At 60.9% G+C, this 68,452-nt stretch overlaps 2 protein-coding genes and 1 long non-coding RNA gene across 9 annotated transcripts; 2 read left to right on the top strand and 1 right to left on the bottom strand.

Annotated features, from left to right (window-relative positions):
- Nucleotides 1-2,275: 2,275 nt before the first annotated feature.
- On the top strand, nucleotides 2,276-11,412 carry LOC117072009. Of its 4 annotated transcripts, XR_004432681.1 has the most exons (6): nucleotides 2,276-2,422; nucleotides 2,760-3,286; nucleotides 3,505-3,676; nucleotides 4,656-4,840; nucleotides 5,872-5,969; nucleotides 8,412-11,412. It is a non-coding gene; the product is annotated as an uncharacterized LOC117072009 (long non-coding RNA). The 4 variants fall into 4 exon arrangements; XR_004432680.1 differs by having other exon boundaries at nucleotides 2,276-3,286; nucleotides 3,611-3,676; XR_004432679.1 differs by having other exon boundaries at nucleotides 2,276-3,286.
- A 364-nt stretch (nucleotides 11,413-11,776) lies between these two features.
- On the top strand, nucleotides 11,777-19,629 carry LFNG (LFNG O-fucosylpeptide 3-beta-N-acetylglucosaminyltransferase). The gene is given in 9 exon segments (XM_033191778.1): nucleotides 11,777-12,070; nucleotides 12,073-12,308; nucleotides 16,705-16,753; nucleotides 17,226-17,325; nucleotides 17,421-17,574; nucleotides 17,693-17,778; nucleotides 18,228-18,393; nucleotides 18,821-18,906; nucleotides 19,126-19,629. Coding segments are annotated over 9 exon segments (1,137 nt in total). The 5' UTR covers nucleotides 11,777-11,877; the 3' UTR covers nucleotides 19,193-19,629.
- A 12,354-nt stretch (nucleotides 19,630-31,983) lies between these two features.
- Nucleotides 31,984-66,800, bottom strand: TTYH3 (tweety family member 3). 4 transcript variants are annotated; one of them, XM_033195142.1, is made up of 15 exons: nucleotides 66,452-66,800; nucleotides 51,191-51,360; nucleotides 50,964-51,075; nucleotides 50,580-50,800; nucleotides 50,167-50,274; nucleotides 48,665-48,737; nucleotides 48,316-48,391; nucleotides 45,696-45,751; nucleotides 44,947-45,039; nucleotides 41,266-41,358; nucleotides 40,916-41,052; nucleotides 38,357-38,530; nucleotides 37,755-37,830; nucleotides 36,746-36,846; nucleotides 35,001-35,131 (listed from the first exon to the last, which is right to left on the bottom strand). In XM_033195142.1, the coding sequence occupies exons 1-14, from the start codon at nucleotides 66,572-66,574 to the stop codon at nucleotides 36,766-36,768; spliced, it is 1,593 nt and encodes a 530-aa protein (XP_033051033.1). In that variant the 5' UTR covers nucleotides 66,575-66,800; the 3' UTR covers nucleotides 35,001-35,131; nucleotides 36,746-36,765. The 4 variants fall into 4 exon arrangements, with proteins under 4 accessions (XP_033051034.1, XP_033051036.1, XP_033051033.1 ...); XM_033195144.1 differs by having other exon boundaries at nucleotides 50,167-50,262; XM_033195143.1 differs by lacking the exon at nucleotides 36,746-36,846 and having other exon boundaries at nucleotides 31,984-35,131.
- Nucleotides 66,801-68,452: the final 1,652 nt, after the last annotated feature.

Here is a 68,452-nt window from a genome sequence, read left to right as displayed (position 1 = left end):
CCGCCAGCCAGCGGCCGAGGACCAGCGCTGCAATCTGAGTGGGGTCCTGTGGGAGGATGCAGCCGAGGGGAGCCGTGAAGCTGAAGAAACTCTCGAGAAAGGTGGGAGGGGCCAGGGCGGTGCCAGGGCCGCCGTGCACACCCATGCAGGTCGTGCACTGATCAGCAGCGCACACCTGAGATCCAGCCCATGCTCTGCTCGTGGGGTTGTAAAGAAGCAGTGCCTCTTCCCAAGCAGTGGCCCAGGCAGCAGGCGGAGCATCTGGCAGGCGGGGTCCACGCTTCCCCGAGGCCCTGTACTGGCTGTGGCTGTATGTGCACACTTCTACATGCCTTGCAGGGTGCCCAAACGGCCCGGAGGAGGCCAGGGCTCCATGGGCAGGGAGACACATCTCTCTCTGGCCTGGGAGGCTGTGGTTCCCAGGCCATCACAATGGCCACACAACAGGGTCCCCCAGGGACGGAACCTAATCTTGAGCTATTGAAGACCTGAAAGCCGTGGCCCCTGGCCCGAGCCAGCAGACCCACCTGCCGGCCCCACCAGGGACATCTGATCCACCGGTCGCCGGGCCACAAAGGGGGACACTGTCCCCCTAGGGCCGCCCTCCCCACCAACAGAGACAAGGAGGAAAACTGGGTCGCTGAGATAGAGTGACAGCCATGGCAGGTGGGGATGAGACACGAGGGAGGGGTGGCCACCACTGGGCACAGCCCAGCCTCTAAGGATGCCCCAGGCCTGAAGATCTGCCCTGGGTGGGGGGCCTCAGAGCCCCAAGGAGGGCTCAAGTGACTGCTGGTTTGCAGGGGATGGGGTGGAGGCTGGGGTGGGGGGCGCAGCTGAGACCAGAAAGAAACAGCTAGGACCCCACCTGAGGCTGGAGACGCAGCCAGGACAGGGGACTCTCCAGCCAGAGAGACACCATAGGCCAAGTTGTGGGGGGCAGGCCTGGACTGGTCCCTAGGCTCCACCCCGCTGAGGCAGGCCAGCCAGCTGCCCACTCCTTGGCCTGGGCATGTCCAGCTTTTGCTCAGTCTCCCAGCTGGGCAGGGCTTTCCGAGGGGTCACAGGGAGAAGCAGGCCTGGCCAGAAAACCACCATGCCTGAAGGTCCACCTTCACTCCCTGGCACCACCAAAGACCTCGCCCAGGGGAAGTCCTGGAGCCTCAGCCCCTCAGAACTTTAGGACTTCCTGGCATATGGGAGGCACCCGGAGGGGTGAGCCTGAGGGGTTCACTTTCAAGGGTGGCTGGAGACATATGCTGCTGGCCATGTGGGCCCGGGGCCTCCATCTTCCCATCTGTGAAATGGGACTTGGACCTAGACGCCCTTCTTCCAACTCTTCTAGCAAGAGCCAAGTTCAGGAAGCTCAGCTCCATTCCATTGGCATCTGGGCTGAGTACTTTGTGGGTGCTGGGCTGTACTGAGGGCTGGAGAGAACCCAGGAACAGGCAACATGTGGAGTGGAGGAGGGAGCAGCAAGGAGACTTCCCACAGGGGTGGAGATGCTGAGCACTCCAGGCAGACGCAGAGGGGCGGCTGGAGTGTGGGAAGCCTGGGCCTGGCAGGACGTAGGGGGCTTAGCAGGCAGAGTTGGCCAGGGGGTGGTCCGAGAATGCCAGGGGCAGAGCCAGCCCTCCTAAATGGGCAGTGGGGCCCCAAGGGAGGGTGGCAAAGCGGAGCCCCATCTCTAGGATTTAGGGGCAGCCCTCAGAGCCAGCTCCTACCCAGCTCCAGCTCAGGACAAGCAGTGGGCATGGAACTGAGATCCAGGAAGGCCAAGGTCCAGAGAGGCACATGGGCTGCCTGGGGCGACCTGGGGGTGGGCGGCCCTCAGGCCTGCCTGGAGATCCCCAGTCCTACTGAGTCAGCCACTAGGGAGAAGATAAGGGACCGCCAGGCTCTTAAGGGGCCTGACGTTGCTGTTGGGTGAAGTGGCCGCCCAGAATGACCTCAGAGGTTGCTAGGGCTGCCTGGCATACCACCCTGCCCGTCTCCGCAGCTTCCTCTGGCAGTGGGTGGATGAATAACGTCCACCCACTACCACAGCGTTCACGGCACCACAGCCCTGCTGAGCCCTGCTGAGCCTCCGCTGGGTCCACCCTCCCGGGTACCCCAGGGACAGGGAGGCCAGGCACGGGGGATGCTGTGCAGGTTGGACAGTGGTGATGGTGGACAGAGCCACTCCCAAGAGTGGGTTAGAGACCTGGGGTGGGGGCACCCGGGCAGACCACCCTCACCCCACCCTGTGGGACCCGGACCAGCTCACTTCCCTCTCTGGGCTCAGCTTCCTCATTTGCAAAATGAGGCCAAGAGTCATGCTCGGCCAGGCCTGTGACCCTGGAACCCCCTCCAGCCTCCTGCCCCACTCTGGCACCAGTCCTCCCTGCAGCTTGCAGAGCAAGCGGGGTACTGTCTCCCCAAGGTACGGCCTGGGGGGCTGTGGGAGGTGATGGGAGCAGCGGTATTTGAGGGCAGGGTCCGTGGGGGAGCCCCCCAGTGTGGGGACAGGAGGAGGGACCAGGGAGTGTAACCTGGCAGCCCGCAGCAGTTCCGGCTGCTGCTTCTGTCAATACGGCCTTCCTGTTTTGGAGATTAAACCCCGGCTGAGCAAACAGCTTTCCGGGCGGCCCCTCCCTCCACCCCAGCCCTGGCCCTGTCTTCAGGTCCTGAGGCTGGGACCACCTGGAGGCTGTGGGGGTGGCAGTGGGGGTGCTGGGGGATGGAGGGGACCAAGCTTTGCAACCCCTGCCCTCACCAAGGCCTGGACCACAGCCCGAGCAGCCCAGCCCCTGCCCCAGCCGCAGCCTCCTCCCAGCACCCCCGCCATGGGCTCTCCCGGAACACTCCCTGTGTGATCCTTCCGACCCAGGGCAGCCTCACTGTCCTGGACACCCGGCCGCTGCATCCTCTGCCCTTGTGTGACCTCCTGCAAGAAGGCAGGAGCACGCCATTCCCGGGCCTCGTGGCCAGGCACAAGCCCACCTCGTGTGGACCCCAGGCGTGGCAGGAGAACCACCGCAAGAGCCCCACCAAGGCACAGCCAGGGGAGGGCCCGCCATCTCTTGGATGGCTTCTGCGCTGTGGCCCCTGACATTGAAGGTGGATCATTCTTGGTTGTGAGGCTGTCCTGTGCATGAGGGGCTGTCAGGCAGCCTCCCTGGACCCTATAAGCCAGACCCTAATGGCTGCTCAGCCCCAGCCCAAAGGCGACAAATGGAAGTGTCTCCAAACATTCATTATCAAGCGTCCCCAGAGACCAGGACCAGCCCTGGATAACACCCTCTGGGTAAGTCCCTAGCAGACAGTGTGCACAGAAATGGGCTGCAGACAGAGGAAGGTGCGTCCCATGCCTGGACTTTCCTCTGATGCCAGCCTCAGCCCAGCCTCTGCTGCCCTGAGAGAGACCCTGCCCTACCTCCCCATGCCCACCTCCACCGTCCCCTCCTGCCAGGGTCCCACCCCTAAGCAATATGGCCCTGCCTTCCCTCTGCAAATCCTTCCCAGACTAAGCTGCAACACCGGCAGAGCCTCCCAAGGAAGGGAGGAGGGAGGACAGAGGCCAAGGTGGCTCCCGGCCACCCTTCCAGCTTCCTCCCTCTCTGGCCACAAGGACACAAAGCTCAGAGGGAATGGATGGACAGACAGGAAGGCTCAGGCTGGACACGCATTGTCCGAGGTGGGTCTCCAGGTTGCTTTTCCTCCAAAATGCCACTCACAGCCCTCCCTCTTGCTTGTGAACCTGCAGTCCCTCATGTCTCCCCCAATACCCCTGCATTCTACACCCAGATCCTCGGGCTTCTCTTTATCTCCAGCCTCACCTCCATGGATGTTCCACACACCTGTGCCTGACTACACAACCTCCGCCTCCACCTGCTCCCCACAGCCCTGCCTGACCACACAGCCTCCAGCTATTCCATACACGCCTGCCCGACCCCACAGCCTCCACCTACTCCATACACCCCTACCCGACCCCACAACCTCCACCTCCACCTGCTCCCCACACCCCTGCCTGACCACACAGCCTCCAGCTATTCCATACACCCCTACCCGACCCCACAGCCTCCACCTACTCCATAAACCCCTGCCTGACCCCACAACCTCCACCTACCCCTCACATCCCTGCCCGACCCCACAACCTCCACCTACTCCATACACCTCTACCCGACCCCACAACCTCCACCTACCCCCCACATCCCTGCCCGACCCCACAACCTCCACCTACCCCCCACATCCCTGCCCGACCCCACAACCTCCACCTCCACCTGCTCCCCACACCCTTACCCGACCCCACAGCCTCCACCTCCACCTGCTCCCCACACCGTTACCCGACCCCACAACCTCACCTACTCCATACACCCCTCCCTGACCTCACAACCTCCACCTCCACCTGCTCCCCACACCCCTCCCCGACCTCACAGTCTCCACCTCCACCTGCTTCACACACCCTTGCCCGACCGCACAACCTCCACCTCCACCTGCCCAAACCTTCAAGCCCCAGGGCAAATGTCACCTCTTTTCCTGGAAGCCTTTCCGGAAGTCCCCTGCCTCCCAGTCCCAGCCCACAGTGGGTTCTCCCTCGTCCAGGCCCTGGGGACCTTTGGGCTGGACCCATCTTTCTAACGCCTGTTGAATCCTCACCTCCTATGTTTCCCCAGTGCCCCAAGCAGAGCTGGGCATGGAGCAAATGCTCAGGGAGGCTGTGGGATGAGCAGGTGAAATGGATGGAAGGATGGACGGACAGACGGATGGATGGATGGACGGATGGATGGATGGAGCCCAACACCAGCTCTCAGGTCCTAGACAGATGGTCCAACACCAGAGAGGTGGCCTCTCTCAGCAGGTGTGGTCACCATTCCTGGGGATATAACCTCCCCTCCTGCTTCTAGAGCAGCCTGGAATATCCTTTGATGCTGTATCGTCTTCCCTGACCCTTCCAAGGGAGAAGAAAACATTGGCCCATGGTAGAGAGGGGGAGCCTGGGATCAGGGAGGTACACAAGCCCAAGATCACACAGCAAGCAGGGCTCCCCTGGGGCCAAAACTGACCCCTGCTCCCTCCACCCAGCCTCGAGCCCCACCTCCCACTGCTCTGGATCCCATCCCACTGACATGGGCACAGGGTCATGACTAGGGTGGGGGGTCATGCCTGGGGCCTGACACGCACCAGTGTGGCCACAGCCCACCCCCTGCCTGCTGTGGCTGCCACACAAGCCAGCCATTCTTGGCAAGACAAAAGCCGGCTGGGGCAGGGTGGCTCTGGTGCCTCCCTGGTGGGTGTCTGGACTCTGCAGGACGTCAGTAAGTGGATCCTGGTGGCTGCGCTCTGATACTGGAGGCTCTGCAAATCAGATTAGCCCCATCCAGCCCCACGGCCCAGCTGGCCTGGGACAGAAGCACCAGAAAGAGGCGCAGCTGCCAGGCCCAGTCCTGCTGTCCTCCTGGTGCGGACAAGCCCTGGCCCCCAGGCTGAGGCCTCTCGCTGTTCCTGCTGTGGGCTCGAGGGTGTGCCCCCTCTCCTTTCTTGACCCCCGGACCCATCTGTAAGACCAACAGTTAGAGAGACCCTCTGAGGCCTTCTGGAGGTGGGGTCTGGAAGTGCCCCCAGGGCAGGGCAGGCACATAGTGCCTAGGCACTGGGAATTCACCCTCAGCACAGCCCTCCCCCAGGCCCCAGGCCCTGTGCCGGCTCAGAGGCCAGCGACAGGCCTGCCAGTTCTTCTCACCCTGAGACCTATGCTCCCCAGGGCTGGGCATTTGAGAGACAGAGTCAGAGAGGCGCCTTTGAGCCCTCTGTGTGTTTGCACATCCACCCATCCATCCTTCCATCCAAACCTCTACCAACCAATGTTGATCAAGCACCTGATCTACACAGGCACTGCTCTAGGCCCTGGGGTACAGCCAAGAATCACATCACGGTCCTGCTGTCAAGTAGCTGACATTCATCACCTTCCCAGCCACCTGCATGCCTCTGTGCGTATGTGTCCGTCCATCCATCCATTAGATCATCTGTCGGTCCATCTGTCCATTCACCTGTCCATCCATCCATCCATCCATCCATCCATCCATCCATCTGTCCATCTATCTGTCCATCCATCCATCCATTCATCTATCCATCTGTCCGTGCATTCATCTATCCATCCATCCATCCATCCATCCATCCATCCATCCATTCGTCTATCCATTCACCTATCCTTCCATCCATCCATTCATCCATCTATCCATCCATCCATTCATCTGTCCATCCATCCATCTATCCATCCATCCATCCATCCATCCATCCATCCATGCATCCATCTGTCCATTCATCCATGCATACATCCATCCATCCATTCATCTGTCTGTCCATTCACCTACCCATCCATCCATCCATCCATCATCCATCCATCCATCCATTCATCATCCATCCATCCATCCATCCATCCATCCATCCATCCATCCATCCATTCATCTGTCCATTCACCTATCCTTCCATCCATCCATCTATCCATTCATCCATCTATCCATCTGTCCATTCATCTGTCCATCCATCCATCCATCCATCCATCCATCCATTCATCCATCCATCCATGCCTCCATCCATGCATCCATCTGTCTATCCATCTAGGCATCCATCCATCCAACTGTCTGTCTGTCCATTCACCTGTCCATCCATGCATCTGTCCATTTATCTGTCCATCCATCCATCCATCCGTCTATCCATCCATCCATCCGTCCATTCATCTGTCTGTCTATCCATCCATCCATCCATCCATCCATCTGTCCGTCTGTCCATCCATCCATTCATCTGTCTGTCTGTCTGCCCATCCATCTGCCCCTCCATCTAACTGTTCATCCATCCACTTTTCCATCCATTCATCCATCCATCTATCCATCCATCCATCCATTCATCTCTCTGTCTGCCCATCCATATGCCCCTCCATCTAACTGTTCATCCATCCATTTTTCCATCCATCCATCCATCCATCCATCCATCCATCTGTTCGTCTGTCTATCCATTCATTCATTCATCCATCCATGCATCCATCTGTCCCTCCGCCCATGCATCCATCCATCCATCCGTCTGTCCATTCACCTATCTATCCATCCATCCCTCCATCCATCCATCCATCCATCCATCCATTTATCTGTCCATCCGTCCGTCCGTCCATCCATCCATCTGTCCGTTCATCTGTCTATCCATCCATCCATCTATCCATCCATCCATCCATCTGTCCATCCATCTATCCATCCATCCATCCATCCACCTTTCCATCCATCCATCCCTCCATCTGTCTGTCCATCTGTCTATCCATTCATTCAAACATCCAACTATCTATCCATTTGTCCATCAGTCTATCTGCCCATCTGTATATCCATTCCCCCCAATCAGTTCAAGCAGTGTTTACTGAGCACCTACTTTGTCTCAGGCCCTGACAAGCAGCAAGAGGCATCCTCTTCCCCCAGGGACGCAGACATAAAGGAGCAGTTACAACCTCATGTGATCAGCACCAGGATGGGGGTAGCAGAGGGGGATGGGGAGGATGTTCTAGGAGGGGTAGCCCTTGGTGGGCCCTGCAGGGTGCCCCAGGCCAGGATGCCCCCCGAAGCCTTGCTCAGACACTGAGGCCAAGTCGGCTGAACTCTAACGGGCCTGGCCTCTGTCCATGCCTGACCCCAGGGTGCAGGCGAAAGGGCCAGGTCACTGTTGGAAAGGCCGTGGCTTCATGGCTGCAGAGCACCAACCCCAAGGCAGCCTGGTGGGCAGGGGGGTGAGGCACCAGCCCATATCCCTACTACAGAGTCAAGTAACGTCCCCAGACCCGCAGAGAGGAGGGCACTGGTCCAAGACCACACAACGGGCAAGGGGGTCTGGGCAGAGCAGGCAGGCAGGGTTGGGAATGATGGGGGCGCTACTCACAGCTGGAGTCTGCTAGTCTAGGGCAGTGCCCGCCCCAGCTGCAGTAATGGGAATCAGCTGTGCCACCCTGCAGTATCCCTCCCCCGGCCTTGGGAACCGGCTGTGCTGAGCCCAGCCAACCTTCCCATCACCCGCTTTCCTGCCAGCAGGGGCTGCTCACAGAAGCTCCTGGGCTAGGACACTCACTAGGCCACGCCTGCCTTTAGGAAATCCATGGGTCCCCTGGCATCTGAGGGCTTCACACACTGCCAGTTCTGATGCCTGGCCCCAGCCTGGGGGTTGGTATTCTTGTGTCTGTGTCAGGAGAGGACAGGGAGGTGCCAGCCTTGCCCCAGCCACAGTCACCACCATGCTGATTTCTGTCCAGGAGTTTTCGTCTCTGGGCACTGCTGCTGGCCTGGAGGAAGCTGGTTCCCAAGACACTGAGCGGGGCCACTCTCCATCAGCCGATGAGTGGACAGGCGCCTCGGATGGCTTCCTGCCGAGTTAATGGGTCACCCATTATGTCTCCACAGATCTTCCCAGGACCCTGCAGGAGGGCAGGCCTCAGCAGCCCCAAGGAACAGCCCGGGGGAGGGAAGGCAGATGGCCGCCTCAAAGCCAGCCCCGAGTCCTTCCCTTCTAGGCCTGAGTGTCAAGGGCAGACCCAGACCATGGCTTTGGGGACCTGGTGGCACTGACTCCAGCAGGAGACCTCTGGGCTGAGCCCTGGCAGGTACAGGAGGCCTGGACTCAGATGGGGACAGAACACTGTCTCAGTCTGATGGCGGCTCGGGGAGGAGGGTAGGGCCCCTGGTCATGTGGGTCCTGGCCCCGTGGGCCTGCTCTCCACCTGACCTCAGCAGGCAGGTCTCTTGGGCCATTCGTGCACCCAGCTGCCCTGGAGCCCCAAACTGGGACTGGTGGAGGGGCCCTGCGGAGGGGAAGGCTGGGGTCCAAGAAGCCAATGAAGCCATGTGCCAGGGCCAGAGCTGCTCTGCCTGGTCTGGATGGTATGTCATCCTTGTGTTACAAGTGGAGAAACTGAGGCTCGGGGAGTAACATCACAGGTTCAAGGTCTTAAAGCTGAGAAGTGGCCCCTCTGGGTTTGGAAGGCAGGCTGGACCCTGGGGCAGCCTCTACCCCCAGCCCCTCTTCCTCAGGACCCTACAGCCCCAAGAGGCTTCCCTGGCAACCCGGTCAGCCCTCTCTGTCCTCTCCCCAGCTCCCCTTGTCCTGTCCAGGGCTGAGCACCGTCCCACAGCCCACTTCCCTAGCAGGGCTGTATGGCCCAGCGGGCCCCTAGAGGGAGACCTGGGGTCTGGAGGGGGAGGGGAGTGTTTCAGGCTGAAGCGGAGCCTGGGGAAGCAGGCGGGGGTGGCTAGACGGGCCACCCCCTCAACAGTTTTCAAACCTCAAGGAGTTACCACGAAATTCCATTCTCCTGACAGCAAAGAAATTGATTCATTCTTGCCAAAGCCTGCGGCCCCCACAAGAATGCTGTAACGCTTCCTCCCGCTGCTTCCAGACAGGCAGCAGCATCAGGTCCCCCACTCCTCCATTCCTGGCTACACAGAGACGCGAAACCCCCGTACCCAGTTCTATGCATGTGCCCCTGCCAGGCTGGGCCATTCACCTCTGTATAGTCACTCCTTTGGCACAATATCCCGCTTGCTTTCTGTACAATGGGCACCTTGCTCCCACGACCTGCTGGGTCAAAGGCACCGCAGTCAGGGGTAGCTGGGGAGCAGGGGTAATGGGGGGCTCAGGGCAGGAAGTCCCACCCCCTGGCCTGGGAACTGTGGAGAGATGGACTCACAGCCCCTTGTCAGGTGCGGTGCAGGGTGGCACGGCACCCACCATCGGTGCCACTGATGTAAAGTCCAGATACAAAGCACAGCCCATCCAAAGATTTGGGGGCTTGGTCATGCTTGGCTGCTGCGGAATGAGGAGGGATTGGGCCTCAAGAAACCGAGCTAGGACTAAGTCACAAGGTGCGTGGACATCAGGCGGGACTTGAACTCAGCCAGTGGAGAGCTATGGAGGGTTTTGTTCTTCGTGTGGGTGTGTGAGTGGCTATGATCCTAGCGTGGAGAATAAGCAAAGCAGGTAGGATAGGAGTGGGTGGGACGGGAGTGGAGGCTGCCTAAGCGATCCAGGGAAGAGATGGCTCCCTCTCTGAAACAATTCAGATACGGGAGAGGCTGAAGTCATCGGTGTGAAGCACGTGGGGGCGTGGAGACCCCTCAGTCCGGAGGCTGGGGCTGGGCTGGGGCTCAGGTGACTTTGTGGGGGCAGCCAACCCAGCCACTGGGTCCTTTTCTCCCCGGCTCACCCTCAGCCTCTTCAGCTGCCTGGAGGCTCCAGGGCTAGGCTCTGGCTGATCGGGGAGGGGTTTATGGCAGGAGGTGACACCATGGGAGACTTGTCACTTGGGCACAGCCAGCACCATCTGCTGGGGCATCTGCCTTCGGAGGTGGTGACTGCTAATTACCTGGGGCCAGGAAGAGGCCTGGGAACCCCCATCCCCCACACCGCCCAGCCGGTACAGGGGCTAGGGGTGGGGCCACTAGGGCCCTAAGAGCAAATGGGCTACATCGTCCTTAGAGGGGGTCTGACAGTGGGGCCAGACATTTATCCAGTGAATTTTTTCAGAGCACCTACGGTGTCCCAAAACCTGTTCCAGGTCGGGATGACATGAGGTCGCTGCTGTCTTGCGGCTGACATTCAGGTAGAGGAAAGGAGAGGAGCGCCAAGGGGCACTTAAATAATTTAAAATGCCATCTCAGGCGTGAACATCACTGTCAGCGTCCGAGGGGAGCAGTTTAGCCACGGTGGTGGCGATGGTGGTCGTGGTGGTCGCAGAGACCGTGCTTAGGAGGGCACGGGAAGGCAGCGCAGCCACGCGCAGAGCCACGCCCGTCCATGCTTCCGGAGGACGTGTCGGGCAGGGGGCTCACACCCTGCTCGGGACCCTTGGCCACTTCCGGGCCCCTTGCCCCTCATCCTCGGCTGCCGGCGCGCATTCCTGCCGCCCCCGCTCGTGCTAGGGGCGGGCCTGGGCCCCGGCCCGTCGGGAGGGCCGGAGGTGGGGGCCGTGTGCCGGGGAGGCGGGCCGGGAGGGCGCACAGCTGGGCCACATCTGGCCCGAGCGCAAGGCGACCAAATGGGACAGAAGGCGGCCTTTCATCCGGCGAGGGAAGTGGCAGCCTTCGTTTCTGCTCGCCACGGGGTGCCTGAGGATTTCGGGGCCCCAACCCGCCCGACGGAGGGCCGGGACTAGAGGAAATTAGCCCGGGAGGAAGGAGCGGAATTTGGTTCTGGTGCTTTCTCGTCAGAACCTCGTGTCCCCACCTGCAGCACAGGTGGCCAGGCTCTTGCTCTGTACAAATAACGGCTCCCCTGAACCGAGCGCTTGGGAAGACCCAGTCACCACCCCAGTTTGCAGGGCCTGCTGCGTCCCAAGGGGAGGAAGCCGGGCTCAGGGGGGGAAGCGCACAGCGCTTCGGGCACCAACGCGGCCCGTCGGAGCCCAGAGCCTGGGGCGCAGCACCCTGCCCGCTGCGCCAAGGGTGCGCCCCTCCCGTGCGGGGACGCCCGATGCATCCCCGGCCGGCGCTGGCCAGGCTGGATTTCCTCTTCAGGGACACCGGCACCGGCTGGGCCCACATCCCCAAGCCCCTCCGCAGCCCGCAGGGGCCACCCGAGGGGGGCGGGGCATGCACGTGCGCGCCGGGGGCGGGGCGGTTGCCCCCTCTGGGTAGTTCCCAGCCCCCAGCCGCGGCCCCACGTGGGTCTGCGGGCCTGGAGCCGCGACCCGCGCGAGGCCCCGTCCCCGAGCCAGGGAGCCAATGAGCGCGCGGGGGCGGGACCGGGGCGGGGAGGTTTAAGAGCTCCGGGCGCTAGCGCTGCGCTGCTGTACTGCGCCGCCGGAGCAAGGGGGTTGGGGCAGTGCACGGCAGGCGCACGGGGCAGGGCGAGCCGCGCGGCCGCCGCCACACCATGCTCAAGCGCTGCGGCCGGCGCCTGCTGCTGGCGCTGGCTGGCGCGCTGCTCGCCTGCCTGCTGGTGCTCACCGCCGACCCGCCGCCGCCCCCGCTGCCCGCCGAGCGAGGCCGGCGCGCGCTGCGCAGCCTGGCGGGCCCCGCAGGGGCTGCCCCGGCGCCCGGGCTGGGGGCGGCGGCGGCGGCGCCGGGGCGCTGGCCCGCGAGGTGCACAGTCTGTCCGAGTACTTCAGCCTGCTCACTCGCGCGCGCAGAGACGCGGGCCCGCCGCCCGGGGCCGTCCCCCGCCCCGCCGACAGCCACCCGCGTCCCCTGGCCGAGCAGCTCGCGCCCCGAGACGTCTTCATCGCTGTCAAGACCACCAAAAAGTTCCACCGCGCGCGCCTCGACCTGCTGCTGGAGACCTGGATCTCGCGCCACAAGGAGATGGTGAGCCCCCGGCGGCCTGGAAGGACGGGCGGGCGGGCGGGGCGGGGCCCCACCGTCTGGTCCAGTTGGTGGCAGCGTCCCATGGGGGCCAGGCTGCATCCCCATCCAGCCACTAGGGCCATCTGGGGAAGGCGACGCCAGTGCACCCCGTTGCAGCCAGTTTGCCTGCTGGGACCAATTTCCCGTTACAGTTGTGTGACTGTACCCGGGGCCTCGCCCCCTGTCCAGCTCCAGAGTCCTGGATGGCTGCAGGACCCTACACCAGTCTCTAGTGCTTGGGGTTGGTGCCCTGTGATACTTCTCACCCCCAAACATTGGAGCGCATGCATAGGGCATTACGCCTTCAAACTTCCCCAAGCAGATTCTGTTCGGATCTACCCTCAGCTCAGACCCCTTCCTGGGGAGAAAGGCTCTTCCTTTAGAGAAGTGAGGGGTTCTGACCCCTGGGCCTTTTCCTCATCATCACGTTAAGGTGCGGGGAGGGAAGTCATTGCTGGTTGGTGGGTCCTGGGGAGTACATCTCAAAGAACCCCGGGTTTGGGGTCTGTGTGGGGACCCTCCCTGCACAGTGCAGGAGTCTCTGAGGCCTGCAACCTTGGGCACAACCCACTTCAGTTGGGCATCAGCTTCTTACACACACATAATTAAGACACACCCCACTTTGAAAATTTCCCTCGAGGCCACAGCAGGACGGTTGGGCTGGGGCGGGATGGGGACAGTGTGTGGGGCTTGCAGTCGGGGAGTGGAGGGGGGCATCTCTGGGCTGGGAGATGCAGAGGCATTTGCTGTGAGGATGGGGGCTCAGGGAAGACCCCGCACGCACGCCTTCCTCTCTGCTCAAACCCGGGAGACTCAGGGCCTTCTGGCCTGGCACTGCCCTGTTTTGGGGCACTGTGGGTGGGTGGGAGCAGGGCTTGGTGAGGTCATGAGGGGGATGGGGAGGGGCAGGGTCCTCTCTGGTCCCGGCGTGGGGAAGGGGCCCTGGGAACCCCAAGGCAGCCTCCTGGGAACACAGCGTCCCATTCCCAGGGGCTCAGCGGGCTGGCGGGAGGGGGTGGCGGGGGCCGTGCGTTTTGTTTGGCGGCCGGGCCGTTAGGATTCCCAGCGCCGGGCGGCTCTCACGCCGGCCCCTTGGGCAAGGTAACAAAGCCCCTTTCTCCAGCGAGAAAGGCGTCGGGCCCCTTGTGTGCAGCTACGCGCTCCGTGGGAACCGCTGCTGGCGTGCTGGCCACTCAGGTTGCCTGGCGATGAGGGGGCCAGCGCCCCCCGCCCCCGCCAGCATCTCTTCCTGACAGTCCTTTTGGGGCACCATCCCTGAGCCTGGCCCCCCACCCCCAGCACTCAAGCCTTCCTGCTATGTGACCTTGGGCATCCTTCAGCCCCACTCTGGGCTGCCACCAGCTCTGAGCACCTCCCATCTTGGAATTTGGGACCTTTCTTCAGTGGAGGGGATGTGGTCAGAGGGTCTCAGTTATCGGTCCCAGCTGGGCTGTGTGATCCTGAGTAAGACCTGGAGCCTCTCAGACCCTCACTCTCATCTCTGAAATGGGGGAACATGGTCCTTCCAGGAGCATGTTGTAAGAGACTGGCAAAGCCTGCAAGCATGGGGTGAACCCGGCGGGCACTCAGGGTCGAGGTGGGGGCCATCACTCCCTTGAGCCCTGAGGTCCCTATTGGAGGGTCACCAGCGGAAAGGTTGAATCTGCCCTCAGCCTCAGTTCACCAGCACACAGCCAGCAAAGCCCCCCTTGTGGTGGGTGATGGGCAGGGGTCCTGGAAACCCACAGAAGAGGGCCCCCCTCTCCTAGCCCTGCACGGAGTGACTCAGACGCGGTCTGATGGGGGAGATAGGGAGATGTCAGGGCTGTGTGGGGGGAAAACCCCAAGACGCTGTGTGAGGCAACAGTGGGCATCTGACCCACATGCTGGGGGAAGGGAGGGAGGGAAGGAAGACTTCCTGGAGGAGGCGCCATTTGAGCTAGACTGAGTAAAAATGTGCCCAGAAAGGACACTCCATCCGGGCATGGTGATGACCACACCGTGGGGGTTGTGCAGGAAACTTCTAGCAACTGGAATGGTGGCTGGGGGGAGGGTCGGTTGATCAGCAGGGGCCACACCGAGATGGGCCTGGAGTCCAGGATGAAGAGCCTGGCCTTTGGCCCAGAGGTTCCCCACCCCTCCCAGGAGCAGCCAGGCTGCCGAGCTGCCACCGCAGCGGCCACAATTGCTGGGGAGAACTTGGCATCCTGTGTTTCTTTGAATCGCGGTTCCAGGAACAATGCCGCTTCCTGTGGGTGTCCCCCGGCCCCCGCCCCCGTCCACCCTCATCCACCCGGCTCTTCCTCCTGCAGCCCCGTCTTCATCTGGGAAGTTAGGTGGCACTGGGGGGTCTGGGTCCCTAGAGGGCAGGGACTGGGCTGGTCTAGCACCACCTCGGCCCCAGGGTATGACCTCAGGCTGGTACCTGCACCTCAGTTTCCCCACTTGTGCCTCAGCTGGTAATGGCGCCCCCCCCCAGGACTGTCAGGGAGAAGGGAGAGAAGCTGTCTCTGCACTTTGCTCTCTGCCCAGGGAAACTCTGTTATGCCCGTTTTACAGAAAAGGAGACAGGGGCTCTGAGTGGTGGGTGAAGCCCGTAGCCCAGCAGGGCCTTTTGCCTCCCCTCCTGGTGGCTCAGGTGTGGGGAGACAGTTGGCCCGGCACCCCCACACCCCACAGCCCCGCCTTCTCAGATGCTGTTCTAGAGGCCTCCCTGCTCCCCGAGCTGAACAAAGGTGACTTTAATCTCTGTAGCCTTGGGCTGGGTTTTTAGGGCACCACCAAATCTCGGGAGAACAGGCCTCCCTTGATCTCATTAAGAAAGCATTTTCCTTTTAACCCAGCGGCGCAGCGGAGCGTCTGCAGGGGCTGGCCCTCCGCCTCCCACGGCATTCCTGGGCTGAGATGCTGGGGAGGCCAAGGGGCTGGGTGCGAGTCTGTGCGTGCGGCTGCCCTGGGGTGTCTATGGGTGCTGCAGGAGGGGTGCACGCATGGAGAGGCGGAGACCCAGCCAGCCACCCCCTTAGCTCTGGGCCTCACCTGAGTGAGCATGTGCCCAGGGCTGGGTCAGGCTGGACAAGGATCTGAGACCACCAAGGTGTTCCAGGGCCTCTGTGGGGCCTGTGTGTACAGGGAAGGAAACTGAGGCCCAGTGGGCATGGGGGGGGTTGTCTTGGTCAGAGCATTGCCCGTACGCCCTGGGTTTTGCACTCAGCCATGCCAGGGTGCGCCGGGCGGCACGCGCTGGGCGGGCCGGGCAGAGGAAGGAACATTCCTCCCCGTGTGCCGGCAGGCCCAGGCGGGCGCTGGCGACTCCTGGCCCCGCCCTGGCGGCCCCCTCCTCTTCCGCAGAGTGCTCCTGGCAGGGGGCGGCCGCGTGCTGGCACAGGTGGGCTGTGGCCTTGGGCAAGCCTGGGTTTCCTTGCCGGAGCAGTGGGAGGGGTGCTGGGCTGCATGGGTACTGGGGGCCCCTGACCTGGGGGCTGGGGACACCTGAGGTTTCCTGCCACAACCCTGCTGACCGTCGGCAACTTTGCAGAACTTCAGGGCTGCTTTGGCTCAGAGTGGGTAACTTGTCCTGCAGGTCATCCAGGACAGGGGTGCTGGCCCAAAGGGCAGCTGGTGGCTGCACCCTACCTGCGGGACCTCGTGCCCAGCTCGGCCCGGTTAACCAGGCCAGCTGTATGGTAATGGGCGGCGTGGCCACTCTGCTTAACTCGGCCGAGTTAAGGCCGGCCCGGCGCCCCTCGCCCGCCAGCCCAGGACAAAGCTGGCGGACAATGCCTGGTGATTCATCCTCCCTCTGGGCCCTTTGTCCGCCAGGGCTTGGCAGCCGCCCAGCGAAGGCCTTTGTCCCCAGCCCCGAGTGATTGAGACTTGGCTTCCCAAAGCCGACCTCCTCCGCCTGTTCCTCCCGCCACCCCGCCTGTCCCCTGCCTTTCCAGCAGCCTCCAAGTGGCAGGCCGGGTGCTGTGTCAATAAGGGTGTGTGCCCCGCCAGGTGCACGGGGCGGGCCGGGAACCGGTTACCTGGCAGGCGGGCGAGGTGCACCACCTGGCTCGTGCCTCACCGCGCCTGGACGACCTTGGGCGCAGCTGTCGAGGTTGGGAGTGAGGCTCCATCCCCCAGCCCCAGTGAATGCATGAGTGAATGCGTGAGCCCTGGCCCAGATGGCACTGAGATGGGGCACTTGAGCCCTACTCCGCATGAGTGGGGAAACCAAGGCCCAGAGAAGGGTGGGTGTCAGTGTGACAGAGCTGCAGCTGCAGCAACTCCAGGGTGCCCCGTCCGGCCCCCACAGATGGCCCTGGGGTGGGGATGAAGGGCTGGCTGCTGAGGGCTGATTTTCTCCTTCCAGACGTTCATCTTCACTGACGGGGAAGATGAGGCCCTGGCCAGGCACACGGGTGAGCCCTGGACTTGGGGCGGGAGGGGGCCCAGGCCTCCATCCAGAGCGGAACCCTCCCCCTCCAGCCCCCTGGCTCCTCTGGGCTGAGAGGTCACCAAGGGCAGGATGAGGAGGGCAGTTTACTCATGGGGTTTGCTCCACGCCCCGCCCCACCACTCGGGGCCCCCCAATTCTCATGCAAATGAAGCCCATTCAGCCCCCCGGGTCCCTTTGAGCCCAGGCAGCGGCAACAGGTGGCGGGTGCTGGGAAAAAACTGCCTGAATGGGCGGGGGCGGGGCCGCCCTGGAGGGGGCTGGGCTGGGAGAGGGTCCGCGGCCCGAGCCCCGAGCTAGGGTGGGGGAGGCTAGGGCCGGGCCCAGCTTGAACTAGGGGGCTTTTCTCGAGTCCCTGGGCCCCGCGGCGTCCCCCAGGCCAGGCCCCTCTCTGGGAGCCGACTCAGACCTACTCACAGCTGCTCCTCCGTCCACAGGCAATGTGGTCATCACGAACTGCTCGGCCGCCCACAGCCGCCAGGCGCTGTCCTGCAAGATGGCTGTGGAGTATGACCACTTCATCGAGTCCGGCAGGAAGTGAGTGTGGCCCGGGGGGACCCCCATCTCCCTGCCCGAGCCTGGCAGCGCCCGCCCCGGCATGCCCTCCCCCGATGGCCCTGCCTTGCCCTCAGGTGGTTCTGCCACGTGGACGATGACAACTACGTCAACCTGCGGGCCCTGCTGCGGCTGCTGGCCAGCTACCCGCACACGCGGGACATCTACATCGGCAAGCCCAGCCTGGACAGGCCCATCCAGGCCACGGAACGGGTCAGCGAGAACAAGGTGGTGAGTGCCTGCCCTCTCCCAGTCCCCCATGCCCACGCGGAGCGCACACCCGGAGTGGGGTGGGGGACAGCGAGGGGCACAGCGCCCGGGTCTCAGGACACCTTCTCCCTTCTCCCAGCGTCCTGTCCACTTCTGGTTTGCCACGGGCGGCGCTGGCTTCTGCATCAGCCGTGGGCTGGCTCTGAAGATGAGCCCGTGGGCCAGGTGAGTGCCCTGCACAAGTTAGGCCAGCCAGGTCCCAGGCTCCCCGCCATCGTGGGGCCTGGCTTGGTTCATCTTCCCAGCCGCGGGGAGTCCCCAGCCTCCTGTGTGGCACTGCCCATTTACTGCCTATATTCCACTTCCCTCTGGGTTTCAGAGGGCAGCTGTGTTTATGGCAGCTGCCCCCAAGCCCGACCTGCTCAGAGCACCCCAGGCACCATCCAGCAGGACTCCTTCCTGCACCCAGATTCCCACCACAGAGAGCCACCAAGCACAGGAGCCGTGCAGGGAGTGTGCCCTGGCTGTGGCCCGGGGAGGCGGAGGGAGCTGCAGCTCAGAGCTCTCTCCAGGGCTCCCCTCTGAGTGCAGCGCCTTTGCCTGGTGGGGCCTCCCCAGCTCCCAGCAGATGGCTCCCGCCTCTGTTCACCGGTCTGGGCCCTTCCCTCCCACAGTGGGGGTCACTTCATGAACACTGCCGAGCGGATCCGGCTGCCTGATGACTGCACCATTGGCTACATTGTGGAGGCCCTGCTGGGCGTGCCCCTCATCCGCAGCGGCCTCTTCCACTCCCACCTGGAGAACCTGCAGCAGGTGCTCACCTCGGAGCTCCACGAGCAGGTGCACCATCCTCCGGGCCCCGCCAGGACTCCGAGAGCGCAGGAAGGGACGCGTGGCTGCCGAGAGGGGCGCAGGGGGGTGGGGCACTGTTCTAAACAGGGAGGCCAGGCAGCACATCACTGTCAGCCAGGGGGGTCTTTCCTGCCATGGGCTGAAAGCTGTTCATGGCGGCTTGTTTCCCTGCCATCTCTTCTCTTCGCTGTGATGCGCCTATTGTGTGTATTTTGTCGACGGCTGGCGATGCAGCCAGCCCCAGCTGGTCCCCAGTTTGAGACCTTATTCCTGGGATGCGCAGGGCAGATGTCCTTCCAGGTCCAAGGGAGGCCAAGGCAGGGCCGTTGCCGCACTCAGAGCTGTGTGGCCAGCCTGGGGCAGGGCCCAGGGATGTCAGGGCCCCTCCCTGCATCACTCTGTCCCCTCCCCACAGGTGACGCTGAGCTACGGTATGTTTGAAAACAAGCGGAATGCCGTCCACGTGAAGGGGCCCTTTTCGGTGGAGGCTGACCCATCCAGGTGAGGAAACCCTGGCCCAGATGGGCTTGTGTGGGGTGGTGTAGGGGCATCAGGGGACCTCACCGAGCTGCAGCGGGGTCTCTCTAAGCAGCGTGACTCTACACAGAGGTGACCCCTCCGGAGTCCTGCTTGCATGGGGTGGGGCCGCCAGTGCTGTGGAATGGGAGCTCAGCACCTTCCTGCCACCCACACAAACCAGCCCCTGCTCTGTTCCCACAGGTTCCGCTCCATCCACTGCCACCTGTACCCGGACACACCCTGGTGTCCCCACACTGCCATCTTCTAGCAGCCATGGCTGAGACCCAACCCCTGGGCGCCCCTGGTATCCAAAGGGCCCAGTGACCCTGTTGCGCTGCCCTGGCCTCAGGATTTGAGGCTCCCCCAGGGCCGTGCCTGTGCGTGTGCGTGTGCATGTGTGTGTGTATGCGCGTGTGTGTACTGTATGCCCACCCGGGTAGCAGGCTGCTGGGCAGTTCTGCTCTGTGGAGGGGCAGGCACAAGCGCCACTTACGTGCCTCTGCCCCGAGAGCCAGTGGGCTGCAAGGCCTGCTTGGAGGAAAGATTTGTGTGTTGGAGGCCACTCTGAGGAGTTTTGGATCTTTTTTTTTTTTTTTTTTTTTTGAGATGGAGTCTCGCTCTGTGGCCCAGGCTAGAGTGCGGCGGCTGGATCTCAGCTCACTGCAAGCTCTGCCTCCCGGGTTTACGCCATTCTCCTGCCTGAGCCTCCCGAGTAGCTGGGACTACAGGCGCCCGCCACCATGCCTGGCTAGTTTTTTTGTATTTTTTTTTAGTGGAGACGGGGTTTCACTGTGTTAGCCAGGATGGTCTCGATCTCCTGATCTCGTGATCTGCCCGCCTCGGCCTCCCAAAGTGCTGGGATTACAGGCTTGAGCCACCACGCCCTACCGATTTTTGGATCTTCCTGCAGCTAGGGGACTCTGGGCTACTTTGCAGGGATGCGTAGATCAGGGCTCCAGGCTACTTTGCAGGGATGCGTAGATCAGGGCTCCAGGCTACTTTGCAGGGATGCGTAGATCAGGGCTCCGGGCTACTTTGCAGGGATGCATAGATGCCTTTCTCTTTCTGCCGAGCACAAGCTCTGTGCTGGGGGTACCTGCGCCCTGAAATCCTGACTCCTGTGTCATAGCCCCAAGTCCAACTCACGGAGCCATGTTCATTGCAGGGGAGGCTGGGTCTGGAGGTGCATGACCCAATCCCCTTCCTTCTGGCCTGGGCGCTGTGGCTTAGAGTAACGGTAGCCACCGCCCAGTTCCAGTGGCCCCACAAAGCCCCCAGTGGCTGGCTGTCCAAACAGTGGCTCCCCTTCCAGCTCTTCTGGGTGGGGAGTCTTCCAGGCCCCCTCCGAGGCCTTCCCTTTGCCTCCCCAGGACAGGGTGAGTCAGAGCTCAGCATTTAATCTCCTCTCCAAAGTAGAGAGCAAGTCGCCCACAGTGGGCGTGTCTGTACATATTGTGACAGTATTTTTTTACTGTGCTGTTTTTTGAAAGGGGGTGAGTAAAAAGTAGGGTGTTCTTGTTTTTTGCTTGGGGGGTGGGGGTGGGGGAGGGTCTTATTTTATCTTATCTTTTCTGTGGATCAGAAAAAACGGAAGCCAAACTCGGGGTCATCTTTGTTGTTAAAGCTGAAGTGGGACTGTCCGGCACTCTGTGTATTTATGCGTTCCAGCATCTGGAACCTCCCATCCCTGCTCTCCCGCTGCGTAGCTGCCACCTCCCTGTGGGGCCCAGCGTGGCTCACCTGCCCCATGGGGTGTGTTTCTTGTTATTTTTCTCTTTGCAAAGACATAGCTAGGAACGCGAATGATAAGGGAAAAGTTCTCAGGGAATTTAAGTGTTGTTGCTATGGTGACGTCCTTTTGCTGTGAATAAAGGTGCTCTTTGCAGCAACCCTGGGGGTCGTGGTCTTGGCTGGAGGTGGGGCCTAAGCCGCAGGGCAGCTGGGGGAGGGGGGTCGGGCACACAGGTGAAGGGGAGGCTTGGCCTTGGGTGTGCTGCATGGAGCAGATAGATAGGAAACTCTTAGAGATAACTGTTTTGGAATGAAACCTGATGTCACAATAGCTGCCTGCTGGTGACTACAGGTGTGGCCCGCCCAGGGTCAGGTGGTCGCTGAAGGGTGGGCCCTGTGCTTCCAGGAGGAACAGGTCTAGGATGCTGGGGGCTCTAGGTCCCAGCCAAGAGCGCAACCCCAAGGCTCTGGCCACTGGGGAGCCCAGTCCCTGTAGGAGGGACAGTGACTCCTGTGACCAGGCCTGGGACCTCCTTATCCACCTTCACTCCTGGCACAAGCTCACAGAGTCCACATCATCGCCTCACTTTGCAGGTGGGGAAACCCAGGCACGGAGCAGCTGAGGTCCAAGGTCCGGTAGCCAGGCTGGTGGGCTGGGGAGGCGCTCAGACTCCAAGCCAGGCAGGCCGTGGGACCAGCCGCCCCGCAGCTGGTAACGCCGCACCTCCCTCTCCTGTGAGGTGGCCCCAGGCCCGGAGCCCGCTCAGGGGTGGTGGGCGGAGTCCTGGAGAGCAGGAGCAGTGCCAGAGCCCCCACTGTAGCTGGTCCCAGCCCCTGCAGAGATCCAGACCCTTGTTTTCTGAACACAGCAGCTCTGCAGTGCTTTTCCTTCCTCAAATCCAGCCTTTGAGGGTGACTGAGTAGGGGAGGGGTGCCGCAACCTCGGCGGGGATTCCCTCCCCTCACCCTCCCGGCAGCCCTGGGGCGACTCACTTCCTCTTCACCATGAGCCCCCACCCCCTCCCTGGGGCTTGCACCCTTGGCCTGGCACTGCCCTGGCCGTGCCCCCTGCAAGTTCCTGCTCTGGACTGACCCCCTTCCCCAGGGCTCCAGGTCCCCCTCCTGCTGCCTCTGCGTCCCCCATTCTGCTCCAAGGAGACAACACACTGTGAGAAGTGCCTCTCTTTGCGGGGGTACCTTGCCCTCCCCCATCGCTGCCCCTTCCAGATGAGTGCTGATGTGCTAAATGGGCCTGCAGAGACCCCTTACTCTAAACCTGGCTGGGGGCTGGCCTGGCCTTGGGGGCGGCTGGCAGGGTTGTGACCCCACCTTGGGGTTGGCCGGTTCTGAGTCAGCAGAGCAGCTGCCCAGGGGGTGTGGGCAGTGATGAGGATGGCGGGAGGATGGAGGGCCCTCACCATCACACAGCCGGACCCCCTTCTGGGTGGCTGTGATCCTCCCTGAGCACCCACCACGTGCCCACCCACTTCTCACAGGACAGTGCAGGCCCCTCTTCTGAACGAGGAAGCTGAGACTCCGGGGTGGGGCAGGGGGTGTCTTGACGGAACAGGCTGCGGGCAGAGGCTCCTGGCCTCCTTCCTGCCCGGCTGAGTCAGAGGCTTGAGGCCTTCTGCCCTGGCCCCAACGCTGCCCCTGCCTGCAGCTGGCATCGCCTCCCCGCAGAGCTGGTGGGGCCCTGGGGTTGGAGGTGTGGCTGGACCCAGAGATCAGAGAGATCCATGGACACAGCTGTGGGGGCCCCGCTGGGGCTTGGGGAGTCCCCATCAATGTTCAAATGTCCCTGTGTGTGGAGCGGAGTGGGAGTGGGGGCTGAGTGAGCCTTGGGGAGAGCAGAGGAGCAAGAAGTGGGGTGGGGAGGAAGCCCGGCTCCTCCCGGGGCCTCGACCTCTCCATCTGAGAAATGGGAACAAAGGTAAATGCAGTCCCCAGGTGCTGGAGGTCAGGGGACATCTTGGGAGGTGCACAGGCTGGCGCATCTGGGCCCCTTCCTCTTCCAAGCTGAGGGAGGGACATTTCCCTGCCCTCAAAAGGGGAAGCAGGCTCAGCAGTGTCTTAGGGGAATGAGGCAGCCTGACCTCTTCCATCCACCGCCCTCCCACCCCCAGAAGGTGACTCACCCAGCAGGGGAGGTGAACTCATTTCTCCCCCAGGTACATTCTGGGGACAGCTGTGTCCCACCCCCCAGTGGTGCCATCACACCAGATTAGAGGCTGGTCAGAAAGCGGCCTGGCTGGTCCCTGGGGCTCCATGTCCCCCCGAGTCTAGCCTAGCCAGGCCCCTCTTCCCAAACTACTGATCATTTATGAGGCTTTCAAAACAAGTAAAACTGCAACCACAGGGGCTGCTGGGTGATCAGCCAGGGTGGCAGACCTCAGCCCCCACCCCCTGCTTCCGTTCTGCCAGGCGAGTGCCTGGGGAGCCCCAAGGCTGCTTGGGGTCTGGGAGGGGCTGCTAGGGTGGGGCGCCTCCCCGCTCAGTTGAAAGGAACTTCCCTTCCACTGGGGTCATCAGGGCCAACTTCCTGGAAGAGGTGCCTCTGAGCTGAAGCAGGAAGGTTTTGTCAAGATGGAGTAGGGAGAGGAGAGGCCTTCCAGGTCTCAGCACAGCCTGTGCAGAGTTGCAGAGGTGGGATCCGCTGGGAGGATTGGAAGCCTGGGAGGGAGGACAACTATGGAGTTGGGTCTCATGATGCCCCCTCCCCAATCACAGGCGACTAGGGCTTTCCACAGGCTCAGAGGGGCCAGGGGCCAGGCTGCTGTGTGACTTCAGCCTGTCTTGCTGCATGGGCCTGGGGTCAGAGGGAAAGGAGGGGCCAGGGCTAGATCCATCTTCGTGTCTGTCAGATCGATGGGCAAGTCTTGCTGCCTACTGGGCCCATGTACCCACCCAGCCTCAGCCTTCTCAAATATTCTCCGGGGTGACCCCCTGCTTCTGAGCCCAGCCCCACCTTCTGAGCCCAGAATTGGACATGCAAGAAAGCACTTGGGGCCAGGCGTGGTGGCCCACAACTGTAATCCCAGTATTTTGGGAGGCCAAGGTGGAAGGATTGCTTGGGGCCAGGAGTTTGAGACCAGCCTGGGCAACATAGTGAGACCCCATCTCTACAAGAAAATTAAAAATTATTGTCTAATGACAAGCAGGTGGCTTGTCTTAGCACACACACCTGTAGTCTTAGCTTCTCAGGAACCTGAGTGGGGAGGATTGCTTGAGCCCAGGAGTTCGAGGCTGCAGCGAGCCATGATTGCACCACTGCATTCCAGCCTGGGTGACAGAGTGAGATCCTGTCTCTGAATTTTTTTTTTTTTTTTTTTTTTTTTTTTTGAGACAGAGTCTTGCTTTGTTGCCCAGGCTGGAGTGCAGTGGTGCAATCTCAGCTCACTGCAACCTCTCCCTCCCAGGTTCAAGAGATTCTCCCACTTCAGCCTTCCAAGTAGGTGGGATAAGAGGTGTGCGCCACCACACCTGGCAAATTTTTGTGTTTTTAGTAGAGACGGTTTTGCCATGTTGCCCAGGCTGGTCTCAAACTCCTGGCCTCAAGTGATCCTCCTGCTTTGGCCTCCCAAAGTGCTGGGAGTACAGACATGAGCCACTGTGCCTGGCCTCTTTAAATTTTTTTTAAAAACAGAAGGGCTGTGCTTGGTGGCTCATGCCTCTGCTCCCAGCCCTTTGGGAGGTCAAGGCAGGAGGATCACTTGAGGCCAAAAGTTTCAGACCAGCCGAGGAAACAGCAAGACCTCATCTAATAATAAATAAAAATAAAATAGGGCTGGGCGTGGTGGCTTATGCCTGTAATCCCAGCACTTTGGAAGCCTGAGGTGGGTGGATCGCTTGAGGTCAGGAGTTTGGGACCAGCCTGGCCAACATGGTGAAACTCCGTCTCTACTAATAATACAAAAATTAGCCATGCACGGTGGCAGGTGCCTGTAATCCCAGCTACTTGGGAGACTGAGGCAGGAAAATTGCTTGAACTCAGGAGGTGGATGTTGAAGCGAGCTGAGATTGTGCCATTACACTCCAGGCTGGGCAACAGAGCAAGACTCCGTCTCAGAATAAATAAATAAACAAAATAAAAAGGCACCTGGACTCTGTGCATCCCAAGGAGGGACCCCAGGACAGGGGCTCCTCATCTCAGCCCCTGGAGGCTGGAGGTTGCCCTGATAATGTCACTGTGCTGAGTTTGGAGGCTCAGAGCTGTAACCGCCCCTCTACCATGCACCCCCTGCCTTCCCTGTGCAGGCCTCTAGGACCCCACTTCCCTGCCTTGTACAACCCGAGCAGTGCCTGGGCACTGGCTTGTGATGATGGCAGGCGGTTTCTCACCCCTGCCAAATCCCACCTTTCCCAGGCCCAGGGGTGCAGCCCCAAAGAGTGGGGAAGAAGGACACTCTTGCAGCCCCGTGCTTGTTCTTCAGAGCCCCTGGCACAACTCACAGCAACATGACCGAAGCCTGGTTCGTGCAGCTCGGGTCCTGTCGAGGGCACACCTGACCCAATTTCCTGCGGCAAGAAGCCCCAGGCCCCCTCCTGTGGCTGCTGTCTGCCCAGGGTCTGGGGGATGGCATCGCAACCTCAGCTAAGACATGGTTCCCTCCGCCCTCAGAGCCCCACCAGCAGCCTCCAGGCAAGGTGGGGAATGCAGATTCCCAGGCCTCGCCCAGCACGGCGGGAACTGCAGGGAGGGGCCCGCCTAGTCTTTTCTCGTCTGAGCACCTGGCGCCACCTGCTGGGCACTTGTGGTCCACACAGCAGCTCTCACCGCCACCCCGGCCCCTTCTCGTCCTCCCTGCCTCATCCTGAACTCTGGCTTCTGGGACGGGAGCTGCCACCTGCTGCCCACCTGGCCTTGTGTGGGTATCCACGGGCTCCCTCTTTCCGAGAAGATTTCGGCTCACACTCCCAGACACTCTTCTTTCTTCTTTCCTCCTTCTCGAGACGGACTCTCGCTCTGTCACCCAGGCTAGAGTACAGTGGCACAATCTCGGCTCACTGCAACCTCTACCTCCCAGATTCAAGTGATTCTCCTGCCTCAGCCTGCTAAATAGCTGGGACTACAGGTGCCTGCCACCACGTCCAGCTAATTTTTGTATTTTTAGTAGAAACGGGGTTTCATCGTGTTGGTCAGGCTGGTCTCAAACTCCTGACCTCAGGTGATCCATCTGCTTTGGCCTCCCAAAGTGCTGGGATGAACAGGTGTGAGCCCCACACCCGGCTGCAGCACCCCTCTTCTGCACTGCTCAGGGCTCTGTTCTTGGTGACCTTGGCATCCCCTCCCTCCAAACACCCTCTCCCCCAGGCCCCCACTCATGGTCACTCTCCAGGCCTGGCCCTGCCTATGGCCTTGCCCTCAGTCATCCCTGGCTCCCGCTCTGCCTTCACCTGCATGTCCTGATGATCCCTCAATGATCTTTCCACCCTCCCCGTCTCCACCCTCCCACCCAAGCGTACCCTCACCTGGCTGCAATCTCAGGGCCGAGCCTCCTGGGCTTGATCTTGCCTTCATCATCATCTCTTGGCAGGACCTGTCACCTGGCTGCAGCCAGTCCACTTTCTGCACCTGGGCAGCCGAACACAGCTGGAGAAAAGCCACTTCACCTCTGTCCAGTCTCACTTGGAGTCCCAGACCATGAACCCCAGAGGGCCTCAGGGATCCCACTGTTCCTCTCCTGTGGCTCACCCTTCGTCCTCTCTCCTCAGCTCCCACCCCTTCCTGCCCACCTGGCTGCCTTCCTATTTCATGAGACCCTCCAAGACCCACCCACATGTCCCCACAGGGCCCTACTCCTGTCTGGAGCCAGACTCCACTGTGTCCTGGGTCCAGCTCCTCTTGGCTACTCAAGAGTATTGTGCCACTGATGACATCGCCTCTCTCCTCCCCTACATTCATTTGCTGTCTACTGGATCAGTCCTACTAACCTTACAAACATGCATTATTTCCCCATCTGAAAACACACACGTTGGCTGGGTGCAGCACTCTGGGAGGCGGAGGTGGGTGGATCACCTGAGGTCAGGAGTTGGAGACCAGCCTGACCAACATGGTGAAACCCTGTCTCGCCCAAAAATACAAAAATTAGTTGGGCGTGGTGGCTCGCGCCTGTAATCCTAGCTATTCAGGAGGCTGAGGCAGGAGAATTGCTTCAGAGAAGCCGTGTAAGTGTGCCTGTTCGTGTGCGGGCTTGTGTGTGGATCTTATTTTTAGAGACAGAGTCTTGCTCCGTCGTCCATGCTAGAGTGAAGTGGCACGGTCGCAGCTGGCTGCAACTGCCAGCTCCTGGACTCAAGGGATCCTCCTGCCTCAGGCTCCCGAGTAGCTGCTGCTACAGGTGCACATCACTATGCCTGGCTAATTTTTATTATTTTATCTTTCTTTTCTTTTTTTTTTTTTTTTTTGAGACGGAGTCTCCCTCTGTGGCCCAGGCTGGAGTGCAGTGGCCGGATCTCAGCTCAAGCTGAGCTGAGCAAGCTCCGCCTCCCGGGTTTACACCATTCTCCTGCCTCAGCCTCCCGAGTCGCTGGGACTACAGGCGCCAGCCACCTCGCCTGGCTAGTTTTTTGTATTTTTTAGTAGAGACGGGGTTTCACTGTGTTAGCCAGGATGGTCTCGATCTCCTGACCTCGTGATCCGCCCGTCTCGGCCTCCCAAAGTGCTGGGATTACAGGCTTGAGCCACCGCGCCCGGCCTATTTTATCTTTCTTTTTTGAGATGGAGTCTCGCTCTGTCCCGCAGGCTGGAGTGCAGTGGCGCAATTTCAGCTCATTGGAAGCTCTGCCTCCCGGGTTCATGCCATTCTCCTGCCTTAGCCTCCCTAGTAGCTGGTACTATAGTTGCCTGCCACCACGCCCTGGCTAATTTTTTTTTTTTTTTTTTGTATTTTTAGTAGAGACAGGGTTTCACTGTGTTAGCCAAGATGGTCTCGATCTCCTGACCTTGTGATCTGCCCACCTCAGCCCCCAAAGTGCTGGAATTACAGGCGTGAGCCACCGCGCCTGGCCTATTTTATAAAGATGAGGTCTTGCTATGTTGTCCAGGCTGGTTTCGAACTCCTGGGCTCGTATGACCCTCCCAAAGTGCTGGGATTACAGGCGCATGCTGGCCTCTCAAAGTGCTGGGAGAGTGCTGATGCGGTGGCTCACGCCTGTAATTCCAGCACTCTGGGAGACCGAGGTGGGCAGATCACTTGAGGTCAGGAGTTTGAGACCAGCCTGGCCAACATGGGGAGGCCCTATCTCTACTAAAAACACAAAAATTAGCCAGGCGTGATGGTGGGCGCCTGTAATCCCAGCTACTTGGGAGGCTGAGGCAGGTGAATCGCTTGAACTCAGGAGATGGAGGTTGTAATGAGCTAAGATCAGGCCACTGCACTCCTGCCTGGGCAACAGAGCCAGGAAAAAAAAAAAAAAAAGACTTCCCGTTGTGCCCATTCCTCCTCTCCCATGCTGTCCTGGACCAGCTGGGAGGCTTCACCAGATGTGTCTTGTGCCCCAGGTGACTCATGGTCACCAGATGTGCAGGCCACATCCCAGTCCTCGCTGAGTTTGATCGTCAGCAGCGTTTGGCGTGGTCCTCCATCCCTCCATGACATGCTGTCTTCATGTGGCCTCCAGGACACCCACTCTCCTGGGCTTCCTCTCAGCTCACCCCTTCCCCTCTCCTTTGCAGCTCCCTCTTTTCCCAGACTCTGAACACCGGGTGGGAGGGGGACCCAGACCCAGTCTTTGGTCCTCTGTCTCCTCTTTGATACACACCCGCTTGGCGATCTCACCCAGGCTGGTGGCTTTAAACACTGTATCCATGCCAAAGCATCTCCAGTCCAGTGCTCCCCTCAAACCCCAGAGACTGTACATCCCACCACCCTCCCACACCCCTTGATGGCTAATAGGCTCAACATTCCCCAGACTGGACCCCTGACCTCCCCCGACCCAATCATGTGCTCTCCCCATCTCGATTTATGACAATACCCTACCCCCCGCCCCCAGCCAGTTGCTCCATCCAAGCCCCACACCCATGCCCAGCCTGCCAGGAAGTCCTGCTGGTGTTACCCTCCGGAACTCAGTCTCTTCTCACTCCCTGCACCCAGCCCGGCCACCATCAGCTCTCACCTGCCCCCCCTGCAGCAGTCTGCTAATTGGTCTTCCACTTTTGCTCTGTCCCCTTCCCAATTCAGCAGCCAGGGGAATCCTATTAAAATGAATGTTAGGGCCCGGGTGCAGTGGCTTACGCCTGTAATCCCAGCGCTTTGGGAGACCAAGGTGGGCGGATCACTTGAGGTCAGGAGTTTGAGACCAGCCTGACCAATATGGTGAAAGCCCATTTCTACTGAAAATACAAAAATTAGGTGTGGTGGCAGGTGCCTATAATCCCAGCTTCTCAGGAGGCTGAGGCAGGAGAATTGCTTGAACCGGGAGGCGAAGGTTGCAGTGAGATCGCACCATTGTATGCCAGCCTGGGCATCACAGTGAGACTCCATCTCAGAAAAAAAAAGAGAAAAGAATGTTAGGTCATGACACTCTAATCATAGACCCTCCATGGCTCCCACCACCCTCTGGTTCAATGTCAAAGTCTCTCCCACCTCCAGCCACCCAGTCTTGTCCTAGCTCCCTCCACTCCGGCCAGCCTCGCCTCCTGGCTTGAACACACCAGGCATGCATCTGTTCTCTCTTCTGGAACCTGCTTTCCTCAGATAGCCTCAAAACTAAACCTGACTTCCCATGGTAGGCAGGATAATGGCTCCCAAAGTTGTCCACATCCTCACCCCCAGACTTAGCATGGCAAAGCAAAGCGACTTTGGAAACACGAGTTAATTGTGGATCTTGAGATGGAAAGATGATTGGAAGTTACCCACGTGGGCCCAGTGTAATCACAGGCAGGGGGGTTGGGGTCAGAGCCAGAGATCTCATGGTGCTCTCTGCTGCTGGCTTTGAAGGTGGAGGAAGGGGCCACCAGCCAAGGAATGTGGGTGCCTCTAGAAGCTGGAAAGGGCAAGGAAATGAACTCTCCCCTGGACTCTCTCCCCCCAGAGCCTCCAGAAGGAACCAGCCCTGCCAACGCCTTGGCTCTAGCACATAGATTTCTGGCCCACAGAACAGTAGGATCATGTGTTGTCTTAAGTCCACGTAGCTTGCTGTGCTTTGTGATGGCAGCAGTGGGGCCCTCATGCACTTCCTGGCCTCTAGCAGTCTCTCTTGGCTGCCAGTTTTCCAGGGAGGCTTTTCCTGCCTGTTGGAAATTGCACCTGGCCAACACCCCTGTCCCTGCCCTCCTGATCCCTGCCCTCCTGATCCCTCCACCACGATCGTTTTCCTGCAGCAAGTTCTCATGTGTTCCATCATCTGCTGGTTAATTTTGTTGTTTTTCTCCCACCGGAGCATCAGCTCTTTGAGGGCGGAGCCCTTTGTCCTTTGGTTCGTTGGGTGCACTCCAGTGCCCAGAACAGTGGTTGGACTTAGAAACACCGGCCGGGTGAGTGGATGAGCGGTATGTGCCACCCCCCCGCCAAACCCTCCCACCCGTGTCCTGTTAGGAACATGGCTGTTGTTTTCTGCCTTTCCTGATAGAGAGACGGGGACTGAGATCTGAGGTGGGGGGGACATGCTCAGGATCTTCCCCTTGTGGCTGCTGGTTCTTGCTCCAAGCCTGGAGTTCTCGCCTTTTGGGCTCCTAGCCTCAGATGTCCCTTATCACATGACTCCCAGAAGACTTGAAACTCTGGTGTCTCCACTCTGGGGAGCTCAGCGGCCTTCCTTCACAGCCGGCCTGTCCTGGGGCCCACCCTGGAGCAGCCACGGTCAAATCCAAGCACACTGGGCGAAACTGCTGGTGTGTGCTGGTGGCAGGAGGAAGGGGCCCTGCCCAGCGGACCCTGCCCTGCACCAGCCCACAAACACAGGTGCCCTGAGAGCTGGGAGCCAGAGAGAGCCCCAGCATCCTCTGGCAAGGGCCTTTCTCCCTTGCCACCTGTGTTCCTAGCCTGTACACCCAGGCATGGGAGACAAATGCTCTGCTGGTCAACAGGAGCCTCCCCCGACTCCGGGGGTCCTAACAGCTCCCTGTGAAGTAGGTGTGTTATCACAGGGTTATGTGCCTTCCCAAGTCTGCTTCTTAGCAGAAGCGTGGGGTGAGGAGGGTCCTTGAAACATGTGGGCCCTGTGCGGGCCTCCAGGAAGGGCGCCAGAGGACCCCCAGCCCAGGGAGCACAGGAATCCACCACGGTGCTGCTTCTGGAAGGACGGGGAGTGGTGGCACTGGGGGCTCAGAAAGAGCTCGGCCCCGAACCCATCATTGATCCAACCTGGCCACTTGACCCCTCCATCATCCCTGTTCCCGGCCAGGCCCCCTCACCTCTCCTGAGGGCCAGTGGGGCCTCTGCACAGCGATCCCGGTCCCGGCAGGCCCCTGGCAGTGTGTGTCTGGACAGCAAAGTGAGGCTTTCACCACATGGATGGGATCAGCACTCCCAGCTCCAGACCCTCGGATCCATGGCTGCTTTGCACACTGACGCCCGGTCAGCAAGCACCCTGAGCCTGCGAGACACTGCTCACCCGGCGAACGTGGCCCTGTCTACTTGCTCCGAGCGGCTCCTCCTACTCCATCCCTGAGATCTCCTTCCCGGCACCTTCGCCCACCCATAATTTTTTTTTTTTGAGACAGAGTCTCACTCTGTCGCCCAGGTTAGAGTGCAGTGGTGTGATCTCGGCTCACTGCAAGCTCTGCCTCCCGGGTTCACGCCATTCTCCTGCCTCAGCCTCCCAAGTAGCTGGGACTACAGGTGCCCGCCACCACGCCCGGCTAAATTTTTGTATTTTTAATAGAGACGGGGTTTCACCATGTTAACCAGGATGGTCTCGATCTCCTGACCTCGTAATTTACCCTCCTCGGCCTCCCAAAGTGCTGGGATTACAGGCGTGAGCCACCGCACCCGGCCTCGCCCACCTATTTTGCAAGGCCCTCGCCCACTCACTCCGGAAGCCCTGCCCACCCCATCCCTGGAAAGCTTTCCCTGGCGCCCAGCCCACAACCCCGAGAGGCCCCGCCCACCCCATCCCTGGAGAGCCTGTCCCCGGCGCCCCGCCAAGTCACTCCAAGGCCCCGCCCACCCCTGGAAACCCGCCCACAACCCCAAGGGGCCCCGCCCACCCGTTCCCGGCGCCCCGCCCACAACCCCAAGAGGCCCCGCCCAGCCCACCCCTCTGAGCTGACCTGGTCGGTCCTGCCCCCAGAGTTCCCCTGTACCCCCACTGCCCGTGCCTGGAGCCGCGGACTCCCTACTGTGGAGTGCCCAGCAGGAGCCAAAGCAGCTCAGGAAGAGAGGCTTGTTTTTTAAAATTTGTTTATTTTAAAACATGAAACCCAAGCTGAATAGAAACCACAGAAATTACATTGACGAGATTTTTAGTATTTGCCAAGAAAAATAAAGCCCCCAAAGAAATAAAAATCAGCCCCCAAACCCAGTTCTAAAAAAACAAAAAAACACAGCGACAGTACATACAGCCATGGCCCTACGGAGGCTGGAGGAGGGGGAAATGCCAAATGGTTCAGGCCTCAGTTCCTGGATGTTAAATCACACTGGGGTGGGGGAAGTCAGATGCCCGGGCGGGGAGGCGGGGGGGAGGTGGGGAGTAAACCGGGAGGCTGAGTCTTAAGGAGATTATATATATATATTATATATAACAAATATGAAGTGGTTCAGTACACAACCATTATGGTTAAACACAAAACAAAGATCCCACAGGAGAGGCCCTGGTCCCCCGCCTGCCCCCGTCTGAGGTTCTGGGGTCCAGGGCGCTGCCTCACCACCCCTCCCAGGGCTGGGCAGAGCTGGCCCCAGGGCAGGAGCAAATGGTGCTTGGAACTCAAATTGCATAGTGAGATGGGTGGGTGGGCAATGGGCCAGGGGCTGCTCCCAACCAGGCCCGTTCACTACCAAGCTTGCCATGACATGTGGAGGGCCCCTGGGGTAGTGGATGCCTGCTGAGGAGCCCCCTCGGTGAGGTAAGCCCCTGGGCTCCTCCCTCTTGTCCCCAGGGCCACCCTGTCCTTCCAATGAAGCTGTGGGCCTGGGAGCTGCGAGCCCCCCTGTGCAGGGTGAGAGTGGGGGCCAGCCATGGCAGCAGGCACCAGCCAGATGCCCCCAGTAGGTGTGGCGAGGTCATGGGATGGAGTAGTTAGGAACAGGGCACAGAAAACTCAGAACAAAAGTACAACCAACGACAGGCGCTCCCCTCCACCTACTGAGGTGGGGTTTGAACCCCTTTTGATTTTCCCCGTTTTCTTTCTTCAACCTCGGTGAGTAGAAATTCACAGACGGGCACACACGCACACCATGGTCAGGAGTCCCGAGACAGCACGAGGCTGGAAGCCCCGGCCTCGCCACCTCTCGAGCTATGTCCATTCACCTGGCAGGCAGCCTCGCGGCCATGGACAGCATTTGTGCTTCTGAGCGGTCGCAGGGCGCTTGGCAGGCACCCAGGCCAGAGAGTGCCAGGGCCTCCCTCCCGGCCCTAGGCCTGGAGAGCTCCCCTGACGGGTCAAGCCCAGGGGAAAGACTGGGCAGGTTGGCTGTGGTAGGGCCTCTGAGGGGGCTCAGGATGTCAGCCACGCGGGGCCTGAAGCAGAGGCCCCTCCACTGAGGTTTGGTCACGTCTGGGGAGCTCAGACGCCTGGCTTGGGGTCCCAGGCCCATGGACTCCCCTCCCCACTCTGCTCTCCCACATCCCCATTTTTGGTCCCAAATACCAGCACAAAGAAAGGAGGGGTTCACAGAGGAAGGGCAGGGCAGAGCCTGGCCCCAGGGAGGGGATGAGGACATTTCCGGTCCAGGTAGCTGCCGGCTGCTCTGGGAGGAAGAGCCACGTGTCTGTAAACTGCTGGGGCAGGCGGCCCGTCCCCCTGCGGGGCCCGGCCTTGACCCCCGCACGTGGCCATCCAGCTGCCCTCTGGCTGCCCCTGGCCTTGGCACAGGCATCAAGCCTCGAGGGCTGGGCTGGTTGGGCCAGGGCTGGGGCCGGAAGGGGCAGCACATCCGATCCTGATGTGGCGTGGCTCTGCCCTCCATGGCGGGAAGCACAGCAAACATCGTACACTAAAGCCAAAAGCACCGTAGGGAAGCCTCGCTCCCACTTCACCGGGAGGGAGACCGAGGCCACAGGGACCTCAGTCCAAAGCCTGCGGGAGGTTCATTCCCGAGGACAGTCCTCCTGGGGCAGCACCTGCCTGGGGAGGGGTATCCAGGCCCTTGGGCTGCCTGTCGGTCTTTGGCACCCCCTGGAGCACCCCATGAAGAAACGCTACTGCAGCCTTGACTCCCAGCCAGCTGCTCCGGCCTCGGCTCCAGCCCGGACTTGGGCTCACATTGCCGGCTCTGGGCCAGCCAGGGGCACCCGTGGAGGCTGGGGGGTGAGGTTAGTGGTTAGTCCCAAGAAGGGACGGCAGGGGCTGAGGGACGTTCACAGACGGCTCAGGTCCAGCCCCTCAGGCCGGGCTCCTGGGATGCTGTACCTGTCACGGATGGAAATGGAACCAAGAAGGGAGGGAAGGGGGTGCCAGTGGTCCCCCTCAGCCCGCAGCCCCAGCCTGCCCTAGAGATGACAAATGTGGTTAGTGCAAAGAATGAACCAGACACAGCTGCCCAGTCTCTGGGTGGGGGAAGGGGGTTTGGCACCAAGAAGGCAGCCAGCACTGGGTGGCAGGTGAGCAGCCCGGGCTCCACGTGGCCCCTACTGTCCATGGAGGGCTGGGGCCTCCAGCAGGGCATGTGCTGAGGGAGAGAGTGAAGCTGAGGTGATGGAGAGAGGCCCTGCTGGAGGGGGCCTCTGGCAGCTGGCAGGAGGGTGAGCCTGTGGGTGGGTGGGCTGCACGGGCAAGGAGGGCACTGCAGAGAGACAGGCACGCGGAGGGACCATGAGGGGACCGCAGGGCAGAGATGAGCAGGTGGCACGTGCCCGTCCCTCAGTGGCCAGCAGGCGCCAACATAGAGCGGCCCCAGCCGTGCCTGTGAACTAAGAAGGGGTCCACAGAAGTGCCAGGCAGGAGGAAGGAGAGCTGTGGAAGGAAGGGCCGGCGACAGCACAGGTTGGGTGTGGCCAGGACTTGTGGGTGCGGCGGCCATCTGCAGAGGGAGCGTGCCAGGATAGTGGGTGGCGTGCAGGGTTGGGGCATCGGCTGGCGGCAGCGTTCAGGTGTGACCCGAGTTGGTGGTACGGGCCCAGAGCCCCTGAGTCTCCACTGTGCCCCTGCGGGGAGGGGAGAGGAGGGCAAGCGGCCTGCAGATGCGTCCGGGGTAGGCCTGGTGCAGTGTGCAAGGGTCCGGCAGGTGGCCCAGGTGGAAGCGGCAGTGCTGGCACAGGGAGGGGCAGTTGGCACGTGGGGTGGGTGGTTGCTGGGCGCCGTCTAGTGGCTGCCGCTGGAGTCGGGGCGAGGCTGGCTCGTGGCGAGGTATTTGGCTCTCATGCTGGAGGTGTACTGGAGGGAGACAAGGGGGAGGCGTCAGCAGGGCCCCTGCATGGCACACGCAGTCAGGGGCGTCTTCCGCGTGGTCCTCACTTGGCTGAGCCAGAAGCCCTGGGGGCAGAATGGGACAGCACAGGGTGCCCTGACAGAGCCTACAGGGAGGGGCTCAGGAGGGGCCGTGGGTTGGGGGGCCCTGTGCTCTGGGCCTGGCTGGGGCTGAGGGAGGGGCAGCCCCCAGACTCGCCAGGTTCAGGGCAGGGGATGTCTGCTCTGAGGAGGGGTGTACACACGGCCCCCCCATGCCCACATCAGTGGCATTCGGGCGTCGGCCCAGGCAGAGCTCTGCCACCCCCGGAAGCCACAGCTCCACGGCCCTACCTGCACCCAACGTGCCCAGGACCTGAAGGACACAAACCAACCACCCTTCAGGGCCAGGCCAAGGCCTCCTCCCAGCCCAGGGCCGGGTCCTCCTACAGCCAGGCCATAGCATGCAGGAGTACAGAGGCCCCAGCCTGAGGACATCCCCCGGGCCACTCTGCCCCTTCACGCCATGGAAGGAGAGCCCCCTAAGCCACACAGGAGACTGGAGCAATGCCGCCCCCCACTCCTGTGGGGGACCCAACTGTGGGCTCCTGGAGGTCTTGGACTTAGGAACAGAGGCGGCTGCAGGGGGTGCTGCCGTGTGCCTGGCTCTGCAGCGGGCCTGCACATCGTGGGCGCCCTCGTCCAGCCAGGAGTGTGAAGGTCTCATGTGTGCATGACAGTGCATGTGTGTGCTCACAGAGAAACGCACACGCGCGAGGCACGTGCTGAGGCCAGACAGTGCAATGGACCCACAGGCCTGACATGGGTCAGGAGCCGGCGGTGGTGAGGAGACCTGGCAGGCCGGCTCCCATCCCAGGTGGGCTCCAGAACCCCAGGGCCCCAGGCCCATCCCCACAGTCCCCAGATTCAGAGGCACAGAGCTTCCCTGGTCCCCGAGAGCCCTCCTGGGACACCTAGGAGGTTTCAAGCAGCCCGTGGGGATGCCATGGAGGGGGTGGGAGGAAAGAGCCACGGCCCAGAGCCTCGTCATTCCACGGACATGCAGCACAAGGCAGGGGGTGGGGTGGGACAGGACGGGGCACACGCCCAGACCCCTGAAGGAGCCCAAGCAGGCACCCACACCACCGTGGGGCCAGCGGGAGAAGCTCGCGTGCTCGCCAGCACACGCCTGTCCGTGTACACACCCCCGATATGCAGTTGGTGCCTCCAGGGCAGCGCCTGCTGGCCACACACCCACGGCCCTAGGCACCTACAGGGGTCTGGGTGCATGGATTCCTCACTGGGAGGTGACAGAAGGGGCTGGGGCCACTTGGAGCTGGTGGCAGAGTCCCCAGAGGCCAAGCAGCTGGGCAGGGGGAGCCTGGAAGGGGACTTGCCAACCCCACTGTGAGACTGGCAGACCCAGAGCCGGCATTAGAAGTCTCTGGCTGGGCTGCGGCGCTCAGAGCTGGCCCTGCCAACAGGAGCCGGACAGATGGAGCCCCAGCCCAGTGCCGACGGGAGGGCGGCAGTGAGTGCAGGGCAGAGGCGGGAGGCGCAGGCGGGTGGCCGTGCGGGATGGGGGACCCGGTGGGTCAGTACCTGTCGCTCTGAGGGCACAGCTACCACAGCGTTCGGGCACTGTCCATGGGCTTAAACTGCCAGCCCGCGTGGCTGCCAGAGTCCAGGGCAGCCAGATAGCGCTAGGAGGGCCCAGGGTGGGTGGGGTGCAGGAGAGAGAGAGAGAGAGAGCGCGGCCTCAACGCCAGGGTGCGGGGCCGGGAGTGGGCTGTGGGCCATGTGATGACAAGGACGAGGGCAGCCGAGCAGGACTGGGCCTGCACCTGGATGGCCTGAGGCTCACAGGGCTGGCCCCTCCCAGACACCCCAGGCCCAGTTCTGTGCTACAGGGGACCTTGGCAGCGGCTCCGGGATGTGGATTTCTGAGCAAGGCAGCCTTCAGCCTCCCAAGCCCTGTCTGCCTCCTCCTCGGTCCCCCAGCTTTGCCACAAGCTCCTTCTCTTCGGCACCCTGTCCCCTCCTGCCTGTGTCTTACTCAGGAAGTCAGAGGGGACACCAGGCCTGGGCTGGAACAGCCATGGGTGGACACTCAGGAAAAGACTCAAGGAAGAAAAAGAAAAGGAGGCGGAGTCAGGGCCCCGGGAACTGGAGCGGTGGCACCCCACAGGTCCAGAAGGCACAAAGAATGGTGGGTGAGGCCAGGGAGGGCCTGGTGCAGGGCCATGCCTATGAGCTGGGAGGGCCACAGTGGGGCCATACCTGCCCGCCCACCTGCTCTGCTTCCCCAAGAAAAGGCCTGAGAGCTGACCCACTGGGCGGCTGGCCCCGAGGCTGTCCATTCTGGCCCCAGGGCACTCCAAGGCCGGCCAGGAGGAGCTGGCAGCCCCACTCAGCCCTGTCTACTCAGGCCGGGCGCCTTGCAGAGAGGTCCCAGCTGGGAAGGGTCAGCTAGGACCCCGGTGGTGGTGGCTCACAGCTGCCCCCAGAGCTTACACTAGCCGCACGTGCCACACCAGCCCACCGATGCAGTGGAACCGCGGACCCCCAAGGCTGAGCAGCCCCCCATCCACCCTCCTGCCCCAAGACTTACTGAGGGCGGCGGGGACTCGCGCCCAATGAGTGGGGTGTTCTCACAGCGGGGGTTCTGGAAATTAGCGTTCTGGCTCCTGAGGCATGAGGGGAGAGAGGCTGTGAGTGCCTGCCGGCCATGTGGTCCCAGCTCCAGGTCGGGGGGCCCATGGGTGGGCCGGCTGTGCCCACCCAGCTCTGCCTGGCACCCCCATCTTTGATCCTGCCTTCTACAAGGATGGGCATATCCATTCTCACTGGGGGTCTGACGAACCCAGCACAGTAACAAAGGGTTCAGAGAGGGCCCACAGAGAGACCCCTGCCCACCTGGGCCCAGCCAGAGTTCACTCCCTCCGAGCCACCTGGCCACCAGGTAGCTGGGCCCTGAGGTCCTTGGCCACAGAGTCCTTGTGCCCTGGACACAGAACCTCCATGTGACCACGTGGCCTCCCCATGGCCCCTGGACCATGTTCACCTGGGGCAGGAGGCACTCAAGGCCAGGGTTGCCCAGTCTGGAGGCCGCCCCTTCTCCAACCCCTTCCCTCGAGCTAGCCCCAGCCTGGATCCAGGCTCTCAGCTGCAGCTGATGTGTCTGCTGGCCCTGCTAGGCCCTCCTCAACTCACATGTACTCAGTGACCGGGGCATTGCTGACGGTGTGGGCCGCGGCCGGGATGCTGGTCTCACTGCCATAGCTGCTGCCACAGCTGTACAGGCTGGGCATGTGGACGCGGTAAAGGCTGTCGTGTGCCTGCCGTGGCCCTGGAGCGGCCTCCTCCTCCCCATCCTCATCAGGGCCTCTGTGAGGAGGGACACACAGCACAGGCTCAGGCCCCAGCAGGAAGGAGCTGGCCACAGACCCACAGGGGTCAGCTCTGGTGCAGACAGACACTCCTGGTTCCAGTCCCGGCTCGGCCATGTGCATACTACATGTGGGACTATGGGCAGGTCACCCGGCTCTGTATCCAGCCCTGCCCTTGCAAGGTGGGGTGCGAAGAGACCTGTGTGGTCACCTGAGTGCCAGGTCGTGTACTGCAGCCTGTGCATGGCAAGGCTGGCTGGCCGCTTACTGAAAGAAGAGTGCAGGGCCCCTCCTGGGAGAGTATGGGAGGCTAGGGTGCCTCTTGAGGGCGCAGGAGGCTGGGGTGTCTCTTGGCTCTGCAGGATCCAACCGTACCCTTGGGTGGCCTGAGCCACTTTTCCCAGCCCTGCTGCCCTCTAGCTTTCTGTCTTCCACTCTGCGCGAGCCTCTGGCACTCTGGAGCTCCTCCACGCCCCAGGAGGTCCCAGATGGGACCCAGGGGAGGTTGCCTGGCAGCAAGCACTTCAGAAACAGAACAGTGGTAGCTTTTGGCTGCACAGGGGCCACCAGCCAGGCCCCTCACACGCAGTGGTTCATTGAGTGCCCACTCGACACTCCAGCTGAGTCTTCTTACAACTCCCTTTTTACAGTGAGGGAAAAAGGCCCAGGTGGTTAAGTGACTTGCCCACATCATACAATAGGCAAGGATAGAGACAGGATCTGAATCTAGCCCTGTGGGTCCAGGGCTATGCTCTTATCTACTCCCCTATGTCTGCCATCTTTGTTGCCACTGACACCATCACCACCACCATCACCAACATCACCAACATCACCATCACCATCATCATCACCATCATCACCACAACCACCACCACCATTACCATCACCATCACCACCACCACAACCACCATCACCATTACCATCACCACCAGCATCACCACTGCCATCACCATTATCATCATCATCACCATCATCACCCATCACCATCACCACCATCACCATCATCATCATCATTACCAATATCACCACTGCCAACACCACTGTCATCGCCACTGTCATCATCATCACCATCACCAACATCATCAACATCACCACCACCACTATCACCATTACCATCATCACCAACATCACCACTGCCATCACCATTATCACCATCATCACCATCACCACAACCACCATCACCATCATCACCACCATCACCATCATAATATCACCAATGCCATCATCATCACCATCACCATCACCACCACAACCACCACCACCATTACCATCATCACCAACATCACCACTGCCATGACCATTATCATCACCATCATCATCACCACCATCACCATCACCATCACTAATATCACCACTGCCAACACCATTGTCATCGCCACTATCATCACCATCACCAACATCACCACCATCACCACCACCACCATCACCACTGCCATCATTACCATCACCATAGCATTATGGCCACCACCATCATGATCACCATGACCACCACAATCATCACTATCACTGTCATTACCACCATCATCATCACCATCACCACCATGACCATCATTACCACCATCACCGTTATCACCACCGCAATCATCACCATCACCACCTCCATCACCACCACCACCATCATCGGCAGCATCACCCTCACCGTCACAAAAGAAAATCACAGAAATCCAGACAAAAGGAAGAAATCTGAGCTGAGCTACCTGCCGTCCATGTTGGGCCACCAAGCAGCAGCCACAGTCCAAGAGGGGAGGCGAAGGTCTCAAAGGTAAGCCATGGGAGCCCAGGCAAAGGAAGGGGCCTGTCACCTTCATACATCACTCAACCCAGTACTGAGTGGGGAGTCTCAGGCAGGGGCCGCCAGGACCCCCACTTCAAAGGGAAGGACATAGTGGCTCCAGGGGAGCTGGTTTCTATCCTGGTCACTCAGCTGGGGGCCACAGCTACCTGGACTACCCCGGCAGAGCTAAGCCTGCACAGCGGACCACTGACCTTTCTCCCACAGCTCCGCGCACCTGCACCCCACGGTGAGGGACCCCTGCCTGGGAAGGGGTGTGTAGTAGACAGTCTGAGGCCAGCTCTCAGGGCGTAGGGCATAGAGCCAGTCTGGGGACAGGGGACCCCAGTCCTCCCCGCTGTCTGCTCTGGACTCCCGCAACCCAGGCCAGGAGCTCCTCCATGCTGTTTTCCTCCTGTGGAATGGGGAGGCTCACCTGGGAGCCGGCAGCCTCAGAGACACTACAGAGGCCTAGGGAGGGTCACCAGGTGAGGAGGTGTCTGTCCCTCACCTCTGGGACTGGCACACAGGTGTCCATAAAGGCATGCCCCTGAAGCGTCCTGCATGCCACGTGGCCTGGGGCAACCTCCCACGACCCCCGGGGCCCCTCACCTCTTCTGCTGCCAGGTGTGTGGGACGCTGCAGACGATGGAGCTGAACATGAGGGCTGTGACGAAGGAGAAGAGGGCCAGGTAGATGAGGCCCTCCACACCGTCATAGCAGAAGCCGGTCAGCGCCTGCACGTAGTCCTGAGGCCGCGGGACGAGACAGCAGGATCCAGAGACAGGGAGGGTAGAGGGGGCAGTGTGAGGCCCCCAGTCCAGCCATGGTGGCCTGGACCACCCCCCAGAGGTGGGACTGAGGACCCACTGTCTGCTGGGGGTCCCCATCCTCCTGAGCAGCCGCTCCCCTGTTCCCACCCCACAAGCCGCCATGCCCCTGCCCCAGGCCCTGCCTCTCACCAGATGCAGGCTGCGGCAGTCCACCAGGGCGGTGAGGTGCTGCAGGTTCACCTCTGTGCCATTCAGCACCTCCTGGACACGGAGGAGGGGATCCTGAGGGACACGCACCACAGGTGGTCAGCACTTCATTTGGACGGAGAACCTTGAGCCAGCTTCGCCCCGTCTTGGAAGCCCCCAGGTCTCCCTCCACCCCACAGTCTGCCACTGAGATACCCCCCACCCTGGGGTCTCAGTGCAGGTCCTAAGGACGAGGACTCTGGGCCTTGAGAATGGCGACCTCAGGCCCCTCCCCAGACCCATGGGGTCCACCAAGGACACGAGGACCCGGGAGTGCCTGTCCAGTGTGGTCGCCACTATGTGAAGACAGACCTCCCTTTATTGTAATGGGAGAAACAATGAACTCCCACATGTCTACAGACAAGGACCTGCTCTGCTTTTAAAAGTATTATTTCAGCCGGGTGCGGTGGCTCACGCCTGTAATCCCAGCACTTTGGGAGGCTGAGGCGGGTGGATCACGAGGTCAAGAGATCGAGACCATCCTGGCTAACACGGTGCAACCCCGTCTCTACTAAAAATACAAAAACTAGCCGGGCGAGGTGGTGGGCGCCTGTAGTCCCAGCTACTCGGGAGGCTGAGGCAGGAGAATGGCGTAAACCCGGGAGGCGGAGCTTGCAGTGAGCTGAGATCCGGCCACTGCACTCCAGTCCCGGCGACAGAGCGAGACTCCGCCTCAAAAAAAAAAAAAAAAAAAAAAAAATTAGCTGGGCGTGGTGGCGCATGCCTCTATCCCAGCTACTCAGGAGGCTGAGGCAGGAGAATCGCTTGAACTCAGGAGGCGAAGGTTGCCGTGAGCCGAGATCACATCACTGCACTCCAGCCTGGGCAACAGAGCGAGACTCTGTCTCAAAAAAAAAAAAAGGATTTCGGGATAACAGAACCTACTGTTATGGGCTGAATGGTGCCTCCACAATTCCTGTGTTGCAGTCCTAACCCCCAGAACCTCAGAAAGGGGCTGCATTTGGAGACAGAGCCTTTAAAGAGGTGTTGAAGGTAAACCAAGGTCACGTGGGTGGGTCCTAGCCCGATGTGACGGGTGTCCTAAGAAGAGGAAAATTAGCTGGGGGTGGTGCAGGTGCCCGTAATCCCAGCTACTGAGCAGGAGAATCGCTGGAACCTGGGAGGCAGAGAGGTTGCAGTGAGCCGAGATTGCGCCACTGCACTCCAGCCTGGGCGACAGAGCAAGACTGTCTCAAATAAATAAATAAATAAATAAAAATTAAAAAAAAGAGATCAGGACACAGACACCCACAGAGGGATGGCCCTGCAAAGACAGCAGGAGAAGACACCGTCTGCAAGCAAAAGGAAGGCCCTGGAAGAAGCCGGCCCTGCCAAGAGCTGAGATGATAAATGTTTGCTGCGGAGGCTGCCCGGTCTGGGGTGCCGTGCTATGGGGGGGTCCCAGGAAATGATTCCACCTCTCTACCCATTCGAGTGCAAACACACCAAGGCGGGGCTCCAGCTGTAACAGAAATTCTAAAAAGTAACTTTAAATCAAAGCTGTGTGTGTGTGTGTAATTTTTACTTATTTTTAATTTGTATTTTTATGTGTGTGTATGTGTTATATATATATGTTATATGTTATATATATATAGAGAGAGACAGAGAGAGAGAGTGAGACAGGGTCTGGCTCTGTTGTCCAGGCTGGGGTGAAGTGGTGCCATCACAGCTCACTACAGCTCTGAACTCCCGGGCTCAAGCAATCCTCCTGCCTCAGCCTCCCGAGTAGCTGGGATTACAGATGTGCTTCACCAGCCTAGCTAGTTTTTGTGTTTTTTGTAGAATGGGGTCTTGCTGTGTTGCCCAGGATGGTCTTGAACTCCTGGGTTCAAGTGATCCCCTTGCCTCAGCCCCCCAAAGTGCGGGGATGACAGGCATGAGTGCCGTGTGCCCTGTGCGTGTATACACATTTGTTTGCTTTTAGCTTTGTGAAGAGCTCCTTGGAGACGGGCCAACTGCTCCCAAATGGAGTCTGAGACCCACACTTGTGCCCACAGACGCACTCCTTCCTCTCATGTCCAGTGCTGGGGCAGTGTGCACAGGGGCAGGGATCCCCACGGGGTGGACCAAACACCTCCAAAGAGATTTGGGTTTTATCAAGAGTACAGCAACATATTTATTTTTTATTTTTATTTTATTCTTTGAGACAGAGTCTCGCTCTGTCACCCAAGCTGGAGTGCAGTGGTGTGATCTCCGCTCACTGCAATCTCTGCCTCCCAGGTTCAAGCGATTCTCCTGCCTCAGCCTCCCAAGTAACTGGGCTTACAGGTGTGCACCACCACGCCCAGCTAATTTATGTATTTTTAGTAGAGACAGGGTTTCACCATGTTGGTCAGGCTGGTCTTGAACTCCTGGGTTCAGGTGATTCACCCACCTCGGCCTCCCAAAGTGCTGGGATTACAGGCGTAAGCCACTGCGCTGGGCCTTTATTTTATTTTTTTAAACATATTATAGAAATGCCCGGGGCCCAAGACACTACAGGGAAAAACAAGAATCCTCTCAAATTTCCACAATGCCCCCAGGGCACTCACCCTGAGAATGGATCTGATTCTGTTACTCTCTTCCCTCGTCTCTTTCCATTTTCTTCAAATTTTTTTAATATAAAGAGGTTGTATTACTTTTTTTTTTTTTTTTTTTTGAGACGGAGTCTGGCTCTGTTGCCCAGGCTGGAGTGCAGTGGCTGGATCTCAGCTCACTGCAAGCTCCACCTCCCGGGTTTACGCCATTCTCCTGCCTCAGCCTTCCAGGTAGCTGGGACTACAGGCGCCCGCCACCTCGCCCGGCTAGTTTTTTGTATTTTTTTAGTAGAGACGGGGTTTCACCATGTTAGCCAGGATGGTCTCGATCTCCTACCCTCGTGATCCGCCCGTCTCGGCCTCCCAAAGTGCTGGGATTACAGGCTTGAGCCACCGTGCCCGGCGTATTACTTTTTAAACAAAGAATAAAGTTATTTTTTAAAAGTTGGGTGTGGTGGGCCAGGCGCAGTGGCTCACGCCTATAATCCCAGCACTTTGGGAGACTGAGGCGGGTGGATCACAAGGTTAGGAGATTGAGACCATCCTGGCTAACACAGTGAAACCCTGTCTCTACTAAAAATACAAAAAAAAAAAATTACAAAAAATTACAAAAACTCAGCCGGGTGTGGTGGCGGCGCCTGTAATCCCAGCTACTCAGGAGGCTGAGGCAGGAGAATGCCGTGAACCCGGGAGGCGGAGCCTGCAGTGAGCTGAGATCGCACCACTGCACTCCAGCCTGGGTGACAGAGCGAGAGTCTGTCTCAACTACAAAAAAAAAAAAAGTTGTGTGTGGTGGCTCATGTATGTCATCCCAGCCCTGAGACCCACCTGGGCAACACATCAAGTGCCTGTCTCAAAAGAAATGATTTTTAAAACCTACCAAAAATTCCCAAGGGAAAGGAATGAAGGCGGGAGGAAGAGGCTTAACGTAGAAAGGGCTGGGGAAGGAACGAGGAATACCTCCCAGGGCACCGCCAACACCAGGTCCCCACTCGGCCAGCCTGGTGCCTTCTCCAAATTCGCCCTGAGCTGTGTTTGCACCCAAGTTTCTTTCATGCTGAGAAAAGAGGACCCCTGTCCTCCCCAGTGGCTGCCCCGCAGCCCTCACCTTAGTGGCCGGCTGCTCCGAGGGGACGGTCCTCAAAAGCTCAGCCACGACATCCTGCATCTCCACCAGCGCCTTGTGGCTGCCCGACAGCTTCTGCTCCAGAGAGGAGACCAAGTCCATGGGTGCCGCGGGGTCCGCCTGCCTCTCCCTCCCCAGGACCCTCCAACATGGCCACCAGCAAGCTGCCAGCCCGGGAGGCCATCAAGGCTCCGCTCTGCAGGCCAACAGGGCACTCCCTACCCTTGCTTTCCCCGGGACACACCCAGAGACCACAGAGCCCTGAGGTGGTAACAGCCAACCACACACCCACACCAGTAAGCAAAGCACAGTCACACGGCCCTCAGGATTCAGAGGGTCACGTGCTATCGGTGAAATGACCGGCAGTGCATACGGGGCTTGACCAGTTGGTGCGGCCGACCTCTTCAAACTCCCCCACCAGGACCCTACAGAGGCATCCCTGGGGCTCCTCCTTCCCCCTCCAAGGCCTATCCAAGGAGCAAAAGCAGTCCCAGCGATGCGGGTGCATTCAGCAGGTCACCCCGAAAGGCTCTCAGCCAGGTCACCAGGTCACTGGCACATTAACCCCAGGGGCCGTTGGTGACATCCACATGGCCTCTGTCCAGCTCCTTCCCCCAGTTCCCCAGTCCTGCAGGCTGAGGAGCCAGGCACCAGGCCTGCTGGGCCCCTCCACACAGAGCAACGTACTTCAGACTCTCCTGAATCCCAGTCCTGGCCTCCCAGGCTCTCACCTGCTGGAAGGGGTTGGTGGCGCGCGGTGAGCAGGCCAGGTAGTACTGCAGGATGTCTGCGGAGAGATGTCAGGGCAGGCTGAGCCACAACAGCTGTCCCTGTGCGACTGCGTGCATATGTGCATATGTCTGCACGCATGTCTTCAGGGCATGTCTGTGTGCATGCTTACATGTGTGCATGTGTGTCTGCATGCACCTGTTACATATGTGCATGTGTCTGCATGTTTATACATGCACATGTCTGTGTGCCTGTTTATGTGTGCATGTATGCCTGTGTCTGTGTTTATATGTGTGCATGTGCCTGTTTATATGTGTGCATGTGTCTGTTTATATGTGTGCATGTCTGTGTGCCTGTGTTGGTGTGTTTATGTGTGCATGTGTCTGTTTATATGTGTGCATGTCTGTGCGTGTACATGTCTATTTATATGTGTGCATGTCTGTGTGTGCATGTGTCTTCGCATGTGTGTAACATGCATATGTCTGTGTGTGTGGCAGTGGGGTCTGGGCTCCCATCAAGCCAGGGTCCCCACACATTGCCCCTTGCCTGGGTTCCACCTTCTGAACTCTTTACAAGTTCAGTTCTTCCAATTATAAAAGAACATTAAAAAAAATGTTTTAGGCCGGGCGTGGTGGCTCACGCCTGTAATCCCAGCACTTTGGGAGATCGAGGCAGACGGATCACGAGGTCAAGAGCTCGAGACCAGCCTGACCAACATGGTGAAACACGGTCTCTACTAAAAATACAAGAATTAGCCGGGTCTGGTGGCTCATGCCTATGATCCCAGGTACTCAGGAGGCTGAGGCAGGAGAATCGCTTGAACCCAGGAGGGGGAGGTTGCAGTGAGCCGAGACTGCACAACTGCACTCCAGCCTGGGTGACAGACAGAATGAGATTCCGTCTCAAAAATATACAAACAAACAAAAACAGGTTTTAAAAGTTGAAAAAATGATGAAAGTATGGAGCAACATAGGAGAGCACCAGGCATCACTGTGGCCACCTGTGCAGTGAAGCCAGTGGGGCTGGCCTTACTGCCTTCTGGGAGGGGCTCTCTGGCCCGCAGGCTGGAGCTCACACTTATGTGTGTACATGTACACGTGCAGGGGAACTGCTCATACTTGATAAGACCCCCAAAGGCTGCTGGCAGTAGGGACCTGGAGGGACCAGGCTGATAGCACCGGGGCCAAGGACAGTGGTGGGTAACACTGAGTGGTCACCAGCCCTCCCGGCCCCCAGCAGAGCGGGCCCACCCCTCCACCCTCACCCCCGAGGGCAAGGTGATGACTTTTCCTCTGGGAGGCTCCTCAGGCTTTGGTGGGAATGGTTCCTTCAACATAGACAGGTAAAAAACCAGCCCACAAGCCAATCCTGTGGCCTCCAAGGACAAAGGGTGGCAGGATGATCACCTTCAAGGTCATTCCGTAACCCCCACCCCCACAGGGACAGGCCTTCTATTTTTTATCTGTGAACACACAGTAATTCCACAACGGGGGCCCGAGAAGCTTGACACACTGACAGCACCCCGATCTCCAGACTCCCACGTCCACCTGCTTCTGTGACGTCCGACACACGTCGCAAACCTTCTGAGAGGGCTGAAACTCCTGATGCCCCAGCTCCCTGCCCCCCATCTCCTGCTCCCCCACCCGCAGCACAGCTCATGGCCCCGCAGTACAGAGCTGCTGAGACCAGGGACGCCAACTCCTGCTCCGTCCCTCCCGCCCTCAGAGCCCATCCCTGTCCACCTTTTGCTCAATTTATTCAAGCCCCTGCTGTTTCCTGCTTGAAGCATCCTCCTCACCTCCCCTTGTAACCCCCGAGGCCTAAGGAAGCTTTGAAAGGGGCCTTCAATCACGGGTCATCTCTCCCCCGCCTCCCTCCCTCCAATGGCCTCCCCTGGAATAAAGCGAAGCTCGTCACAGTGACTCAGCCCCACTGGCCTCCCACTCTCCCTTCTCCCCTCGGGTCTGCCTCCTGCCTCGGGGCCCTTACAAGAGATGCAGGGTCCTTCCGGCTCTACTTTTCTTTTGTTTTTGAGACGGAGTTTCACTCTTGTCGCCCAGGCTGGAGTGCAGTGGTGTGATCTCAGCTCACTGCAACCTCCACTTCCTGGGTTCAAGCGATTCTCATGCCTCAATCTCCGGAGTAGCTGGGATTACAGGCGCCCGCCACCACGCCCAGCTCATTTGTGTATTTTTAGTAGAGACAGGGTTTTGCTATGCTGGCCGGGCTGGTCTTGAACTCCTGACCTCAGGCGATCCACCTACCTTGGTCTCCCAAAGTGCTACGATGACAGATGTGAGCCACTGCACCCAGCCCTCTGGCTGTACTTTAATGCCACCTGTTTGGCCTCCCCTGGGCACCTACTCGAAGCAGCCCCGCGTCACCTGCCCCTCCCCCCGCCCTGTGGGCACCCACCACCCCACACAGTTGCTGTCATTCTTTGCAGAGCCTCCCACTTGGGAAAGGTGGTCCTGTTTGCTCACTAGCGTCCTGAACTGGGACCTGTCTCCCTGAGACCAAGGGCCCACGGGGCAGGGGTACCTCGGCCTCAGCCACCTCACTCTCTTGGCTCAGCCCAACTCTGGGGAACCCGCTCGGACACGGCTGTGGACACAGACTCACCCCCACTCAACACCGAGTGCTCCTCTACCATCTTGGTCACGTAGGTGTCGGGGTCCACACAGAAGTCGCTGGAGCCCTGGGGTGGGCGTGGGCAAGCAAGAGGGGGTGACCAAGCTGGGCCTAAAGGGAAGCTCTCGGGGGTAGAACCAGCCCCCGGAGTCTGCTTTCAACTCAGGAGGGTGGACTGTGAATCTGGGGTTACAGGCGGACTGTGCCCACGGTGGGTCCCCACTGCTCTCGGAACCCAGTGCCCGGGGAAGACAGGAGGGGAGAGGAGTGTGGCTTCCCCTCGTCCCTCCCCCAGTGCCCAGGTCCAGCAGCCGGAGACCTCACCCCCTCTGCCACTCACCACGGACACCGCCAGCTCCAAGCCCAATGCGCCCCAGCTGATGACCAGGGCCAGGACTCCCAGCAGGCAGACCCTGGGGCAGAGACAGCCAGTCAGCAGCCCCCAGGCCAGGGTGGGGGCCGTGCCACCTGTTGGGCTGCAGGCCAGAAGGCAGGTCCCTGTGCACATCAGGACTCAGCCCACACATGGGCTGGGACTCTTTCTATGGCCTGGCCTCAGCCAGAGCTGCCCACAGCCCAGGGCCCAGATGGATCCCTCTCCTGGGTGGGGTGGGGCTCAGAGATCTGAGCTGGAAGCAGGACTGGAAGGCCAGGTGGGTCTCGGGGCCCTGCCCTTCCTGTCCCCCAGCTCCCTCTCCTGAACAGGCAACAGTGTCCACTTTCACGTGGGTCCCCACATCCCGCTACCCACTTAGCAGCCCAAGGGGCTTGATAACCGCAGCTAGACCAAGCCCTCCTGTGCTGAACCCTCGCTCAGCAACCGGGGACTCAGAGCTCTTGCTACGGCACCGGCCTCTCCCTCATCTGAGGCCTCACCTCACCCACATCTGGCTCCCTTTGATCCAGACACACAGGCCCCCTGTGCATACCCCACTGCAGGTGGCCCCCCCCACAGGTCCCCCACATCCCAGTTCAGGCCCCCTAAACACACCCCAATGCAGGCCCCACACCCCACTGCACACTGTCATCCTTTCTCATCTGTCCAGGCGTCCCTTACTCCCTTGGGTCCCCGCTCAATTCCTCCTCTCTCAGGTTCCTTGGGCAAGGTGTGCAGCTGTACTCCCCCAACTCACCCCACTGCAGGCCTGCACACCACCCCGGCTTTTCCTCTCCAGGGTGCTATCACTTCTGGCCCATGCCACATTTCCCTCATTCTGCTCCTCTGTGGCCTATGAGTGCCACGTTGGGGGAGGCTGGGTGTTCTCCCATCTCTCCCGGGCCTGGCCCAGGGAGGCACCAGCCATGGCCATGCGGCTGTGCAGTGAAGGGCAGTGAAAACACCTCACCTCCCCCGAAGGAGCTGCCACTCTCTCTGCCTTCCAAATGAGGAGACCAAGGCCCAGCACCAATAAGCTACCTGACCAAGGTCACCCTCCTGGTAAGCCAGAGCTGGAGCTGGAACCCAGGCTGTCCCAGGGCCAAGGATGGAAGGGGTGGAGGAAGGAGCCCCAGCCTGGTCTCTGGGGGCCCTGGGCACTGGGAGACCTGGACAGGTTGCTTCAGGTTCTGGGCTACAAGTGCCCCACATGCAGACTCTTGAAGGAAATCAAGGCTTGGGGGCAAATGTGCCGGGATTCTGGCGACAGGGGCACAGGCCACAGGAGCACAGGCCACAGGCATGGAAGGGGAATCTCAGAACAGGCCCAGTGCAGGGGTTTCCTGCTCAGCCCCCACCACAGAGCTTGTGGTGAGGATCTGCCAATGGGGTGGGGGAAGTGGTGCCACGTGCTTGCCCTCCCCCTCCGCTTCGGGCCCACAGAGGGCCGACACTCCCAGACTCACCCCACCAGGATGCCCTTGGAGCTGCGGATGAGGCCGACCAGCACCAGGAGGCAAATGATGACGTCCAGCAGCAGCAGGCCCAAGTAGCCCAGCCACCTGCAGGCACACCTGAGAGTGGGCCAGGGCACAGGGATGCAGGACCAGGGAGTGGGGCACCAGGGGCCCTCAAGGGGGAGCTGAGGCCAGCAGCCTGGCACCCCAGAGGGCATTCAGAGGGTCTGGGTCATGGGAACTGGTGTCGGTTCTTGAGAAAGGCTCCCATTAGGGGAACTCCAGTCATTGCCTGTGACCTCCAGTGACCCTGAGCCCCCCACCCATCAGACCTCATGTACTAGGTGCTGACAGCAAAACCGGCCCAAGGAGGGTGAGGCTTGCCCAGGTGGGGTTGGGCAGGGAGAAGCGCCTGGCCGCACCTGTACCAGTCGTAGAGATCCACTTGCTCCGCCAGCACCTCCAGCGACACTGCCGTGTTCCTCCAAAAAGGGATGGCAGCCGTATAGCCCAGTAGCGTCTCCAGCAGGCCCTGCAGCCGCTGTACGGCGCGCAGGGGCTCGGGTCGCCCGGCCAGCTGCCGCTCCAGGGTCTGCAGGCTGGGCTCCACCGTGTGGTTCAGCCCCACTGCCGTGTCCCACACCTGCGCCGGACCCGCGGGCGTGAGGTTGGGAGGGCGCCCCCCTCGCCCCAGAGGCTGGGCCCTTCCTGCACAGCCCCAGCCCCGGCTGCCCCGCCCAGCCTCGCGCAGACATGGGGTTCCGGAGCAGCAAGAGTGCCCCGGCCCCAACTCCGCGGTCACTCACGCGGTCCTGGACCCCGGCCACCGTGCGGTTGGCGTGACGGAGCGAGTAGGTGGCCCGATGGATGCCGTCACTGGTCTCCCCGTTGCCGTAGAATCCCACGGCGATGCCGGCGCTGGAGAGGGCAGGGGCATAAGGGCGGGGCCTGGCGATGTAGCCCCGCCCACCCCAAAACTCCAGCCCCGCCCCCTTGGGGGCCGCCCTCTCTGGCCCCGCCCCATCGTGCTCACCTGCACACCAGCGTGGCGATGATGACACACCAGGCCGTGCAGCAGCAGTCGGCGTCCAGGTGCTCCTCGCTCTTGCGCCGCCGACAGCACAGCCAGAAGGAGTAGAAGAGCAGGAAGAGGAGGTCCAGGGCGAGGCAGGCCAGGGCGGCGGCCCCCAGCAGCAGCAGCGCCTGCGGGCGGGCGGGCAGGAAGCGGCGCTGGAGGGGGTAGACCTCCAGCCCAGAGTCCCACGCCCCGCCCCAGCAGGGGACCTGGCGCACACTCCCATTTAATCCTGTCCCCAGCCCTAGGAAGTGGGCCCCATCCCCGACTTGTAGGTGAGTCATGGAGGCTCCCACCACCTCAGTGATGCACCTGGGGTCACCCAGGCCTGGACCCCACACCTGGGACCCCGGTCTCACCATCCTCAAGGCTGCACGGCATCAAGACTCCATAGCCAGTAGGAGGGACCGGGTGGACGGACTCCAGGCCTCTGTGGCTCGGGCAAGGCCACGTGTCCCCTCCCCACCGGGTCCCCAGAGTCCAGGGCAGGTGCTCAGGACATCTGCCCTACCACGCCCCAAGGAGAGGTGCTGGATGGAGGTAGCCAGAGAATGTGGGTGACAAATGAGGACCCACCATGCTGGTGAGCCAGCATCCTTGCAGCCACAGCCCCACTAGGGAGGTCCCTCCACCTCCCCAAGCCTGGTTTCTCTTCTGTAGAAAGAAGTGCTGCTGGCCGGGCGCAGTGGCTCAAGCCTGTAATCCCAGCACTTTGGGAGGCCGAGATGGGCGGATCACGAGGTCAGGAGATCGAGATCATCCTGGCTAACATGGTGAAACCCCGTCTCTACTAAAAAAATACAAAAAACTAGCCGGGCGAGGTGGCGGGTGCCTGTAGTCCCAGCTACTCGGGAGGCTGAGGCAGGAGAATGGCGTGAACTCGGGAGGTGGAGCTTGCAGTGAGCTGAGATCCGGCCACTGCACTCCAGCCTGGGCGACAGAGCGAGACTCCGTCTCAAAAAAAAAAAAGAAAGAAAGAAGTAAGTGCTGCTGAGATGGGCGGGGTGGCTCGCGTCTGTGAACCCCGCACTTTAGGAGGCTGAGGCGGGCAGATCACCTGAGGTCAGGAGTTTGAGACCAGCCTGGCCAACATGGCGAAACCCTGTCTCTATTAAAAGTACAAAAATTAGCAGGGCGTGGTGGCGGGCACCTGTAACCCCAGCTACTCAGGAGGCTGAGGCAGGAGAATCGCTTGAAACTGGGAGGCAGAGGTTGCAGTGAGCCGAGATTGAGCCACTGCACTCCAGCCTGGGCAACAAGAGCGAGACTCCATCTAAAAAAAAAAAAAAAAGTGCTGCTGCCCCCTTGAAGAACCGAAGCCCTGGGGAGGGGCTGCTGGCATCAGCTCCCATCCTCACCTCCAGCCGGAGACAGTTCCAGGACCCCAGGGCCTGTCCCCATCTCAGGCCCAGAACTCTACCTCAGTCCTGGCAGGACCCCCCACCCCAGCTGTAGAGCTGAGGTTTTCAGGTCTGGTAGGAAAATGGGGAGTCTGTGGGGGGGCTGAACCCCCTCTTGTTGACCATGAAAGTGTTTCTGAGGGGTGAACATGCAAGAGGCCCTATCAGGGGTCTGATCCTGTCTGGGGTCTGTGCACTGAGAAGCCACCTCTCACTGCCCATGGAGTCCTCCCCACGCTGGATGAGACGGCGGGGCTGACCCCACACTGCTACGGTCACTGGTCAGGGCTGTCCCAGTGGACACCACCCACACAGGCTGCATATGGGCACCGCACCGGACACACAGCCCTGTCTGGCTCCAAGCATGGCCTACCGGTGTGGCTCTCCCCAGGTCTCTGAACACAAAAGACAGACCACAGAACAGACACCAGAACTCCCCTGTCCCGAGGCCAGGAGACCTGCACAGGAAGTGGCTAATTTGATGCAACAGTGACATTTCCTGAACACCAGCTGTGGGGAGGGAAGGTAACGTGGCCCCAGAGCTGTCCCTTCTCCTGGCACCACACTCAATCTGCCTGGCCAAGTGCTCTCACCCCATTTCATCCACAGGGAAACTGGGCTTCAGAGAAGCTACAGAGAAAGCACACAGGCCCTGCAACCCCAGGTCCCTGGGTTCAGCATAGCCCTGACCCCGGCTCAGCCCTCCGGAACCTCCACACACTTCCCATGCCAGGGTGAAGGATGGGGAGCTGACACAGGGCTGTGCCTCATCATGGGGCCAGGGACCACCCAGAGGCTAACTCGGGGGTGCCCATGGGGGTGTCAGCAGCTGGGGCCCTCAGTGTTGTGGGGTGGCCAGCAGGCACACCTGCACTGCCCTAACTGGCACTGCTGCACAGAAACGCCTCCCTCCCCACATCTCAACGCTTCAGCAATGTTGCCTTCTGGGGCCCCAGCCTCGGGAGCTGCTGGGGCGGATCGTCCCCTGCCTGGCCCCACTTGGGATGAGAGGCTCAGCCACAGTGGGCACTGGGACTGCTGCTGGATCTCCCAGGAGACGGCTGCCAGGCAGTGGGAGGATGGCGTGTCCTGCCCTCCAGGAAGTTGGCCGACACCCACACCCGAAGGCGGCCTTTCCACCTCCACCTGGCCAGGGAGGCGCTGACCAGCCTAGCACACCCAGAAATGAGCCGCCACGGTCCAAAGCCATGCTGGTGTGTCCATGGCTGCCCAGCGGCCAGCAATCTGGGCACTGCAGAGCATCGGGGGCGGGCACCCTCCCACTCCTTCAGCCATGCACAAGTGCCTACCGCCCCTGCAATGGCAGGAGGACTACTGGGCCCTGAGCCCACCCCCACCCTCTGGGAGCAGGCCCCGGGGCTGGCACCAGAGCCACTGAAACCGAATCAGCTCAGGGTGGTCTCATGGTCCCAGGGAGCTCAGGTCACCGAGGCCTCAGGGCCCAGGAGGGCTTACCCAAGGTCACACAGGGAGGCGGAGAAAGAGCAGTCACCTGCGGGGGGGGGGCGGGGCTCACATTAACAGTGCCAGCACCGTGCCCAGGCTCCACACACACGTTAGGGAGCTTGGAAAAGCCACGCTCTGGGGCTCCCTGGGTCTGCCCTCACCTATGTGGGGCTGGGCATGGAGTGCAGGTGCTGACCCCACCAGCTGTGACTGCAGGCCCTGCCAGTACCCTCCCTATAGCTCAGAGGCCAAGGGCAGAACAGACCTGGGGGGGCAGCTGACCATGTCCCCAGGGACCAGAGCTCCACGGGACCCAGGCCCACATCTGCATGTCCGTCCACAGGGCCTCCCCTGGGCTCCCATGGCCTGGAGGCCATGTCAACCAGCCACATCTTGACCCTGGGCTGACCAGACTCCTCCAGTGAACCCTCCCTCTGCTCTCCACTTGCAGAGGCCTCCCCAGTCCCTGGCTGGGGTCACCCTCGCTCTCCCGACCCTGTGCTCACGTGGGACACGACTCTAGGAAAGCCTGTCTGTACTGCACCCCACATTCGGGACTCACAGCTTCTCAGGGAAGCTCCTCCTGGGGTGAGGAACTGGGGACTGGAAGAGCAGGCCAATCCCAGACGCGCATTACACAGAGCCTAAACACGTACCAGGCTATGACCTCCGCAGCCACCGGCCTGGCATGTCCACTCAGAGCTCGGGGCATCAGCATACATCAAAGGGCTTCCAGGCCCAGATCACTTCCTCGGCGGCGCCAGAGCCACCCACTCCCACTTGCCAGATGAGAAAACGGAGGCAGAGCGAGATAAGCCCTGGCCAAACAGGATCTGGGTGAGGCAAGCCTATCCCTCAGATGACAGTTCCCTGGTGCGGAGGGCTGACATCCTGGGGCGGCGGGCAGGGGGCGCCCATGGCCGGTGGGGAGAGGATGCTAGGCACCAGGCACCCTTGCCCTTGGGGCCCGCCTGCAGGGTGGTGAGGCGACACAGGCACTCAACATCATTATAAGCAAACTGTGAAGCCTGCTAGAAGGTGAGAGACGCTGAGAAAAAACAGAAAAGGCAGCACAGGAGCTGGAGTACCGGGGAGTCTACGATTTTTTTTTTTTTGAGATGGAATTTCACTCGTGTTGCCCAGGCTGGAGTGCAGTGGTGTGATCTTGGCTCACTGAAACCTCTGCCTCCTGGGTTCAAGCCATTCTCCTGCCTCAGCCCTCTGAGTAGCTGGGATGACAGGCACCTGCCACCAATGCCTGGCTAATTTTGTATTTTTAGTAGAGATGGGGTTTCACCATGTTGACCAGAGTGGTCTCGAACTCCTGACCTCAGGTGATCTGCCCGCCTCAGCCTCCCACAGTGCTGGGATTATAGGTGTGAGCTACCACACCCGGCCCAAGTCTATGATTTAAAAAAAAAAAAAAAATTATTTTAGAGACAGGGTCTTGCTCTGTGGCCCACGCTGGAGTGCAGTGGCACGTTCACAGCTCACTGTAGCCTCAACCTCCTGGGCTTAAGTGATCCTCCTGCCTCAGCCTCTCAAGTAGCTCGGACCACAGGCACATATCACCACCACTGGCTAATTTTCTTTTTCTCTTTCTTTTCTTTCTTTCCTTCCTTCCTTCCTTCCTTCCTTCCTTCCTTCCTTCCTTCCTTCCTTCCTTCCTTCCCTCCCTCCCTCCCTCCTCCCTCCCTCCCTCCTTCCTTCCCTCCCTCCTCCCTCCCCCTCTTCCTTCCTTCCTTTCTTTTTATTTTTTGAGACAGTCTCTGTCACCCAGGCTGGAGTGCAGTGGTGTGATCTCGGCTCACTGCAACCTCTACCTCTCAGATTCAAGTGATTCTCCTACCTTAGCCTCCTGAGTAGCTGGGACTATAGGAATGCACCAACACACCCGGCTAATGTTTGTATTTTTAGTCGAGACGGGGAGTTCACCATGTTGGCCAGCCTGGTCTTGAACTCCTGACCTCAGGTGATCTGCCATCTCGGTCCCCCAAAGTGCTGGGATTACAGGCGTGAGTCACTGTGCTTGGCCTCTGCCCTAATTTTTTAAACAATTTTTTGTAAAGACAGGGTCTGGCTATGTTGCCCAGGCTGGTCTTGAACTTCTGGGCTCAAGCAATCCAGCTGCCTTGGCCTCCCAAAGTGCTGGATTACAGGTGTGAGCCCTGCGATCGTCTGAGGCAGCTTTCTCTTGTTCTTGCCCGGATGGGGCCAGCTGCAAATGGAGCCTCAGTCCTCAGCCCCGGGGGCCAGAGGCCAGGCTTCGGGGCCCGTGCCAGGACAGCCCCACTTGGCTTCCCCCAATTGAGGAAGGAGATGGCGCCTCCCTCAAAGGAAGGCCACTTGGGCTGCCTGGGTCCTAGCCCACCACGCAGAGCCTGTCCTTGTCCGCTGTGCAGAGCCCAGGCGTCAGGGTGCCCAGCAAACCGGGCAGCTACTTCATCCCACCTCAGAGCCCTGGCGCCCAGAGCACCAGGCCTGAGCCCAGCTGTCTGCGGGGAGTGTGCCGTGGCCAGCCTGACCTCTGCACCCACTTCCCAAAGCCAGATTCCCAGCAGACAGTCTCCTGCGGGGCACCGCGCCAGCGGCATTCCTATGGTGGCCCCGCCACCTCTCTCCACCGGGCTGGCGGCCCCTCCGCCCCTCCCTGGCCCATTCAGAGAAAGAATGGGAACTGTCTGATCAGCAGCTGGGCTCTGACCAAATGGAATTTTCCGTCTGTGGTGGAAGTGATGTAAGGGCTCGGTCAGGCAAGGCGAAAGCTGCACGCTGGGCTCCGCAGAGCACGTGGGGAGGACTCAACTGCCACGCACGCACCAAGGGGGCTGGAGGCAACCCCCTCCTGCAGCCGCAGTCCCCCGGTCCCTACCCTAGGGCTCCTGGTCTCGGCCTTGGGTCACCCCCTCCTTCTCCTGGCTCCTGCAGCCCCACAGACGGCATCCACGGGGGGTGCCCCCTCCCACCATGAGCTCAGACTCCCCCCACTGCCCTGCAGCCCCCAAAATGCAGCCCCCAAAACCCCACCAACTCTGGAAACACCCAGCCAACCAGAGGGCCAGGGCCTGAAGCCTTACTCTGTCCCAGATCAGGCTGCTACTGATAGGATCCCAGTACACCCCGGGTCACAGCAAGACCTCCCTGGCCTGGCAGGGATGCCTGGGGCAGTGGCTGGCGAGGAGCAGGCAGGGCTGGGGTGTGGCTTGGGGCAGGGCTCTGTGGCCTCTATACCCAGGCATATGCTGTCCCTGGGCCTGGAGCCTTCCTCTTCAGGGAACCCCCACTGTTCCCAGACATGGGCCATCTCCTCCAGGATGTCCCCAGGATATCAGAGACCCAGGCCCAAACCCGGCACTGCAGCCTTTGCTCTGTGTGAACCTCGGCTCCCACACTTGGACCCGCACTTGTAGGGCGAGACCCCCAACCCAACCTGGCCGCCTGCAAAGGTGGATGGCCCTGACCCAGCCCTGATTGGAGAGGGGAGGGCCCAGTGAGCCACAAGGCCTTAGGACGGCCCGCGGGGCAGGAGGCTTGGGGAGAGGATGTGCATGAGCAGCTGCGAGGTCTGTGCCCCATGCCTGCTGCGGCCTCCCAGCCATGGCCACTCTGCCTCCAGGCCCTGTCTGGATGTGACTCTCATCAGCCACGCAGACACAGGCACCCCCCCATGCAATGCCAGGCTCAGTGCCAGGACAGATCACACCACACCAGGCTGCTGAGGCAGGAGGGCCATGCATGACGGCAGGGCAGGGCACACTGCCTGCCACCGCTGGGCATCCTGGTGGCTCCCGGGGCACCTGGTGGTGGGACCTGGGCCTGCAGTGTGTGAGGAAGCATGCCACTCAGGGGAGGGTGTACAGCAAGTCAGGGCCGGCCTGTGGAACACACGCCCCCTTGACACACAGGTGGCCACTCAACATGCGCACCCCTGGGAGCAGCTGCCCACCCCACTACCCCAGGCCACGGACCCCCACACGCCACTCTGTCCCACCAACCTGTGGGCTACCATGGCGTGTGGCTGGGCTGAGGATGCCCTAGCCCACTGGGAGGTGCCCACAGGGACTCTGATGAGAAGTTTGGTCTGAAGCAACCCTCAACCCCAGCCACAGGCAGTGGCCACGATCCCACCACCCTGCCACTCCAGCCACAGGCAGTGGCCACGATTCCACCACCCTGCCACTCCAGCCACAGGCAGTGGCCACGACCCCACCACCCTGCCACTCCAGCCACAGGCAGTGGCCACGATCCCACCACCCTGCCACTCCAGCCACAGGCAGTGGCCACGATCCCACCACCCTGCCACTCCAGCCACAGGCAGTGGCCACGATCCCACCACCCTGCCACTCCAGCCACAGGCAGTGGCCACGATTCCACCACCCTGCCACTCCAGCCACAGGCAGTGGCCACGATTCCGCCACCCTGCCATTCCAGCCACAGGGGCTAGCTCCTTGGCTGGACACTGCTGCGGGTATGCCCTGAGCAGGAAGGGAAGTCATAGGGCCCGCATCCTGGAGCCATGCTGCTAGGCACAGAGATTTCAGGGAGGGGGCCCAGAGTCTACAGTCACACAGCGGGGGCGGGTGAGCCCGGCAGGCCAGGCAGTGTGACCGCAGCTGAGGACGATGGCTGCCTGTGGCACTGGGAGGGACCAGCGAGTCCCAGGGGTGCAGCTGTGAGGCACGGTGAGCAGGGATGGCAGGAGAAGCAGCCCCCAGTGGCCAGAGAAGGGGTGGGCAGAAGGTGGGTTCCAGCCCTGCTCAGCTCTGCCCTGCCCCTCGTGCCAGCTCCATGTGGAAGTGACATAGCTTGGCGGAGGGAAAGGGACAGGCTCCACAGAGGCCAAGCACGACGGCCACTGAGGGGCCGGAACCCCGCCACAGGCGCCGGCATGTGACAGACACACAATATGATAACGGCCACACAGCCTGACTGCAGTGGGGACAGAGTCACCCCCAGCTTCCTGGATGAGGATGGAGGCCCCATATTGACGGCCGTGGTCCTGTCTGGGCTCTGGGCTAATTGGGAGCATCAGCTTTCAGGGCGTCTTAGCAGCAGCCTGTGCTGGGTGCTGGGGCCCAGGCTTGGACAGACAGCTCGGCCCCACTAGGTGGGTGCTCCCCTGTGCCCACAGTGCCGGCCCTGTGAGCTCGGAGGCTGTGGGAGGCAGGAAAAAGAACGAGATGGTCACTGAAACTCCCGCTCTGGGGAGCATCGCGGGCACCACAACAGGTGGGGAGGGCACTCTTGGCCCGGGGACAGTGTCAGCCAAGTCCTGGCACAGGATCCAGGCAACCGACATCTCCTGCATGCTGAAGATCCACTGGCAGCAGGGACCAGCGAGGCCCCGGCCTGAGCCTGTGCGTGTGACAGCAGCACGGGGCTCCAGGAGGATGTGGCAGGCAGACAGGAGAGGTGGGAATGGGAGGGGAGTGACCTCCACCTGCCTCCACGGATGCCGAACTCCAGCCCTGGAACTGCCAAGGCCCCTCCTCCAGAGGAAGTGACAAGGTTTGGGGGTATCTGAGAGGCTGGCTGGGGTCCCACACTCCAATGCACACTGAGGGGTTCTGGCCCCCAGCACCATGAGAACCCCCGAGGTGTCCTGGGTCAGGGTCAGGAAAGGGGTGGGATCCCTAGGGCCAAGCCTTGTTTGGGGAGGTCAGGGTGGGCTCGGCGTGTGCGAGCCACTACCACCGCCCCCGTGTCGGGGGTCCCCCACCGGGAAGTGGGTCCCCCCACCTTTGCCTCGTGGGTCGCCTCGCGCAAGTGGGGGCTCCAGGGTCACAGCCTTTGGCTGGGCCACAGCCCCCCACGCAGCCAAGCTGCACACGTGGCCCCAGCCCCCACCCGTAGCACACTCGGCCCAGGCTCCCAGCGACGCCGGCCCAAAATTAAAACCAGATTTTCCACCAGGCTGGGCTTGGGTTTCACGCATTCCATGACGGTGAGCTCCTGGCCGTGCCTGGAGGACATGCAGCCAGCAGCAGCCACGTGGGAGCCGGGGCCAGGGCCAACTTTGTGTCCCTGTCCCCAACTCCTGAGGTCCGAGGTCCAGGCCGCCAGGCTGCACATGGCCCCACACCCACTACCCCACGCCCCCACGGGGCTTCCTCCAGGCTGGCCCTCACCCTCCAGGAATGGCCTGGAAGGAGGCCGGAGAGGCAGCCCTTGGGCTGAGGCTCAGAGCTGCTCCCGCCGTCTCCCCATAGGCCAGGCCCCTGCCCTGTACCCTGCAGCCGGGGGACCCCAGCTCTCCCGCCACCCACGCCTGTCCTCCCCCTTGTGCAGGGAACAGACACCAAAGAACTGCAGCAAGTGTGTCTATTTTGGTCCTCGTGCTCCGACACATCTCCCAGCGTGACACCCAGAAAATACCCTGCTCTCCCCGCTTGTCTGCAGGCCCCTGCACCAGCCCCCTCGGGACCAGGCTCCAGGCCTCAGACCCAGCCAGGAGCTGCCAGACTGGAGCCCCGTCTCCGGGCTTGGCTCCCTACCAGGGAGAGGCAGCCCAGAGGGCACAGCCCAACCCCTGATGCAGGGCTACAGGGCTCAGAGCTGGGTGTACTCCAGAACTTCGGGAGTGCTCCTCCACGATGGCCAGGAACCCAGCCAGTGTGCATGGGCCCGAGGGGGCAGAGCAGGTAGGGGCACCGTGGCTGGCACCCTCCTCGGAGACCGAAGGCACTGGCACTCTGTGGGTGGCCTGGCCTCCTCCCACACGCTTGGCCAACATGGGCCTGGCCCAGCCACAGCAGGTGCTGCCCCACGGGACTCAGGTCTCACCCAGCCTCCCAAGACTGTGAGAAGCCCCCTCGGACGGTGTGAGGCCCAGCACAGGGCCCGGGTGAGCTCCCTGCAGACCCCAGTGGTGGGCCCGGGTATTGGAGACCCTCCTGTGACCCTCCCACACCCACCATCCACCCGCTGTCACATGCCAATTCCCCATTGGCTGCGTCAGGCACTTCCCATGTCCTTGACCCCAGGCCCCTGGCTGCAGACGCAGTTCCTCTTCTCTAGCGCAGGCCTCAGCAGAACTGAAGTGGGGCAGGTGGGGGAAGTGTAGATGCCCCTGAGCCCCCCGAACCTGCATCCCTGCACCCACGAACTGCACTGACGTCGTGTCCACTGGGAGGGATGGAGCTGGGCTGCAGTTGGAGCCCGGGCCCAGTCTTCGGGCCCCTGATGCTGGCCAGCCCCCATTTCTGTTTATGTCGGGGACACAGTGTCCACCTCCCAGGGCCACTGGGTGGCTCCCAGGAAAAATGCTTTAGAAACAAGCAGCACGGGCGTCCGGGAAGACCCGCTGTGGCCTGGGGAACCAAGCTACAGGGCTCCCCGCTCCCCCAGAGCCTGACCAAGAGCCCCTGGCCGGGGGTCAGGGTGGCTGATGCTGCACATCCCTTAGACGGGACCGGCCAGCAGGCCCTGCCCAGGGGTCAGGGGAGGAAGAAGGGTCACCGTGGAGATGCCTGGAAGAGGGGCCCTAGAGCTAGCCCTCAAGTCTCAGGTGAGTCGGGGGCAGGTGGGGGTCCCGCACACACAGACTGGAGTGGCCCCTGGTGCTGTTGGAACTGGGGAGATGGGGGAGCCAGCACCCTGAGCAAGAATTACCACCCCAACATTCATGCACACCCAGGAAAAGCTGTGAAGACCTCGGGGACTTCTAGAGGGTCCAGGCTGCACTCCAAGGAAGGGACTTGAGAACGAGTGTCCCGGGGATAGAGGTGGCCAGAGCACCCTCAGAACCACAAAACCAGGAGCCCAAATACAGGAACCCTTGATGCGGGCAGCAGCCGGGCCAAGGGTGGCCTGACACCCACCCCCCAGCAGGTCCAGGGCCCATAGTTTCACACCCCCTGGTCAAAAGGCAAGTTCGGCCAGAGGCTCCCCAGGAATGCAGACGCCGGCCAAGATGGAAATCCTGTGTGGACTGGGACCAGCCATTACGGGCTTCCTGCCCACCCCCCAATGCAGGGTCCCGTTCGCTGCACCCCCCAGCCTAGCTCATCAGCTCCTGTCCATTCAGGGATTGCTCCTGAAGCTTCCGCCCAGCTCCCCAGGGGCCTCCGTGTCTGGCCCGCTTCTGTCACCTGCAACTACAGAATCCTTCCTGGCACCGTGGGACACTGGACAAGCATCTGGAACTAAAGGCCCCATACACAGTCCAAAGTACGGGACATGTCAAAAGCAATAGGATTCCAGTTCTGAGGGACACCCACCCTACAGTTTTATGCGCTTTGGACTGAACCCAGCTGGAGGGACACTTCTGTCTGACGCTCTTCCCTTTTCCCCAAATGTTCCATGAACGTGCACTGCTTTCGTAAACCACAAGACAGGCGACCAACACTGCTGTTTTAACCAGAGCTAATTTCCTTCTGATGAGTGGGGAGGATGATAACAGGCCAGCCCTGCCCCAGGGAACTGCCCCCCAGGCTGCAACTGGGCACAAGGCTGACCTCGCCTTGTGGCGGCACAGAGGTACTGTGCTCTTAGGAGCCGGGCTCCCGGCTCTGCTAGGAGAACACTGGCCCTACTCCCAGAGCTCAGATCCCCTCTGAGTGGCCATCCAGCCTGCGCTGGCACAGCACCTGGCACAGAGGGCTTACCAGTTCCTGAGGCAGCACATTCCCCGTGCACCGTCAGACCAGATCGACCCTCCAGCATGTGGGCTGAGGCCTCTCCCCGAGGCTCAAGCTTCTCTCTGCCTCAGGGCCTTTGCATATGCCGCTCCCCCAGCCCGGAAGCTCTTCCCCAAGGCCTCCGCATGGTGACCTCAGTCTTATCATTAGGGTCTCGACAGAAACATCTGGACACTCCAGGCTCTAGTGGAAAACAGGCCCCCCCACGCTAGGCAAACCTGAGGCAGGGCCTACTATCTGCCCTGGAAGGCAGATGTTCCAGTGAAACCATCACCTGCCAGGGCTGGCATGGCCCATGGAGGAATCAGAAAGCAGCAGGCTAATCCTAACCCTCTGACTGTCGGCAGCCGGGCTTGCAACCTCCATGGCAGGCCGGTTAACATCACCTCCTGCAGGAAGCCTTCCCTGACCACTGGGCTCCCACTACCCGGGTTCGGAATCCACCACAAGCCATAGCTATTCTCCTGCATCTGGCCTGCCCTGAGCTGGAGGAGACAGTGAGCCCGAGAGAGAGGCTGAGGTCAGTGAGCATGAACTTGATCCCTGCCTGAGGACACAGGGTCACGAAGAGCTGGTGGGAGCTGAGCAGGCAGGCCTCCCCCGAATAAATCCCAGGAGGGCGGCTGGACCACCCAAGGTCACGCAGGAAGAAGCGGCAGAGCGAGGGTGCAGGCCTGCGACGCTCTAGTTGAAGAGAAGGCTCTGCTACTCTCAAGGGCCCCTGCCTGGGGCCAGAACAGCCAGACCCACTGGACATTCAGGACTCACTATGCAGCAATGACTGGCCCCAGGCCACGATAGGGGCCTCAGGCCCAGCCCTGCCAGCTCAGCTGTGGGGCCACCAGGGAGTCTCAGGCCTCCTGTGGGCTTCCAAATCCCAGCTGTGAACAACAGCCCCCCATTCACTCAGATGCCCAGGCAACACGGGAGCCCCTCTCAACAGTCACTGTCTGGGGAGCTGCACAAAGCCGACCCCAGATGCCTCCCTACCCACTGCCCTCCCACAGATCCCTCAGCCCCCATGGGCTCCTAATCCCACGGTCACAGCCCCAGCGGCAAGGCAGCCGTTGGGGAAGCTGGGTAGCCTGACACTCCAGGCTGACCGGGGCTCCTTGGGAGGCCGGAGGAGGGGTCTGCAGCAGGACTGTGGTTCCACCACTTACTCACTATGTGATTCGGAGCCTCAGTTTGCTAATCTGTACAACGGACAACTCTCCCCACCTCCTGGGACTGTGGGAAAAGTGACTGCCGACCGGCAATCCCACGCAGGGCCTTGAAACAGGACCGGGCCCTGGTCCCTCCCGGGGCTTTCACCAGGGTTCCCAACAGCAGACCACCGGGACCAGAAATAGCAAAGGACAAAGGCCAGTCCCCCGTGCCACACCCCCAACTCCCAACACCAGGCCCCACCTCCTCTCCATCCCCCACCCCAATAACCACAGGGCAGATGCCCCCTCCCCAGCAGGGCACAGCCCAGGTTGGGGCAGCACACAGACAGCTAAGAGGGAGCCCTCGGTCAGGATGGGTGAGGGGTCCACTCCCCACCACAGTCAGCAACTCCTCACCAGGGAAGGCAGGAAGGGGCACCTGCCACAGCCCAGGCACACCCACTGCCCACTCTCCCAGGAAGGGGACTCCTGGCCCTTGCCTCCCAGGGGCATCCCTACACAGGAGGCATGGCCAGCCCAGATTCAGGATGAGGCGATGAAGGCTCAGAGACACCAAGCAGTTGTCCAAAAGCACCAGTACTCAAAGGGCAGGGGCAGGACACACGCCAGGACCAGCTCACACCACAGCCCCTCGCCAAGAGCCGGGAGTGGAGGTGGCGGGGGATGGAGGCAGGCCGGTTTCCACGTCGTGAATTATTCAGTGGCTAATTCTGCTTCGTGGAGATGAGGCAGGAGAGAGAGTGAGTCAGAGCCCTCCCACAGCAGAGCAGAGCGCAGGGCAGGGGAGGAAAGAGGGCAGAAGCCAGGGCCTCCCAGGGCCACAGCACCCTGCTGGGAGGCCAGGGAGGCCAGGCTGAGCGGAGGGGCCTGGCCACTGCCCGGAGACCGTCTTGGGCTGCAGACATCATCGCCCCTCGCTCCCTCTCACTGCCTGTCTTCAATCTGGGAGTGCAAGCACCCTGGAGGGCTGAAGGGAAGTCCAACTGTGGCTGGCAGCTCAGGCAGGTGGCAGCCCAAGGGGCAGCAGGAAACAGCCACCTCCCATGCCCCAGGGCTGCCCGGAGCTTCAGAACTAACAAATGGGCCAAACCCTCAGGGCAGAGAACTTTCCAAAGTGAAGCACACCCTCCTTGCAGCTTCAACAGAGTCCTCCAGGGACAAGTGACAAAGCTGTCAGCATGGAAGAAGTTCCAGAAGTTCCTGAATGTGCATTGCCCCCACACTGAACGGTCCCCCAGGGCTGGGCTTCTAGAACGCAGGCGTGAGATTTTATACCAATCCTTCCGCCTCCCTCCTCCCTGCTGTGTCTGGGCGTGCCTGGGCTGATCCCTCGCCCCCTTCCTCATCTGTTAGGAAACGTCATAGGCTCGGCTGGGGGGCCTGGGTGCAAGTGAGCGGGAGGCTGGGAGCAGTGGGTTCCCAGGTGCCCTGCTCCTCCACTTCCGCCTCCCTCCGCTGGATGCGGGAGGACACAGACAACGCAGTTCTGAAGAGTCCAGGTGCTAGGCTGCCCGTGGAATACCGGATTCCCAAGCCATTTTGATAAGCAAAGCCATTCCCACCCCACCATGGGGCTCTGCCATGATCAGTCAAGAGAGAAACTCCCGGTGACCAGGGACCCTGGTCACGGGGCTTCTGGAATCCGGATATCTAGGCAGAAAGGAAATGCCCACAGCTTGGTCCCCTGCCCCGAACTCAAATGACAGTAGCTTGGCGATGGGGGTGGTGCTGGGGCCTGGCATGATGCCAGGCTAAGGGCTCCCCTGGGAGAGGGCTGCAAAGGGTCCCCGCCGCCCCCCAGCTCTGCCTGGGCTCAGCCGCTTCCAGCCTCCCTGCCTGAGGCCCACGGTGCTTCCCTGCCGCCAGGCCTCCCTCCCTCCCTCCGGGGCTACAGGCAGCCTGGTCTCCCACGGCCACACATGGCACCCAGTGTACATCCCACAGCCTGACCGCCAAGCAGGGGGTCATTACCGGCCACAGAGGGCTGGCGGCGGCCCAGGCCATTCACCCACTGGAAGCCTGGCAGTGGGATTCCCCAGTCGGGGGTGAGTGGGCGAGGAGTCTCTGTCTGCCTGCACCCAATGTGCTCAGGCACCCGCTCTGATCTCAGAGCCTGGGGGTCATCTGGGGAGGGGTCTCTGCTGGGACACAGCACCAGGCTGCCCCCAGTGATGGTGGAGAGGCCCTCCACTGGCCAAGGGGGCTCACGGAGAGGGGAGAGGCAGTTCCATGAAACCCCAGGGGCCTTAGTGACACAGAAGAGAAAGCCAGAATCGGGAGGGGGGTCGTGGACCCTCGATGGGGGTTGGAGGGTATTTAGACCCTTGAGAAGGAGGCCATGACCCTGGAGGTAGAGGTCCTAGGACTCAGAAGGGGCCCTCGAGAAGGAAGGACGCCAAGACCTGCGAGGAGGAGGTGGTCGTGACTCTGGATGGGGTGGATGAGGGGTCCTTAGACCCTCGGGGAGGGGGGCCGTGACCCTGGGAGGGGAGGGGGCCGTGACCTGGGGGTCCTGACCCCGCGACCCCGAGGGGCCCGTGTCACCTGCTGGTAGTCGGCGTCCTCGGGCCGGAACTGGCTGCTGGTGGCCTCCCAGCTCAGGTCGAAGTGGGGCAGCCGGTGCAGGAGGCTCACCCACCAGGGCGCCGCGTAGCTGACCCCGGCCATGGCGGGGCCCGGCCGCCTCCGGATGCGCGCGGCCTGCGCGGGGCTCCCTTGCTGGCCCGGGGCGCGGGCTTCAGGGACCCGCCGACCCCCGCCTGGCCGCCCGCATCATCCGCGCGCTCCTGGGCCCGGCCCGGCCCGGCTCGGCCCGGCTCGGCCCGGCTCGGCTGCGCTCGGCTCCGCTCGGCCGCCCGCGCCCGCCGCCTCTTTGTTCGCCGCCGCCGCCGCCGCCCCCTCCGCGCCCCCGCCCGTCCGCCCGCCGGCCCCACCCCCAAGCTTCCATTGGCCCGCCGCCCGCCAGCCCAGCCCCCGCGCGCCCCGCCCTCTTTCCCGCCTCTTCCCCACCATTGGCCTATCCCCCGCCGATCCCGCCCCACATTGTGCCCCGCCCGTTCACTCCTGCACCTCTATTGGTCCTTTTACCTGATGGTTTTGCCCCTCCACTCGCATGCCCTCCCATTACCCAATGGGCCCCGCCCCTCACGTGTCCCCGCCCTTAGGCCCCGCCTCTGTACCGTCATTGGTCCGCCGGCAGAGACTCCGCCTACTTCCTCGCTCTCTTAGAGGGACGCCTGGCCCCTAAGGCGCTGGAAGACAGGTCCTCAGCGCTGTACCACCGCGGCCCGTCTTTCCACGTGGCCGTGGTGCGCTTCATTCCGTGCATTCACTCTTCGTTTCGATCTTTGTATGTTTCTTATTTGACCAGGCTGGGGTCCAGCCTGGTGGGGCTGGGCTGGTCTTGGCCTCTCCATTGCACACATAACGGCCCACAGCCTGCAGTGTCCAGCAAGGCACCGAGTGGCTTGTCTGTACAATGGACATGATCTGGATTCAGGGCCTGGCTGGGGCACCTAGAGCTGTGTGATCTGGGGCAAGTTACTTAACCACTCTGTACATAGGTGTCCTTGTCTGTAATTCGAGTGTTGGCTGGGCGCGGTGGTGGTTCATGCCTGTAATCCCAGCACTTTGGGAGGCCGAGATGGGCGGATCACCTGAGGTCAGGAGTTCGAGATCAGCCTGGCCAACATGGTGAAACCCCGTCTCTACTAAAAATACAAAAATTAGCCGGGCGTGGTGGTGGGCGCCTGTAATCCCAGCTACTCGGGAGGCTGAGGCAGAAGAATTGCTTGAACCTAAGAGGTGGAGGTTGCGGTGAGTGGAGATCGCGCCATTGCACTCCAGTCTGAGCAACAGAGCGAGACTGCGTCTCAAAAAAAAGAAATTTTTTTGCCGGGCGCGGTGGCTTATGCCTGTAATCCCGGCACTTTGGGAGGCCGAGACGGGCGGATCACGAGGTCAGGAGATGGAGACCATCCTGGCTAACACGGTGAAACCCCTTCTCTACCAAAAATACAAAAAAATTGGCCGGGCATGGTGGCGGGCGCCTGTAATCCCAGCTCCTCCGGAGGCTGAGGCAGGAGAATGATGTGAACCCGGGAGGCGGAGCTTGCAGTGAGCGGAGATGGCGCCCCTGCACTCCAGCCTGGGCGAGAGTGCGAGACTCAGTCTCTCTCTCTGTATATATATATATATATATATATATATTTTTTTTTTTTTTGAGACAGAGTCTCGCTCTGTATATATATTTTTAAAAATTATTTTTTATTTTTTTTTTTTATTTTTTGAGAGGGAGTCTCGCTCTGTCACCCAGGCTGGAGTGCAGTGGCCGGATCTCAGCTCACTGCAAGCTCCGCCTCCCGGGTTCCCGCCATTCTCCTGCCTCAGCCTCCCGAGTAGCTGGGACTACAGGTGCCCGCCACCTCGCCCGGCTAGATTTTTGTGTTTTTTTAGTAGAGACGGGGCTTCACCTTGTTGGCCAGGATGGTCTCGATCTCCTGACCTCGTGATCCGCCCATCTCGGCCTCCCAAAGTGCTGGGATT

Source organism: Trachypithecus francoisi, unplaced genomic scaffold, assembly GCF_009764315.1.
Source record: "Trachypithecus francoisi isolate TF-2019V2 unplaced genomic scaffold, Tfra_2.0 Lachesis_group4, whole genome shotgun sequence".
Classification (NCBI taxonomy): Eukaryota; Metazoa; Chordata; class Mammalia; order Primates; family Cercopithecidae; genus Trachypithecus; species Trachypithecus francoisi.
This window is presented reverse-complemented; position numbering and strand designations above follow the sequence as displayed.

Coding starts and splice junctions, on each gene's coding strand:
- TTYH3 (XM_033195142.1), bottom strand. CDS start 66,574: ATGGCCGGGGTCAGCTACGCGGCGCCCTGGTGGGTGAGCCTCCTGCAC. Junction 50,801..50,963: donor TGGCCGGGGTCCAGGACCGC/GTGAGTGACCGC, acceptor GGTCCGGCGCAG/GTGTGGGACACGGCAGTGGG. Junction 48,738..50,166: donor TCCAAGGGCATCCTGGTGGG/GTGAGTCTGGGA, acceptor TCTCTGCCCCAG/GGTCTGCCTGCTGGGAGTCC.